Source organism: Macaca mulatta, chromosome 3 (assembly GCF_049350105.2).
Source record: "Macaca mulatta isolate MMU2019108-1 chromosome 3, T2T-MMU8v2.0, whole genome shotgun sequence".
In the NCBI taxonomy this organism is placed as follows: domain Eukaryota; kingdom Metazoa; phylum Chordata; class Mammalia; order Primates; family Cercopithecidae; genus Macaca; species Macaca mulatta.
The window spans coordinates 123,983,352-124,040,096 of record NC_133408.1 but is presented as its reverse complement, the minus strand read 5'-3'; the positions used below and the strand labels follow the sequence as shown (position 1 = coordinate 124,040,096).

The following is a 56,745-nucleotide window of genomic DNA, read 5'->3' as shown; positions in this document are numbered from 1 at the left end:
TTTCTAGGTTTCCACATGCAGCCCTAGTGGACCTAATGTGGAGGTCAGAACATCACCCAGAGATACTGTACTTTGAAGTGGGTGCAGAAATTGGATGGGGGTTGGGATTTTATCCCTTGGTGAGGGATGAGGGAGTCAATGTGTGAGAGAAGGGTGCAGATGGCTATTTGGTGGTCAAATGGCAGGCACAGATTGCTAATGGCTCACTAAGATTTATTTTCTCTTTTGCCTTGAACATATGTCTCTCCAGTCATTTGACATTACCCATTTCTTTTTTGCAATGAGTTAGGTATGGCCAGGTGGCTAGATTTTACCATTAGAAGGGAATTTGAAGTGCTGAGTACCATTGCTGGTCCTGGGCTTTAAGACATTGGGTACTTCTCCTTTACATTCTCTCTAGTGTTTCTTCTTCCAGTTTGACGGAACACAGACACAGTAGTGACCTAAATTCAACCATGCAGATAACCGCAGTCACCTAGGAATGGTTAGAAACATGAAAGAGCCACTCACTGCTCAAGATTCACTCTCTATGCAGTCCCTCAATGCTCCGTCCCTGGAGGCATTACGAACTCCACCAACAGCTCCCTTGCCTTCGGGCTTCTAGTTCAGAGGGTGGAATAAGTTAAGTCAGGATATTTATTCCCTCCATGCCCTCTGTGCTGAGCTGTCGCAGGTTGGCTTCATCTTTCTACCAACAGCCACAGCATCTACTGGGAGAGTCTCCACTTTGGCTACCCTCTTCTTGTGCCAGTATCTGCTTCCACTCCTTATTCCTTCAAACCTAGAGATGGAAAGAGCTCTTGGCCTTCCCCTCACCTCTCCTCTTCTATCCCATTGCTAGCACTGGAGTATTGTATTGTGTCTTGTTAATTTCCCTTAGTTTTCCCATCCTTATGTCAATAGTCCCCTTAAAGAACTTCCCTCAATAGCCCTTTTGAGTGTACCTTCTTTTTCCTGAAGGATCTGATGAGTGAGGTCTCTGAATGACCCCCTCAAGAGAAACTCCCCTACTAATAACTCTCACAAGAACTGTTAGATGAGAGAGAAATAAACATCCATGTTTTTTAAGTCACTATATTTTTGTTCTATGTGTTATAGTAATTTCATCTTACCCTAATTAATAGAGTATGATATATTTTTTTCTAAAAGTTTGTCCATTTCATTAAATTTTCAAATTTGTTGGCATAAAATGATTCATTGACTCCTCTTTCCCTCTCTAATGTCTATAGCATCTGCATGTTTTTTCATTTCTAAAATTGGATATTTGAGCCATTATTTTCTTGATTGTCTCATCACATGGGTATTAGTTTTTATCAATCTTTTTAAAGAATGAAATGTTAAGGTTTGTTGAATCACTCCATTATATGTTCATTTTCTATTTCATTAACTGTACTAGTTATCATAGCAAATTACTTTGGAACTTAGCAGCTAAAAATAATCAGAAATGTTTATCATAACACATTCTTTCTGGGAGCAAGGTGGAAATGGTGACCTTGGCAGTCACACATCATCATTTCTAGAGTATCCTATTGGTTACACAGGTCAGCCCTATTTGATGTTGGAGGGGGATATGCAAGGGCATGAATACCAGGAAGTGAGGATGTTGGGGTTCATGTTGGGGTTCCGGTATTGGGGTTAGAGTAGGTAGTTAGGCAGACATGTGCAGGGAAGGAGGGCCTCCCCCTCCCACTGCCCACCACCAGGAATATCAGGTGACTATCAGGTGATGGTCAGGTAGTTATCAAACTGTCTCACTAAAATAATAATTGGATGCAGCTGGCACCAGATAAAGCCAGTCTCCCAATAGATAGAAACTACCTGAAGCTGGTGATCAGCAGCTTCCTGATAAGATCTCAGGATCTTGGCTTCGGTGAGTGGGTCCAAGCATGCGCACTAAGAGGTAAAATGGCAGAGTTTAATTGGTATATAACTGCCACTAGGAACACTCGATTGGTAAGGGAAAATCATCTCAATGAGCATATGAACAACTTCAGTAAACACACTGCACATGCGGCCCCTCCCAAGTGCTGGCAGGCCACTGTGCATGTGTACAGCCTACCCCAAGGGAAGAATCAGGGGAGAAGAAATGCACACCCCAGAATCACACCAATGTACAAAACCCCCAAGTCAAAAGTCAGATGAGGCACTTGGATCTCTTAAGTCACCCACTTGACCCTCTTCCAAGTGTACCTTATTTCCTTTCATTCCTGCTCTAAAACTTAAACACTCACTCCTGCTTAAAAATTTAGGCCTCGTCTCTCACTCTGCCTTATACACGTAAGATGAATTCTTTCCTTTGAGGGGGCAAGAATTGAGCTGTTGTAGAGCTGTACAGATTCACCAGTGCAAAAATACTTTGCTACCATGACTTGGATACATTCCCTACTGGTAAGACACTTATCTATGCCTCGCCTTCTTAGGCTGGAGGCATCCAACCCCCATACATGGTTTCCTTCTCCCCTTTCACTCTCCTGCTTATTAATTAACCCCCAGAATGGTTCCTTTCAGTCACAGTGGCTCTGGTCCCCATAGCTGATCTCTCAGCTGGCCCTGATGGTGGCTCACAGGGGTGAATAAAACCTTGGAGACTGTACCGAGTAGACCTGAGACACTAACGGTTCTCCTGGATAGGAGGCTCATGAGATGGGTAGGACTAAAGCCTAAGACTGTGCAATGTCTGGGGTTTCCTCTGTTTTTCCTACTAAAATTGGCTCTTTCCCTAAAACCAACACCATCTATTCTCTATTCTGTTTTCTCTCTGTGAACCCTGAAATGGTCTTGCATACCCACCAGGGGGCGGGGCAAGTCTGCCTCCCCCCCACCCTCCCCGCTTTCACTTTGCATGCCACACGACTTCCTTCTCTGCCTTAAACACATACTCCCGATTTGTTATTTATATGCATGAAGCTCTTGCTGTGTTTGCACAGCAGCAAAGAGATGGGCTTCCTTCTGGATGTCTGTTGGCTCGTTTCTGGGACAGACACCAGAACCCTGACTCTGCCAGCTCCTTATGACTTACCATATGCATTTTGTTTATGTTGTGATTCAGGGCCAAGTTGTTTGGTGTCTTTTGATGCTGTTTATCCACTGCATAGAATCTTATTCTGTGGCTTTTAAAGGACTCCACCTACTTCCTTTTTTTTTTTTTTTTTTTTTTTTTTGAGTAAGCAACCCTTTGGGAGGAAGAAAAATTCTACCTTTGCCATTTGCAAACCCTTATTCCAAGCCCCAAGTCCTCTGGAGTTTCCTCCTTTATGTCAAAAGGACAAAAAAAATGCTGTCCTTTTGAATCCAAGGGATGCTGTTTTGCAAGCACATGAAGGTTTTCCATGGGAATTCTTCTTCCTTCTTCCCATTTTCTCCTGTAGCAGAGGGATTATCTTGTCTGTTGAAGCATTTGTTCTCCATGTTACCCTGGGAGAATAAGGAACCCCAAATACAAATTTGTCCCCATTCCTCCAATCACTTCCAGACTCTTCTCAATAGGTATAAGGACCTTCAAGGCCATATTTGAAGGGATGGAAGTCCAACCCCTTGCAGCAGTTGGCTGAAAACCAGTCTTCTCATCTACTTAAAACACATCATTCTCAGCAAACTAACACAGGGACAGAAAATCAAACACTGCATGTTCTCACTCATAAGTGAGAGTTGAATAATGAGAACACATGGACACAGGGAAGGGAACATCACACACTGGGGCCTGTCAGGTGGTGGGGGGCTAGGGGAGGGATAGCATTAGGAAAAATACCTAATGTAGATGACGGGTTGATGGGTGCACCAAACCACCATGACACATGTATACCTATGTAACAAACCTGTATGTTCTGCACATATACCCCAGAACTTAAAGCATAATTTAAAAAAATAACCAAGACCTTCTTTGAAAGCCTGAAGAATAATTTCAATGTTTTTACATTTAATTTGCCTTTTTCATTAAAGTTTATTCAAATTTTATGCCCCCCAAAATAGGAATATCAGAAAAGAAATAATCATTTTGTTGCTAGAATGCTCCAAGTGAGAGTCACCATAAGGTCATGGAGATACACATAGGCCAGTCCAAGGCTACAGGCCCAACAGACAAAAGTACTCATAGGACAGAGATGAAGGCTGGTCCCAGGCTATAGGCACAGATTACCATTAGAACAGAGATGAAGGAAAGCAAGGTTAGGGGTTCCCAGTAAGACCAGTTCATTCTGGACTCCAAGGATTAAGAAGGGGCCCCCTGTTTACTACAGTATCTCCTCTTCTCAAGTGGGTAATCATGATGAGATGGGACCAAGGTTAGGGGTACTTGGTGAGACTGGTTTATTCTGGAACCCTAAGAACAAATTGGGGGATGCCCTGTTTAGGAAAGGATAATAAAGAAATAAGAGGGAATGCCTTCTCTTTTCTTTTTCTCTCCTCTGTTCTCTCTTCACAGATGGGTAATTGCATCTCCATATGACAGGACATACCCCTAGATGCATCCTCAAGAACTGGGAAAAGTTTGACCCCCAAACCCTAAAAAAGAAGAGGCTAACATTTTTCTGTAATACAGCCTGGGTTGAATACAAGCTCAGGGACCAGGAATCTTGGCCAGAAAATGGGATTATAAATTTTAATATGATCTATTCACTGGATTTGTTTTATTGGCAGCAGGGAAACTGGGCAAAAATCCCCTATGTCAGGGCTTCATAGTCCTAAGAAACAACCCTGACCTTTGTCAGCCTTGTAAAACGGATCCAGCGATGATAGCAGCCAGTCAGGCAGCCCCATCTGGTTGGTTTGGGAGACCATTATTGTGTTTATCCAGGGTGCAAGCCCCAGAGGAACCAAGGGCAGAGCTTAGCTCAAACTCCACTGCTCCTTCTACCCTATTATATCCAAGTTTCCCAGCCCAGACCATTCCCTTCCCTAACCAGGACCATCCTCTGGACACCACCTGCTTAAGTTATGCCCCTTCAAGAGGTTAGCAGCCCCAGTGGAGCCACTAGAGTCCAAACTCCATTCACTATGCAAGACCTGAGCCAAATTAAAATGGAACTAGGGAAGTTTATGGAAGACCCTGACAAATACATGAAAGGGTTCCACAAGGCAGGCTTAACATTTAAACTCACCTGGAGGGACCTCTCGGTCATACTAGGCAAACTCTAAGGGAGAACGTGACTCCATTAAGGAAGTGGCCCAATAATTTGCAAATGCAATGCATATGACTGACCCTGGTGGCTACTCTGGGGGTGGGGGGTGGGAGTGGGGGCACAATAGTTTCTCAGGTGGACCTCATTTGGGATTACAATACCCAGTGGGGCATGTGGACAAGAAGCCATATATTCCTCTATCTGGTAGAAGGAATGAAAGCTAGCAGAACAAAACGTGTGAACTACAATGAATCAGCCTTAATAGATCAAGGCCTTCTTGAAACCTCCATTGCTTTCCTCAGGAGGCTACAAGAGGCCCTAATGAGATATACTAACCTAGACCCAGAGACACCAGAAGGGCAACTGGTCCTAAAGGACCATTTCCTAACTCAGGCAGCCCCAGATGATTTGGAAGAAACTCCAGAAACGAGCACTGTGTCCCAACACCCCTATGCCTGACACCCTCAAAACAGCTTCCTCAGTCTTTTACAACCAGGACCAGGAGAAGAGGAAAGGGTTCAGGAAAAGGAGAGGTGAAAGGAAAAGAGGCAGCTCCAACTATTGGCTGCTCTACGGGTCCATTAGCCCCCTCCAGGTTGCCTCAGACAACTACCCCAGGTAACTGCCATTGGTGCAGGAAGCCAGACCACTGGAAGGTCAACAGCCCCAATGGAACAGATGGGAAAAAGCCCCGCATGGTGTGCCCCTCTGCCACAAGCCCAGCCACTGGATCTGATACTTCCCTGAGGGCCAAAGGGCCTCTGGGACAGAATCCCAACCCCTGATGACCTTGAGCTGAAGGGGCTCTATGCTCTGGCCAGCTTCTGGATTGAACATCACTATTGAGGGGATGGAGCTAAGGGCTGCTTCAGATGTGGCAGGTAGGACTGTAAGATTTCTTTTGGACATAGGAACTGCCTGCTTAGTGTTTACCTCTTTTTCTGGGCAATTATCCTCAAATCCTTCCAGGCAATGGGGATAAATGGGATGCCCATAATATAGAGGTTTGCTCCTTCTTGGTGCCGTCTGTGGGAATAAATAGTATTTTCTCATTCATTTTCAGTGATGTCAGAATGTCCTATGCTCCTTTTGGGTAGAGATATTTTGTTTAGACTAGGGATTCAGTTAACCTTTCCTCCAGGGCCAACACCCCCTTTCCCAAATGCAATCTTATTCCTCAAGGAAACCACACACAAGGATGAACTGCCCACAGACCTTCCAATTAATCCAGAGGTCTGGGCCCCAGGAATACCAGGAAAGGCTGTAATGGCCACACCTATAGTAATTCAGCTCAAGGCTCCTTCTAGTTATCCTTGCAGAGGACAGTTTCCTCTTCAGTTGGAGGCCAAAGAAGGACTTCAGCCCCTGATTTAAAAATTTCTAAAACATGGACTAATATGCTGTAACTCACCCTATAACACCCCTATCTTAACTGTTAAAAAGACTAATGGAGAATATAGGTTAGTCCAGAACCTGTGAGTCATAAATGAGGCAGTAGTCTGAATACACCCAATGGTCTCCAACCCTTACGTAATTCTAGAAGTACCTCCAGATGCTCAGTGGTTTTCAGTCTTAGACTTCAAAAATTTCTTCTGTATCCACCTAGACCCATCCTCCCAATTTATATTTGCATTGGAGTGGGAGAATGAAAAAGGAAGAAGTTAACAGCTCACCTGGACAGTGCTTCCACAAGGTTTCAGAGATAGTCCCCATTTGTTTGGGCAAACCTTGGCTAGATATTTGCAAGACCTAAGTCTTGATGTGGGAGAGCATCTCCTACAGTACGTGGATGACCTGTTAATCTGGTCCCTAACAAGAGAGTTAGGAATCCAACATCTAAATTTCCTTGCAGACAGAAGGTACAAGGTGTCCAAGGCCAAGACACAGCTACTAAGACAAGCAGTCCAATACTTGGGGATAATCCTGACCCCCAAAGAACACAAGCTTTCTGCAGAATAGATATAGGCCATCCTTAGAATCCTTACTCCAACCACCCAAAAGCAAATTTGAGCTTTTCTGGGAATCACAAGATATTGCAGACTTTGGACACTGGAATGTGGTGGAATTATTAAATCCTTATATCAGGCTTTAAAAGAAGGGACTAATAGGGAGTCAATCTCTGGGAAAAGAATCAGGAGCAAACCTTTAGGTAGCTAAAAACTGCCCTCTCAAAAGCCCCAGCCCTTGAGCTACCCATACTAACCAAACCATTTCAGTTTTTCGTCACTGAAAAGGCAAGGTATAGCACTAGGAGTTCTAACTCAAACCTTTAGGCCAAACATGTTGTAGGTTACTTTTCAAAGAACCTAGACCCAACAGCACAACAGTGGCCACATTGCCTCAAGGTAGTGGGTGCAGCAGCCCTTCTCCTCAAGGGGGCCTTCAATATCACAATGGGACAATCAATCTGGCTCCTAATGTCCCACCAAATAGACCCTTTATTTGATCTAAAAGGATCATAATGGCTCACTGACAACACATTGCTAAAGTACCAAGTCTTGTTGTTGGAAAACTCACAGGTAACAGATGAGCAGCGTTCCACCCTTAACCTAGGCCCCTTACTGCCACTACCAGAAGATGATAACTCAACATATTCATGCTGTGAGATTCTTAATAAAATTTTTGCCAGCTGGGAAGATTTAAAAGATCAGCCCATAGATAATCCAGACAAAATATGGTTTTCAGATGGCAGCACCTTTGTCAGGGATGGAACTAGATATGCAGGGTATGCTATAGAGGCCCATCACCAAGTTGTAGAGGCCAAAGCTCTGTTCCCAGGGACCTCAGTGTAACTAGCTGAATTCATCACACTAACCAGAGCCCTAAAACTAGGGGAAAGAAAAAGAATAACCATCTATGCAGATTCCAAACATGCCATCTTGGTATTTCATGCCCACATGGCTATCTGGAAGGAAAGAGGCTACCTAACAGTTCAGGATGCTCCTATTAAGTATGGGCCTCAAATCTTAGAGATACTGGAGGCTGTTCATTTGCCCCAGGAAGTAGCAGTAGTGCATTGTGAAGGATACCACAGGGGCTCCTATGAAACTACACAGGGAAATAGGTTAGCTGACAAAAACGCTGAAGATGCAGCCATATCAAATGATACCTTCATGGGAGACTTGTAACCCTCTCTCCCCAGTGAACTTCCCTTTCTCCAGTACACTAAGGAAGAAATAGACTGGGCCACCCAACATGGGTATAAAGAAGAAACCAATGGATGGTACAGATTGGAAGAATTTTTCCATCTACCTCCCAATGGAAAGCCTCCCAGTGAAATCTTTCCATTGGGAGGTAGATGGAGAAATTGAAAGAGAGATAAGAAATTGGCAGGTAGGTGGAGAAAAGTGTGGGGAATCTTGGTTGATGGGAGAATTGGTTGTGGGTATATGTTTGGTAAGTTTATTGGTTACAGTCTACAGTGAGAGTCACACTGCAAACTGTACTGAGAAGAGCCCCTACATCTATTCCATTTTCTTCTCAGCCATAATGCAAATAGGGGCTATTCCCATTAAAGTGATATTAGAAAAGATGGGTCCAAAAATGGAACCTCCCAATAGAAAGTCATTAAGAGTTTTTACAACTTCTGCCACCTTGCAAAGGACAGTCTAGGGCAAATTTGTAAATAAGTGTTCAGTGGGTAGGGACTAAACAAAACCATTCAACAGGTTTGTCAAGCCTATACCCTGTGTACCATAAATAATTCCCACAGAGGGAAGCCCCCTCCATTAATAAGTCCAATCCAGAGGAGAGGTACATACCCTGGGGAGGACTGGCAAATGGACTTCACTCATCTCCCTGCAGGCTTCAGGTATAAGTACCTCTTGGTGTGTGTAAATATCTTCACAAAATGGGTGGAAGCCTGCCACACAGGGACTGAGAAGGCACAGGAGGTAGCTAAATTCATCCTAAAGGAACGCATTCCCTGGTTTGAGATACCCAGCTCATTGCAAAGTGACAATGGTTCGTTCTTTATTTCCCAAGTAACTCAACAGGTTAGTAGGGCCCTTAGTAGGCCCTTAGTAGGTATAAAGGCATAAAGTAGGCATTGCTTTGCCTGGCAATCGCAATCTTCAGGAAAAGTGGAAAGAACTAAACAAACCCTCAAACACAGCCTCAATAAACTGTGTCAGAAAACAGCACAGCCACGGGTGAACCTCTTACCGTTAGCCCTCCTTCGGAAGCATATTGTCCCTCAGACTCCCTTGCAATTAAGCCCCTTTGAGGCCTTATATGGTAGGCCTTCCTATATTCGGACTTATTACTAGATGAAAAAATTGCCAAAATCACCCACAGTGTCTCTTCTTTAGCAGGCTTCCAACAGGCTTTCCAGCAATTTTGGCTACAAAGAAACCCAAAATCAGAAGGGGAAAAAATACCAGCCTCTGTATCCTCCAGGCTCACTAGTTCTCATTAAAGCTTGGAGGGATGAAGCTCTGAATTCCCAACTAACTCCAGTGTGAAGAGGCCTCTTCACCCCCAGAGCCATTAAAGTACCAGAGATTGTCAGTTGGATACATCACACCTTAGTGAAGCCATGGAAAGGCCCCGAAACACCAGATCGGGAAGCAATGCCCTCAGCTCCAGAACACACTTGTGAGGCACTGGAAAATCTGTAATTCCTCTTTAAGTGAAAGATAAGTAATGACCCTCAACGTCCTTTCTCCTCAGAGTAAGATGATCTTAATATTAGAAATCTTACTCGCAATTGCTCTGATTATTATCACTATTTTAACCCTAACTTGTACACCACTAGGCATTCCAGGGGCAGCTTTCTTTGTGACCAGTTTCTCTCTTCACAGTCGCCTTAGGTTGCCATGGGCATGCTCCTGCTGGTTCTCAATCTCACCCCTTTACTGGCAGCACACTACCATCCTGATTTCCCATTATTGGAAAAACCTCAGTAATTGTTCCAAAGCACAGGATCCCCTTACTCCACCAATTGCTGGTTATGTACCGGCTCTTCTGCTAAAACACCAGGGAGAGCTTATCCAGCCTCACCAAGAGATTGGACAAGTATAGAGGGAGAACTGCATATTTTCTATCAATGGGAGGCTAATGGGAGATGTTCGGGCCTGCAAATAGCCTTCTTGCAAAAGTAAAGCAAGATTTCCCTGGTATCTGCAAGGAACCTCCCAATTTTTGATCCATCTTTTCTAATATCACTTTAATGGGACTAGCCCCTATTTGCGTTATGGCCAAGAAAAATGAAATGGATGTTGGGGCTCTTCCCAGTACAGTTTGCAATGTTACTCTGACCATAAATCCTAAGCAACAAACTTACCAAACATATATCCACAACCAATTCTACCATCACACAAGATTCCCCAAACCTTCAAATATTAACTTTCCTCTGGGAACTTTGCTAGATAAATCCACCCAGTTTTGCCAGGGACACCCAAGCTCCTTCAGTAGTCAAAATTTCTCATTCCGGCTTGCTGATACAACCAATGCCTGCAAATTACCAACCTCAGCTCTACAGAAGAATGGGTTCTATTGGACCAAACTCAAAATTCTCTTTCTTAGGAAAATAAAACCAAGGGAACTAAACAGAATCAAAGCCCACGCACATAAGTCTTAGCAGGCATGACTACAGCCACCAACTACCTGCGTGTGTTGGCAGCCTTGGCATGTCTTGGAGCTGTCCTCACCCCCTTGTTTCATTTATACATCTCTACTTATCTTAAAACCCAAGGAGCCTTCTATGTTTGTGGCCAGTCAGTTCACCAGTGCCTCCCCACTAACTAGACTGGAACTTGTACTATAGGCTATGTATCCCTAGACATCTTCATAGTCCCTGACAATCTCTCTCTTCCAGCACCAATCTACAGGCATTCTATCTACAGGCATTCCAATTAATTCTCCTTCTCACAGGACTTGTTTTATAGCCAGTATGGGAACCAGAATTGCTAGAATCACAAAAGCCTCCTTGACCCATAGCCAGCCCTCAAGGGAAATAGCCAAGAACATTGATGCCATGGCTAAAACCTTAACAACTGTGCAAGAGCAAATTGACTCTTTAGCAGCTATAGTCCTCCAAAATGATCAGGAATTAGATAAGTTAACGGCAGCACAGAGAGGAATTTGTTTAGCCTTAGATGAAAAATGTTGCTTATGGGTAAATCAGTCAGGAAAAGTACAATATCAGACAACTCCTAAATGGAGCCTCCCGTTTACTGGAACAAGCCTCTCAGGGTTGGTTAGATTTGGAAGGAACCTGGAAATGGTTCTCCTGAGTTATTCCCCTTTTAGGCCCACTTGTTAGTCTCCTAGTTTTGCTCCGTTTTGGGCCATGTCTTCTAAATCTAGCAACCTGATTTGTCTCTTCACACCTTCAGGCCATCAAGCTCCAGATGATCCTCAGTGAGAGATACCATCCTCTCAATATTCAAGAGTCACACTCTGTCTCCACTGCTCCGTGTCCTCAGCTCCTAGAGGCCCAGCCTCTGTGGCCCTGTTACCTTCATGTATTGGAAGATCCACAATTAAGAGGCCAGGACTCCCTGGAAGCCAAAAATGAGTCTCACTCTGTTGCCCAGGCTGGAGTGTAGTGGTGTGATATTGGCTCACTGCAACTGCTGTCTCCCGGGTTCAAGCGATTCTCCTGTTTTAGCCTCCTGAATAGCTGGGATTACAAGTGTGCACCACCACACCTGGGTCAGAAAAACTGGGAAAAACATAGGCTCTTCCACTTACTGGATATTTTGACAAAATATCTTCCTTCTTTGGCCAAAAACATTGACATTATTGATAAGCTTGTTAGAAATTCAAAAAATTAGACTTTATTCCAGATCTTCTGGGAAAAAAACCCTGTATAACAAGGGGCCATTGCAATTCAGAGACGTGGCCATTGTGGCCATAGAATAGTCTCTGGAGGAGTGGCATTGCTTGGACACTGCACAGCGGAATTTATATAGGGATGTGATGTTAGAGAACTACAGAAACCTGGTCTTCCTTGATATTGTTGTCTTAAGGCCAGACCTCATCACCTGTCTGGAGCAAGGAAAAAAACCTTTGACTATGAAGAGACATGAGATGGTAGCCAACCCCTCAGTTTTGTGTTCTCATTTCACCCAAGATCTTTAGCCAGAGCAGAGCATAAAAGATTCTTTCCAAAAACTGATACTGAGAAGATATGAAAAATGTGGACATGACAACTTATAGTTAAAAAAAGGCTGTGAAAGTGTAGATGTGTGTAAGGTGCACAAAAGAGGCTATAATGGACTTAACCAATGTTTGACAACTACCCAGAGCAAAATATTTCAATGTGATAAATATGTGAAAGTCTTTCATCAATTTTCAAATTCAAACAGACATAAGATAAGACATACTGGAAAAAAACTTGTCAAATGTATAGAATGTGGCAAAGTTTTCAACCAGTCCTCAAACCTTACTAGACATAAGAAAACTCATACTGGAGAGAAGCCCTACAAATGTGAAGAATGTGGCAAAGCCTTCGAACGGTCCTCACATCTTTCTACACATAAGATGATTCATACTGGAGAGAAACCCTACAAATGTGAAGACTGTGGTAAAGCCTTTAACTGCTGCTCTAACCTTGCTCCACATAAGAAAATTCATACTGAAGAGAAACCCTACAAATGTGAAGGATGTGGCAGGGCCTTTAAGTACTTCTCTTCCCTTACTACACATAAGATAATTCATACTGGAGAGAAACCCTACAAATGTGAATGAAGGCTGTGGCAAAGCCTTTAACTGCTCCTCTAACCTTATTACACATAAAAAAATTCATACTGGAGAGAAACCCTACAAATGTGAAGAATGTGGCAAAATCTTCAGTTGGTCCTCTATGCTTACTACACATAAAATAATTCATACTGGAGAGAAACTGTACAAGTGTGAAGGATGTGGCAAAGCTTTTAACCAGTCCCACAACTTTTTCTTCATATAAGAAAATTCATATTGGAGGGAAACCATACAAGTGCGATAAATGTGGCAAAGCCTTTATTTCCTCCTCAAACCTTAATAGACATAATTCATATGGGAGAGAAACCCTACAAGTGGGAACATGTGCAAAGCCTTTAAGCACTCCTCTACGCTTACGAGACATAAGATCATTCATACTGGAGAGAGACCCTATGAGTTTGATGAATGTGGGAAAGCCTTTAACCAGCTATCAACTTTTACTAAATATGAGAATTTATATGGCACATAAACTCTACAAATATAAAGAATGTAACAAAGCTTTTAGGAAGTTCTCAACCCTTATTATACATAATTCATACTGGACAGAAATCCTACAAGTGTGTAGGATGTGGCAAAGCCTATAACAGGTTTTCTTTTCTTTTCTTTTTTTTTTTTTTTTGAGACGGAGTCTCGCTCTGTCACCCAGACTGGAGTGCAGTGGCCGGATCTCAGCTCACTGCAAGCTCTGCCTCCTGGGTTTATGCCATTCTCCTGCCTCAGCCTCCCGAGTAGCTGGGACTACAGGCGCCCGCCACCACGCCCAGCTAGTTTTTTGTATTTTTTAGTAGAGACGGGGTTTCACCGTGTTAGCCAGGATGGTCTCGATCTCCTGACCTAGTGATCCGCCTGTCTCGGCCTCCCAAAGTGCTGGGATTACAGGCTTGAGCCACCGCGCCCGGCCTATAACAGGTTTTCAATTCTTTTGTTTTGTTTTGTTTTGTTTTGTTTTTGAGATTGTTTCACTCTTGTCACCAATGCAACAATCTTAGCTCACTGCAAACTCTGCCTCCTAGGTTTAAGCCATTCTCTTCCCTCAGCTTTCCTAGTAGCTGAGATTACAACTGCCTACCACCATGCACAGCTAATTTTTTTATTTTTAGTAGAGACACGCGATTTTGCCATGTTTGCCAGGCTGGCCTTGAACTCCTGACCTCAGGTGATCCACCTGCTTTGACCTCCTATAGTGCTGGGATTATAGGCGTGAGCCACGATGCCCAGCCACAAGTTCTCAATTCTTAAGAGACTTGGTGATAATTCATGCTGAAGAGGAACTCTACAAACCTAAGAAATGTGACTGACAGTGTTTTTACCAACACCTCCAACTTCTCTATACATAAAAATAATTATACTAGTGTGAAACCCTAGAGATATATAAAAGGTGACAAAGCCTTTATATGGTTGCCACACTTGATTGTAGGTAAGATAATTCATACTGGCAAAACTCCTACAAGTGTGAAAAATGTGGCAAAACTTTTCATCAGTTCTTATACCTTATTTCACAGGAAAGCTAGTATCCTTGAGAAAAATTGTACAACTATAAAGAATATGGAAAACCCATTAATTCGTACTCACATTTTACTCGACATAAAAAGTTCCTTTTAATAAAAGCATTAACAGTGCAATTACAGTCAAGAAATCTTTCAGAAAGTATAAGCCTTTAAAGTGAAGAAGAGTATTGGGAAGACAACTATTACAAATATAAAGGGGGTTATAGTACATTTGCTTGTATCACAGATCCTATTGCACACATTTTTACTAGAGGAAAACCCTGTAGCAGTTGCTCAAGCTTTATTCAACATCAGGGAATTTATATTGGAGATGAGTCCTGCAAATGTAATAAGTTTAGAAACACTGATTTTTTCCCAGAAACTACAGCCTAGAAAACACCAGAGAGTTTATACTAAAATATAAATTTGCAAATGCGGTAAATATAAAAAAAATTAATTCAAAATAGAATGTATTTAAATATCAGAGAATTTACAGTAGAATAATAAGCCACTGACACTTCAGACATTACACTAAATCAGAGTGTTGGGTATAAAAACGAATCCACAACTACAGTTTTTAGATACATGATTTGCATGTAACTTTAAAAGGAGTGGATTTTTGGAAGCATTGTAATTACATTGAAAGTATACTTGTTTCCTTGAACAAATTTTTTTTAAAACTGCAAAAAAAAAAAAAAAAAAAAAAAAAGAGTCACACTTCTTTTTTTTTTTGAGACGGAGTCTCGCTCTGTCGCCCAGGCTGGAGTGCAGTGGCGCGATCTCGGCTCACTGCAAGCTCCGCCTCCCGGGTTCACGCCATTCTCCTGCCTCAGCCTCCCGAGTAGCTGGGACTACAGGCGACCACAACCGCGCCCGGCTAATTTTTTGTATTTTTAGTAGACACGGGGTTTCACCGTGGTCTCGATCTCCTGACCTTGTGATCCGCCCGCCTCGGCCTCCCAAAGTGCTGGGATTACAGGCGTGAGCCACCGCGCCCGGCCAAGAGTCACACTTCTACAGAGGACCACTAGACTGTCCATCAGTGAGACACGAAAGAAGCGAAATCCTGCCCCTGTCTCCCCTGGACCTTGCTGGATACCACTTTCAACAACCCACAAAGCCACCCTGCCCTGACAGCAAGAGGCCAAGACCCACAGAACAATCATCACTATCCTTCTGTCAGCAGGAAGTAGTTACGAAGACTGACCTTTCTTTGTCCATTTTCCCAAAGAACTGGGTGAGGAATGTTAGAGTAGGTAGTTTGGCAGACACGAACAGGGCAAAAGAGGCACCTATCCCGCCGCTGCTTCCATGAATCTCAGGCGACCATCAGATGATCAGGCGATCAGGTTATGGCCAGGTGGTTGTTAAGCTGACTCACTAAAATAGTAATTGGTGGCAGCTGATGCCAGGGACAGGCAGGTTCCCAGTAGATTGAAAACACCTGAAACATGATCAGCAGCTTCCCGATAAGGTCTCAGGAGTTGGGTGAGTGGGCCCGAGCATGCACACTAAGAGGCAAAATGGTGGAGTTTAACTGGTATACGAGCTTCCTCTAGGAATGCTCAACTGGTAAGGGAAAAATGCCTCAAGTGAGCACACACAAAACTTCAGTAAACACATTGCATATGCAGCCCCTCTCAAGTGCTGGCAGGCCACTGCACACGTGGATATCCCACCTTAAGGAAAAATCAAGGAAGGAGAGCTGCAAACCTCAGAACTACGCCAATGTATAAAAACCCCAAGTGAAGGATGGGATGAGGCACTTGGGTCTCTTAAATTGCCCGCTTGACCCTCTTCCAAGTATACTTTCTTTCCTTCACTCCTGCTCTAAAACTGCTTAAAATAAACTCTCATTCCTGTTCAAAAACTTGCCTTGGTCTCTCACTGTACCTTATACCCCTTAGGTAAATTATTTCCTTTAAGGAGGCAAGAATCAACTTGCTGCAGACCCATATGGATCCACCACTGCTAACAATCCTAGAGCTAACTACCATGTTAGTTTTTGCTCTGATGTTTACTATTTCCCTTCTTGAACTTTCTTTGATCTTACTTTGCTGTTTTTTTCTATCAACAAAAGGATGATATTACCTCTTTAATATCAGTCTTTCTTCTTTTCTAATATATTCATTTAAGAGTATAAATTTTACTTAAATTTAATTTTGGTTGTTTCCTATAAGACTTTATCTGTTGGAAAACCTTCATTCAATTAACACCACTTTCTTATTTCCATTTTACTTCTTTCTCTTTTTTGACTCACGGATTATTTAGAAATGTTACATAATTTTTCAACATGCAAATTTTCTAGGTTTGTAAAAAATTGAATCTAAGCTTGATTGCATTGTAGTCAGACAATATATACTATTATCAAGACTCGCTTGATAGCCAGGTATATAGTCAATTTTTGTAGATGCTCCTTGTGAGCTTGAAAGAATGTGTTATCTGCATTACTGAATTACTTGGCAAAAGGTTCTATATAATTCTGTTAGGTTAAGTTTGCTAATTGTGTGTTTTAGGTGCTCTCTATTCTCACTAATCTTTTAAAAAAACTTTTCTAGTTCTACCAATAAACAATGAATGCAAGTTAAAATCAACCATGATGACAGTATGACTCTTTGTATTTTTCTTGTAGTAGTTCAGCAAATTTTTGCTTTGTATATTTTAAGGTTGTATTAGAAGGAAAATGTACACTTAAAATCACTCTACCCCGTCTCTACTAAAAACACAAAAAATTAGCCAGGCGTGGTGGTGGGCGCCTGTAGTCCCAGCTACTTGGGAGGCTGAGGTAGAAGAATGGCGTGAACCCAGGAGGCGAAGCTTGCAGTGAGCAGAGATCGCGCCATTGCATTCCAGCCTGGGCGACAGAGTAAGACTCCATCTCAAAAATAAATAAATAAATAAATAAATAAATAAATAACATAAAAAGAAAATCACTATATCTTCTGGGTGGTCCCTTCTATCCGTGTTAAAACTTTTACTCTCAAAATCTATTTTGATTGATAACAGTATAGTTCTTCCCACCCTTGACTCCTTTTAAGGTCTTTGAGTTTGATATTCTGCAATGTCACCAACATATGGCTAGGTATGCATTACTAAGTCTCAGTATGATTAAAATATTTTCTCTACCCTCCTCTTTTCTTTTTTTCCTTTCCTTCTGGGGATCCAATTTGTCCTACGCTAGATCTTCTCACTTTTGGCCTCCATGTCTTTTTTAGAGTTTCCATCTCTCAGTTTCTCTGTGTTACACTGAGTATAATCTCCCATGAACTATTTTTCATTTCACTAATTATCTTTTCAGATCTGCTTCATTTCCTGTTAAATCCATCCATTAAAGATTTTTGTTTCTCTCTTTCATTTTCTTTTCTTTTCTTTTTTTCTTTTGGTCTCTAATGTCCTTGACACAACCCCACATTGCTTCCTAAAAACTGACCTCAAAAACTTAAGAATGAATTCAGGTCCCTTGCCAATAATTAGCCAAATGCATCACATAATCCATGACTTTATTTGAGCCTAAGCATGTTTTGGCCTGTCTTTATTTGCAACCTACATGGCCTCACTAGTCATCCACCTTTAGAGGGTATATTTAGAGGCTTTGTGTGGGGCCAGGTGCAGTGGCTCATGCCTGTAATCCCAGCACTTTCGGAGGCTGAGGCAAGTAGATTGCTTGAGCCCAGGGATTTGAGACCAGTCTGGGTAATGTGGGGAAACCCTATATATATATATATATATATATATATATATATATATATATAAGCTGGGTGTGGTGGTGCACGCCTGCAGTCCCAGCTACTCAGGTGCGGGGATTGCTTAAGCCCAGGAGGTCAAGGCTGCAGTGAGCCATGATCACACCATTGCACTCCAGCCTGGGTGAAAGAGAGAAATCCTGTCTCAAAAAAAAAAAAAGGCTTTGAGTAACTATCCCAAGGCATTTGAGTCCTGAAGATTAGAAATCATCCTCATAGCCTTTCCAATGGAGTAACACTTTTGGTGTGCTTTGAAATTAAAAAGTGGAAAATGTTACCCTCAGATTGTGAGAGCCTTTACAAATGTATATTTGAACAATTTTTAAGCTGCTGTACCTCAATAATAAAATGTTTCCTGGCTACTCATTAAGTTTTAAATTTCAATTACTAGATTTTCATTTCTAAAAGTTCAATTTTATATTTTTCAAATCTGCTGCAATTTTTTAATACAATTTACTGTATCCTGGGTTTAAAATTGTCTTTTATTTCTTTATACTCTGTAGGTATAGTTATTGAGCCTCTATTTGATCATTTCTGTATTTGGGGTCTCTGCAAGTCTGTTTCTGCCATCACTTGTTTCTGCTGGCTTTTGTTTCTCCTGCTCTATTTCTTTGGTTATTTATTTATTTATTTATTTACTGTGATTTGTTGCTCATTGCTTAGATAATTATTTGTTAGGTTTCTTAAGATCTAGGATAAAATCCAGAGAGGATATGTGTTTGTTTCTGCCAGGTGAGTAAATATACTACAAATATGGTATGACTTTATACTAAATTTATAGCTTGAGTTTTTTTTTTTCCATTCAATTAGTGAGAATTTGACTCAAAATCTGAGTGATGATAAGCAGATGGATATCATCAACAATCTTGAATTTATTTCAGCAATATTAAACTAATCAGCAATATTAACTTTATTTCTTCTACTTTTATCAGTCCCAAGACAATTTTCATTTTAGGTTTCTGGGAGTGGAAATATTGAACGGGTTTATATTTACTTCAACCTTAGATGAATATTGAGCCCTTTGGGGTCAGAGGGTTTTGGTTTTATAGGCATTGGTCCCTTATTAGACTCCTCACTTTAGGATGAATTGGGATTTGGCTTCTGTTCCCCTTGCCCTCTGAGACATTAATACCCAAAGCACAAGATCAATCAGTTAAGATGCCCTCAGGGCAAGAGCAAATTCATCTGGCTTACCTTTCTGGATTTCTGGTTTCCTTTAAATTATGATTTGCTGATTCCATATTATCTTGTGAGATATTTGATGCTTTCAAAAATATTTTATCTATTATCTTTTGTTGTTTATATTAGGCTGTTTTGTTCTGAATTATTTAGCCTGCTGTATTGCCAGAAATCAAAGATGTCCCTTTAAGATATAAAAAAGTTTATGTCATTTATTTTTAAAAGTTCTACTAAACTTTGAATTTATTGATTAATTTGGAGAGAATTTATATCCTTATAAGTTCACCTTATCCAGGAGCCTAGAATATGTATTCATATATCCAACATATTTTCTAGATCTTTTATTAGAGTTTGAATGTTTTCTCCATAGAGGTCTTGTGTACTCTTGGTTAACATATTTCTTTATTAAATGCTGCATAGCTTTTCTTGCTATTGTGAGTGCTATCTTCTCTTTGATTCAAATTCATAGTTTTCATTGCTATTAAATATTATTATTTAGCTTGTATCAGGCAACACTGTTGAGTATCCTAATGGTACATCTCTTGGTTCTATTGTTTTACTTTCAAGTAGGTGATTATGTAATCTACAAATAATAATAGTTCTATTTCTTCCCTTACAATTCTTACAGTCCTTATTTCTTTTTCTTTTGTTTTTTGAGACAGGGTCTCTCTCTGTTGCCCAGACTAGAGTGCAGTGGAGTGATCACAGCTCACTGTAGCCTTGACCTTCTGGGATCAAGTGATCCTCCCACCTCAGTCTCCCAAGTGGCTGGGACTACAAGAATGTGCCACCATGCTGGTTAATTTTCTGTATTTTTAGTAGAGATGGGATTTTGCCATGTTGCCCAGACTGGTGTGGAACTCCTAGACTTAAGCAATCTGCCCTCTTTAGCTTCCCAAAGTGCTGGGATTACAAGTGTCAGCCACTGTGCAGAGCCTATTTCTTTTTCTTATCTTATAGCATTGGTCAGGACTTCCAATCCTATGTTAAACAACAGTCATGGTAAAATAGAGAATCTTTGTCTTATTTCCAAACCCAAAGGAAATACCCCAGCATTTTGTGAAGCATTAGTTCCTGCATTTGATCACTTTCCCCAAAAACTAGATAGAGTGGTTTCTGCTACCTGAAACTAAAACCTGTTTGATGCCAAAGGAATATAGAATGAGAATTTTTCTGTGATTATAGAATCAGCATCGAAGGGCTCAAAGATAAAAACAACAAAGCATGAAGTACCCCACATTCTAAAAATAGCTGAAAATACTTGAAGTCAAATATCACAACCAAAGCTTGTTTGTGGCTCCTGGAAGAGTTCACCTACCCCTAACCCTCACCCTTGTATTCCCAATTCATGTCTCTGATAATTAAGCAGAAAGACTGGGGAAGAGAAGAGAATTAATTATCAAAATACAGCATTTATTGTGAGGAGTGATTCTTCTCCTTCCCAAGCTAAATGAAGGAAGAGGCTCAACATAATCACATAAAGATTGGGAGTGCTTACACAAACGGAAAGTTGGTTGAGATAACTGTCTAGGCTGCAGGCCTGTTGGTAAACCTGTGCCTCCCTATGAAGGGGAGAAAAAACTTATTGAAGGGAGATAACAAGGCAAAGAGAGGATGATAGTGGGACAATCAGCAACCCTATCCTTTGGAAAGAATGGGTAAATTGCCTACTCCAGGAGGAATCCAAGCTTCAACCATCTTGCCAGGGCCTCTCCCAAAGAGAGGACACACTGAGTAAGGGGATCCCAGTAGCTGAAGGTTGAGAGTGACCTACTTGGAGCAAGAGCAGGGGTGAAATGTAAAAGAGATTATGCTGGATCTTCCACTGGCATTTCCAGGAGAGGGCCAACTTAATAACCCATTGGTCTTAGCCATAGAACAAGCAATAAAAGATAGTAATCACATGTCCATTAGCAAAAGACTTTAAGTCCTTTCCACTCTATCCTGTTCCAATTCTGATAAAGCTAAAACCATAAAGTGTATCAGAACTTATTATTTTCCAAAGCCTCATGTAATTGTATTTTTGAGTCCCCACACATTGTTTGGAAGCACAAATCAATATATAAAGCAATTCCAAGGCCCCCTCCTAATCCCGGGAGTCTAAAATCCAGGAGGGAGAGCTAAAGCATCATGGGAGACAGCTGGTCTTTGATGTTACCGTCTAAACTTCGGTCTCCATTTGAATCAAATGACTACTTATTTTCTTTTTCCAGACAGCGAAACCTTTTTAAGTCTATCAGTTCTTTCTCTGCTAACCCCCATTACCCTCTGTGCACATGGGAATTTGCTTCTGCGCCAAGTTCAAGTGCAGGTGTGATGCCATCCCCAGTAAATCACACTAGCATTTCTTCTCTGTTTTTTCATCAGGCTGAGCGCAGAGAATCCCTAGGGCTTTGTGACTTTCCCAGGCCCTCCCAGGGAAAGGACACATTAGTCCCTCAGCAATCAGATCACCCAAATTTCCTGAGGGGTTTTATCCCCCAGCCTTTCTAACTTGGCCTGAGGAGAAGGCAGAGCAGGATCAATTCTCAGGAACTCACCAGCATCTAAATTATCTTTGTCTTTTCCTATCTCTCTTTATTCTCCCCTAGTCTGGTAAACATTATCTAATATAGTAAATATGAGGGTTAGGGACTAAAACAAAGACTATTATATTCTTCAAAACTGATTCTACTTATTTTCTTAAATTATGTCTTTATTTTTTTTTCTGTGTTCTCTTGATAGCTAGGCTTTTGAAATTTAAAATCTGATAATTGACTATAGCATTCTGCTGAATGTTTATTCCTCTTTGAAGCAATGAAAACTATAAAGTCTTATAGTCAAAATCACAATGGGTTACAAGGGGAAAAAGGGAGAATTTTACCCTGCAAAACTTTTCAGCAAACTTACATATAACTGAGCAAGGTAAGGATGTAAACTGGTCTCCCCAAATCTCTATCCCCAAAAGAGAAAAAGCATCAACAAACCACTCCCGAATAAAAGTCACAAACAGGGAAGGGAGGTGCTTGGGTGCTCTTACTTTCATTAATGGTTTGTTTGCTAAAAGTTGTACTGGTTTTGGACCAAAAAAGGACACTTCTATTCATTCTCGTCAAACTAAGTTTAAGGTTGGTCTTTACAATAGTACATTAGGCCAGAACCATTCTACTCATTTCAGATTCCTTAGGGCCAAATTTACTGGAGATTGCTTAATAAGTGTTTATTGAATTAACCAGAAGAGCAGGCTAAAAGCAGTCAAAGACAACTGCCTTAAGGCTTCATCTAAGATTCAGAGCCCAGTAGGTTAGCAAAACAGTTGTCCCTCAATAGGATTGATTCCAGGAGGAGGAGGATTGATTCCAGGACTCTGATGGATACCAACATCCATGAATGCTCAAGTTCCTAATATAAAATGGCATAGTATTTGCATATGATCTATGTACATTCGCCTATGTAGGTAATATCTAGATAACTTATAATACCTAATATCGTGTAAATATGATGGAAATATGTGTTGTACTGTGTTGTTTAGGGATTAATTACCAAAAAAAGTTTGTACATGTTCAGTACAGATGCAACCATCCATTTTTTTTCCAAATATTTTTAATCTCTGGTTGGTCGAATCCACGGATGTAGAACTCACAGTTACAGAGGGCCAACTGTACTTTAGATACAAGCATCAATACAAATAACAGCCTATTACAGATAAGCCCCGTCTGCCCTAAGGTAGCCTCTGAGGCCCATCTGTCAGATTTCTCAGAACCCGATTTCCTATGTGTCAGTACCCGGGGAGAATGCAAGTTCTCATGATGCTAATTCTTGCTTTATCTGCAGACTGGAACACTTAATTAACAGTCTATGCCCAGCACAACTTGTGGGAGAGAACAGGGGTTGTAAATACGTGAACATTAGCTTTTCTCTTGGTCTGGACTGTAGGAGACCCAGAACATCAAAACTGTAGGAAGAAACTTGGACCCAGTTACCAAGGACCTCTAGGTGAGTTGGAGACCTCACTGGACATCGTCCACATGTTTTATTGTAGAAAGAATACTGGGGCTGCTAACAAAGAGCTGTAAAGTTTGGCTTCTTGTTGGACTGTCATTAACCTGACTTGCAATTTGATGGCTATCATGGAATCTCTGTCTGCTCCTTTACTTCTATCCATAAGAAAAGCCACACTCACTGGTTGTTGTTTGCTATTTACTTGCAGTTCCACTTATACAATTATCAGCTTACTTTTACCAAATATGTAGACTTTTTTTTTTTTTTTAACCATCTAGCGTCTAGAGCTCACAATACAGAGTTTTGTGAAATACAGTGCCTATGAGAATTTTCCCATGGTACACGGAAGCCACAGAGGTGCCCTGAAGCACAGAGCCATTGTTGGCATACACGGTGCTCACCCTGGGTTTCTCAGACAAAACATTCTGGATGCGAAGTACCTGTTAAGAAAAAATCACTTATTAGTATATTATGTGAGTAAACAGCTGTTTCATGATGTCGTCCTTCCCAAACATTCCAGGATGAATCTATTTTTCAGAAATCAGAAGCTAAAATCTGTATATCTTCAATAACTTGTTCTTCTTCTGATGAAAGTACTAATGTCATAAAGATATCTATGCACCAAAGTGAACTGGCTTTCTGACATTAGCCAAATTCCTCAGGGATGACTTACACAATATTTATAGTGCAGGCATCCCTTACAGAAGGAGGTAAGACCCAGTGGATGCTCTTATTTAGTTCTCAAGTGGATAGCGGTCATCCCTCTGTGGGAAGAATCTTACCTTTGACAGTATGGGGAGAGAAACAAGACAAAATAATGAAGAAACAACCAGTTATCCAGTCAACCCAACCTGATGGGATGGCAATCATCACAACTGGAGCCCCTTCACATCTGCAAAGTGGCTAGAAAGCATAAATAATGGATACTACTTTGGAATTCCATCTGACACATCACTGCCTAGTACTGTTATTGATCCCAGGATTAATACACTTAACTTTGCTAATCAGTATATATTTAAGCACTCAGGCTTCCAAATAGCCTGGATGAAGTTCACTCAAACAAAATACGATAGGAATTAAAGGAAAACAATTAGAAATTTATGAGGTATGAGTCTATATTGATATCTCTTATTAGAATTGAGTTTGTTCTTTTTTTTTTTGTCTTAAGGGAGATCCTTCATCTCAGGTTTGTTACACAAAAATACTTAAGCTTTGATTTCATGTAGAAAACATGAGATTCAACCGAAAGTAAAGGGTGTCATAATTGTGACAAAAAAGTCTTATCTAAAATTTTAAAAATAATTCAACTTGAAAATAGAGATATGAAAAAGATCCTAAATAATTTTCCAATAATCCTATGTATCATATTTCATTTCCTTAAGGCAGACATTGTGGTTGAGCTTTTGAAGGAAAGTTTTGTCTATCACTCTTAGGGGTATATATCTGAGGCAAGGATTGCTTCCTAGTTTAAGGTAACAATTCTGGTTCTAGGCTTAGGCTGGACTTGTGTTTCTTTTTACATTTCTTGTGTTCTTTTTAAGAAGCTGTGACTAATACATTAATAAAAAAAGAAAAAATCATATTTTTAACTGAAAAACAGCAATATTGGAAGTAGAAATAACTGTATGTGCTAATTTACCCACTAGACCAATTACCGGGTTTGAATTTGAATTTCATTTTCCCAAATCCCCAAATATGGATTCACACATTTTAATTTTTTTCAAACTGTACTTTCTCAATGAGGCCTACCCTGATCTCTGACTTTAGTAGTAGGACTTGCCCATCCTCCTGAATATAGTAATCCTGATCCCCTTTACTCTGCTGAGCCTTTTTTCCCATAGAATTTGCCATCTTCAAAGTTACTATGTAATTTACTTATTTCTTATGCTTATTGTTCATTGTTTGTCCCCCTTTCTTCAGATCAGGGATCTCTGTATACTTTTTCTGATATATCCTAAGCATAAGAACAATGTGTGACACAACATAGGTACTCAATAAATTTTTGTGAATAAATTTCTGAGTATGTGTGCCTAGAATTTATAACTATATATAAATTCATTAAAGATTTTTAAATTGTTAACCTTAATGCCATAGAAAATGTACTATCTTATAATGTTGTTTTTAATGTAGAAAATTCAATGGATTATGCTATTGTTTTAGAAGAGATATTTTAAAATAACATAAATGATATCTTGAAAATAAGACAATTTTCAACACCATCATACAGGTTAGAACTTGCAGGCAAAAACTCATTTTATTTTGAGATGACAGTTATTTAAATCCTTTTATCTGAGCATCATGTTGAACTGTGTGAAAGAAGATGGTACCATATATAACTCTCTGTCTAACTGCAAGACCTGCTCAGAGACTATCTCCTGATTGGAAACATGATATGGCAATCTGGGTCAATATGAATAATTGAGCTTATGTTTTTCCATTATTCCCAATAGCAAGAGTTACTGAAGAGTTAATGGTGGTCTAAAAGAGTTAACGAACCTTATCTCCCTACCTGTCAAAAGCTTTAGTTTTCTCATATGTAGAATTTCTTTAGTTCTATAACACCACATACAACTGGCTTAAATTCTAGTCACCCCAACAAATTTGTTCTTGCAGCTTTGCCTGTGAGCTCAGAGAGGCATAGGAACTTACTTCTGATCCTGGAGGGTCCTCAGGGTTATAGATCAGCAGCTTCATAGGATTAGGATGGCATCCTGCCAAAATGTCTCCTGTGGCAGGATCGACAGTCAGGTTATCTACTAAGGTGCCCAACTGTATCACCTTACAACAAAGAGGGAGCAGTGAAGACATTGTCTCAACAATTCTCTGCTTTCTTCCCTATTCATCCCCACAACCCCTACAGCTCCTTCTGGCACCTAAAATTGGTATTTTTAGGGGGCTTTGCTTCTGTATTTTAGAAACGCATGCATAATCTCACTGGCATTGCTCTCAAACAGCCGTGTTTTCCTCATTCAAGGGGCACATTCCTGGGTCAAGTATGGGACTAAGGTAAGAAGTCAGATTGTGTGGGCCAGACAGGGTACTCTTACCTTCAGTTGAGTTAAATCCCAGTTATCATGTTTTTCCATTATGTGAATGTTCTTAGCTGCTACATCAGCTACATAGACATACCTTTGAAGTAAATGACATTTACATTTAAGCAAGTGGTAATGAGAGACAACACTCACTTTTATTTTGGAGAAGAGGTATAAAAATTCACACTCCTTCAAAGTACAACTGCAATCCTTTTCTAAACCACAGTTAAATAAGATAATGGAGTAGTATTTTTAATATTCTTGAAGTGCTTTAAACAGGCTTTGAATATGAGTTATGACCATAATGAAACTGGTGTTTCTACATTACATATATAGGCTCAATCTTATTACTTCAAAGTCACAACTTTTTCCTTAAATTGAATGAAAGTAAGTGAATCTCCTATAAGGCCAAAAGTATATATACTTCTAAAAACTAGTGCTTGAAAAGAAGTATCAAATGACCATAAAATTCAATCACAATATTTGAAAAGAGGAAGGACACTGAAAGGTGTTTTCTACAGGGATCATCTCTGTTCATTATCTCAAATACACATGTTAATATTCAAGGTACTTCTCTTTATTTAAAAAAACCTTCAATTTTTAAACACTTTTAAAAAGTGTTTTCTCATAAAATTTCATGCTGTTTAAAATAGTGTTTTCTCATTGAATAGTCTGCTGTTGTAAGTCAGTAAGTCTGAAACTTCTACAATCCCTATGCCCAATCTAAGGTAGCCTTCCCTCTCTCCTAAGAGCTTTTGTGTAACTGAACTTAGCATAAGTGGTCAAATACTTTCTAGTCTCATAAGGGGCAGAAGTATTGCTCATTTATCTTCCTTTTTAGTGGGTTAGGAAAGTGTGTTTCAAGAGTTATGTAAAAATTTGGAATGAGGTCCTTTTATGCTTAAGTCCACGTCCCTCCTTTAACTAGGAAGAACCTGAAGTCCAAGGAAACAAATGGATTGCTTAGGATCACAGATTTAGTGCAAATCCTGGCCACAACTGATCCCTCCACACATATATTCACTATGTAAGCCTAAGTAAGGAAGTAACTACCTCGTAAGGAAAGGAGTCCACCAAAAAGTCAAGGGCAAAGGATAGAAAAATACATACAAGAGCTTACTTCTGGTCTGCTGAGACTGCGATCCCATTGGCACTACAAAATCCTTTGGCCACCACTTTAACCTCTCTTGGGCTGTAGAAAAGAACATAAGTCCAGCGAAGATCCAAGATCATCTCAAATAATGACAGGAAGGGGTTGGTAAAATAGTGGTCTCTGGTGGCATAGAACTGTTCTGGTCCAAGTACCACAATGTCATTCACACTAAAGTGAAAGAGAGGTGGAAAAAGAGACCCATGAGTTATTTAAATATCCTTTATCCTTGTCAAAATCACTCATCTCTACATAGACCAATATGTTCATCAATTTGAAAAAGGATACATGAACTAGTATGGATTAAGGAATTCCATAGAAAGTCATGATTCTGCATTGCCCTCATGGGTTTTCTTTAGCCATTTATTATTTTCTCACTCTTCCCTTTCACAGAAGTCAGTGAAAAGAAATAAATTCACAAATAAATCTCAAACTCCAAAATCTGTTGACTTGTACATGTTGATCATGGTTATCTGTGACAGTTGTAGTGCAGTTCACTGATAGCTATGGTTATCCTCCTTCAGGAATTACACTTCCCCATCCCCTTGCAGTTAGGCACAGCCATGTGACTTGCTTTGGCCAGTGAAATGAAATGAAATGAAATGAGGTGAGTGGCTTGTAGATGGAAGATTTTAAGAACCAGTGCTTGCTTCACCATGTTTCCCCCATGTTCCCACAGTAATGATAGAGACTGTGGTCCTCCTAGGGCCCTGAATGAGGATAATATGAAACTGAGTTCCTAAATAACCTACACTGGATACATAGCATGTATGAGCAAACAAAACAAACCTTGGCAGTTTTGAGCCATCAGGATGTTAGGGTTTTGCTGTCCTGTTATCAGAGCATAACCCAGTTCATCTTGACCTTTATATTTTCTCTGCGTAGATGGAATTATGAGTGATATTCTTTCTTACGTTCTTCAATATCATTGACATTTTAAAATGGAGCAAGTCTTGTTCTTACAATCAGTAAGAACAATAAAGTCATTTTTATTTTTGAAAGGAAAAAAGTGACTTGAAAAAATAATGCTTAAACATTTTTAGATTAAATTTTAGGGAGGAAAATTTGGGTGAATCAGGAAATACTTTGAGGTTTTGATATATAATGACTTTCCCGAAGTCACCGGGCTACTCACCTTTTGCATCTCAGCTTAAGCATTCCTTACTCCAAAAAGTATTGCCTGACACCATAAATTAGGTTAAAGTGCCTCATAATTTGTTTCTGTAGCTCTCTGTTCTGCCCCCTTGTAAGTGCTTATCAATGCCTGTGCCAGTGTACGTACCCTCAGGCTCCTCTTTAGATCCTCATAGCCTCACCTGCCTTGTTCCAGCTGCTATTATTTCAACCAGTTCTGCACAGGTCTGACATACTTCCCACAGGGGCAGCCTAGCAGTGTCTCAGCTCATGTCTGCTGTGGCCCTCTTGCCTCCCACTTCCAGACTTCATGTTGACATCGAGTCATAGGATACCACAAAACTAGACTTGCATGTGCACAACAACCAAGAATGTGGGAGAATGAAGGCCTCTTGAGGCAAACCTTTGACTAACAGGAGATGGGGCCAGTGGATAAACCCTTCTCCCTTTTTCTCCTCGACCAGATTGTCCTGAGATGCAGCTTGCGTTGATTACTAGAGGATAAGCCCATGATTTCAAGCAGTCAGTTGCACTTAGCAGTGGTTGGCTTAATGACGCCTTTGCTGTACCTCCCTCACTGTGTGTTTCCTAGGGCTGGCACAGCAAAGAACCACAAACTCAGTGGCTTAAACACCAGAAATGTATTGCCTCACAGTTTTGGAGGCTAGAAATCCAAAACCACATTGTTGGTAGGGCCATGTTATCTCTGAAGGTTCTAGGGAAGGATCCTTCCTTGCCTCTTCCAGCAAGACATTCCAGTAGTCCCAGGCATTCCTTGGCTTGTAGATACATCACTCCAATGTCAGTATCCATCTTCACATTACATTCTCCCTGTATATCTGCCTGTCTTCTTGCAAGGACACCAGTTCTACTGTATTAAGGGTACTCTATTTCAGCATGATTTTATCTTTACTAATTACATCTGCAATGACTCCATTTCCAAATAGTGTCACCTTCTGAGGAAGTGGTGGTTGGGATTTTAACATATTTTTTGGCGGGGGAGCAGAGCAGGGAGGGCAGGGGGACACAAAATTCAACCCATAACATTCTCCCTTCCTTGCCTCACACTGGTTTCTTAAGTCTGCTTCCTGGGATTGTACTCCCTAATGAAGTGGCCACATATCAGGTGTGCCCTCAGGCTGCACTTTCTGGGAGACTGTTCCTGTGAGATCCTATGCTAATGCAGTTGATCCTCACAATCCACCAGTTATGTAAGTCAGGCAAATGAGAACCCCCATTTTGCTCAATAAATTGAGGCACCAATTAAGTGACTTGACACAGTTTCCCAGCAACCCTGTGGAAGTCCTGTTCTCCACTATGGCCTCAGAACCCAGCACAGTGCATTAGGAGCAGAGTTCAATAACTTCAACCACTCTTACTTCTACCCTCTGCATTTGTTTCCCTCATATTCTATGGGGAGAAATTAACACATGATGTTGAGAAAGAGAGCAAAGGAGAGAAGATGAACTTTCTTTTCTTTTCCTATTCTTCCATCCCATGAAATAGTTTACTGTTTTGGAGTCAGTTTTTTTAGTGTTAAGCCCATTTGATAAAAGATGAATTCTTTATTGTTTGCTACAGCCTTTAAACAGGCAGCCTGTCCACTGAAAAGCCTGTTATTTTAATGAATGCAGGAAGAAAGATGTTCATTGCAACTGAGAGCTCAGCTTTGAATTCAGATGGATATAGGTTTACATCCTGTTTCTGCCACTTACAAACTGTGTAACTTGGGCAAGTTACCTAACCCAAACCTTCTCTAAGTCTTAGTTTACCCATGCCTATTATTAAAGGCTTTGTGAGAATTAAGTTAAATTAAGTATTCTAGCATAGTGCCTGGCACATAGTTGATGCTTAACAAATGTATTTTTTATAAGTGCCCACGGGCTTTTAAAAAATTCTACTTTAAAGCTGTAATTAAACAAAGAAGTGGCTCCTCTGGAGGTTGGTTATAACACCCGGTGGGCGAGGCTCACGGAACACAGCCTACCAGGACAACCAAAAAAGGGTGTAGGTGTTTAAACAGAGACCGATAGTAGGTATTGAGTTGCTGTGGTAAAGGGGATGGAATTAGAGCTGCGAATCTAATTGAGCACCTTTATAGGATTAAAATGCTTTCAAAATGCTGGAAAATAAAGGCATATTCAATACCTAACAGGCAATTTCTAGTGAGGTGCTGGGAAGAGTCACCATGGGAATCATTAGAAAGCTTTAGAAAAAAATCTAAAACAACTTCAAAACAAAAGTTTAAGAAAGCCTGCTGAACCAAAGAAAACAAAGCACACAGCAGAGGTGCAAAATAAATAGAACTGCATAATACTTTCATTCCATACCTTTTGAGAAGTTCGTGTTTTATAGTTTTCAGGTATACCAGAGAACGTTGTTGTTCCTCAAATTTAAATATCTCCACGGTGGACTTCATGTGGGGATGATTCACAACATAAAGATACACTGTATGGTCTACATGGAAAAAAGGCATAATTTCCAAGTAAGTTACCTCTATCACAACTAATATTAGACTTGTTTTAAAACTTGGTCACTTCCAAAAGTTTTCTTCATACATCTTGCATTTGACTCTCACAGTCTATCTGATAGGTAAGTCAGACAAATACCAGAATCCAGATTTAATTGAGGAAATTGAAGCTCAGGAGGCGAATGACCCATCAGCAATGTCATCACCACAAAGTGGCAGAGCCAAGATGTTTTGCCATAGTCACTTCACTCTTATATGCATATCCTGCCTAACAGGAGCCTACAGAACTATAATGATGCATAAACAGGAATGTGGTTCCCCAGACGGCCCTTCAGCAAGAAAAGTGAGTGCAAGCAAACAAAACTTTGCTGAGACGTTGTGTGTGTGCAATAATTATCTGCATTGCAACAGAAGCTGAGTAAATGTCAGGGCAGTGTAAATACCTTAAAATAAGCAACATTTCCCAGCTAGACAATGAATTTCTGACACAAGCCAACATAACAATATTTAGTGAGCCCAATGGACACGGCATGTAAATACGAATGCAAGATAAAACAAACTAATTCCAGGTAGTACCCACCTCAGAAATGTCACCTACCCATTTCAACTGGAATGTGAACTGCTGTGAACAGGATTGAGGGTAGTAATTTGGCCTCTGAGAGTGCTGTCTTCTGACTTATCAGGAGTTCTAGGTTTGACGAGCTCTGGAGTTTTAAAGGGTCTGGCCCCATCCTCCCACTGTAGGACTTGATCTGTATTCATCTTCCCTATTCCTTTCCCAGATGGAGTTTTTAAGCACGTGATGGAACAAGCCCAAACCCTGAGATGCAAAATTCATAACCAGGACCTCTGAAACACACTGGGCACTTTGATGCACATTAAGGAAAGGTGCTTGCTCACAGATGAAATCTTCCTTCTGGTCTGATCCAGCTCTGTTCCAAGGCTCAGGGCTTGGCAAACAGAACATGGGTTGGATTTCAGCCCCAACACGGACCTTCAGTCTTTTGCTAGACACAGTAGTGAACAATCATATGTGCTGCCCTGGTTTCATTTCTTCTAGTGCATCTACTGAATCCCTCTTTCCAAATAAGATATACTTAGTGAGAATACTTTTCTTCTTCATCTCCTCATTCCATCTCTATTTCTATGTGTAATATTTTGGCCTTATGAATTAAACACACAATTAAGGGAGATGACAAAACAAATAAGATAAGCTGTGAATCATAATATACTCAACTTATGGAAGCCTGATTATATGACTGAATGTTATTGTGTAAACGTGTCCCATCTCAAAAAAAAAAAAAAAACACAACAGCAACAAAAAAAGAAAAAAAAGCCCCAACTCCACCTCTACCTCTACCTCTAATACTACCCCATGCAATGAAATCGTTTCAGGTAAATCTAATCACTTATTATACCATCTCCAATGAAGAATCTTATGTCTTATACAGTGTGAGGCAAAACAGTTATGGTTTTAAAATTATTTAAATAGAGCCCTAATCTCACCTTAGTAAGACACAGGATTAGAAGTGAGACCTCTTCTGTCTGAGTTCTGGATCAGCCATTTACTAACTGCAGAAGTGAAGTCACACTTTACTGTATTCCTCTAAACTTCATTGTATGCATCTATAAAGTTGAATATTATTATGTGCTCTGCCTGTCCTATAGGGTTCATTTATTTATTCATCTAATATGCATTCAGAGAGTACCTACTGTGCATCAGATACATTCTAGACTCTCAGAATCCAGCAATGGACAAATCACATATGCTTTTATGGTGATTATATTTGAGAGAGGAAAACAAGGAGGAAAAATTATTAAATAAATTAAAACAAAGAATACTACAGTTGGGAGACATGTTCTTCATAGAGTGTCATTCATTTGAAGAGTAACAGTTAAGTTTAGGAACTTGCTATAGAGCAAGAGCAGGAGAGGGAAAGAAAATTGGTATCCTTTAACATTAAAAAAAAAAATAGTTATCTCTGTAGGCTGGGAGTGGTGGCTCACGCCTATAATCCTAACACTTTGGGAGGCCAAGGCAGGTGGATCCCCTGAGATCAGGAGTTTGAGACTAGCCTGGTCAACATGGTGAAACCCTGCCTCTACTAAAAATACAAAAAATTAGCCGGCACGGTGGCGCATGCCTGTAATCCCAGCTACTTGGGAGGCTGAGGCAGGAGAAAAGCTTGAACCCGGGAGGCGGAGGTTGCAGTGAGCTGAGATTGTGCCACTGCACTCCAGCTTGGGTGACAAGCAAAACTTCATCTCAAAAAATAAAAAAAGTTAGTTACCCCTGTAATGAATGATTTTTAAAAAGAGGTACATTGAGAAGAAATATAGAAAGGTACACAACCTGGAACAAGATGGTGGGAAGGCTTCCCTGAGAAGATGATATTTAAGCTGAGGCTTCAATGATGACAAAGAGTGAGCCAGAAGTGGCACAAGGACATTCCAGGCAGAGGGAACAGCAGATGTAAAGATCCCGAGGCATGAGACACTTCATCGAATGAAAAGAAATCCAGTGTGGCTGGTCCAGAGAGTCTGGGGGAGAATGGTTTCCAGTGAAACTGGAGAGCATACAGATGCCAGAATGTACAGGGGAAGCACCCAGGAACACAGGCCATTCTGGAGATTTGGGGTTTATCCTCAGAGTGATGGAACAACATGGAAAATTTGATGAAAAGAGGGACAGAATCAGATTTGCATAAAAAGCAATCCTTACTATGACAATGAATTGAAGTGGTATGAGAAGGAAGGTACAGTTGGGGGCCCATGCAGAATCAGGGAAGACATGCTGGGCCCTTGGACTGCTGGTGGCAGTGAGGATGGGGAGAGGTGGACAGATATTTCAGACGGGAGAGATATTGGAGAGATACATCAAACAAAACATTATAATGAGTTGATCGAAAGGGCCAGGGAGAGGAAGTGTCAAGGTTGGGCTCAGGATTTTATTTTGGGAAGTAAAGACACCATTATAAATGAAAATAGTTTATATATTATAAACCAATGAAAAATTGTTAGATTCAATTATCTTTTAAAGCAGAGCTTGCTAAGCAAATAAAAAGTGTATATAAGATTTCATGGAATTCTAGCATTTCAATTTGGCCCTCCTTTCATGTGGTCACTGTTAGTGAGGTTTCCCTGTTCTTACTTTTCTTCATGCTGTATAGACCCACAAATATTTTAAAATTAGATGTTTGAAACTATGAACTGTGAAGAAGTCAAAAATAATATTGGAAACTGTTGTTTTTAAAGCATATATGGCATGTTAATAACTGTTATGTTTTTTATAATATATTTTTGAGATATAATTCACACACCATTGAATTCAGACTTTTAAAATGTAAACTTCAGTATGTTTTAGTATATTCACAGGGTTGTGCAACCATAACCACTATCTAGTTTCAGAACATTTCCATCACCCAAAAAGAAATCACCTACTCATTAGCTGTCATTCCTTCTTCCCCACTCCTCTGGCTCCTGTCAACAATTTTTCTGTCTGCGAATTCACCTATTCTGAACACTTCATATATATGGAATTACATAATATGTGGCTTTTAGTGACTAAATGCTTTCAGTTGGCATTATATTTACAAGCTTCATCCATATTATAGCAATGCATGAGTAGTTCATTTCTTTTTATTGCCAAATAGTGTTCTATTGTATAAATGCCTATCACATCTTATTTGTGAATTCATCAGTTGATAGACATTTGGGTTATTTCCACCTTTTGTATTAGCAGTAATGCTGCTATGAACATTTGTGTACAGGTTTTGCATGGATATGTTTTCAATTCTCTTGAGCATGCACCAAGGTGCAGAGTTGCTGGATTGTATGGTAACTCTACGTTTAAAATGTTGAGGAAATGCAAAACTGCTTCCCAAAGTGGTTACATTATTTCACAATCCCACTGGCAAAGTAAGAGGGTTCCAATTTTTATACATCCTTGCCAACATTTGTTATTGTCTGTCTTTTTAATTAGCACCATAATTGAAATAGTATCTCATTCTGATACTGAATAGTATCTCATTCAGATACTATCTGAAATAGTATCTCATTCTGGTTTTGATCTGTATTTTCCTAATGACTAAGGATGATGAACATCTTTCATGTGCTTACAGGCCTTTGTGTATCTTAGGAGAAATGTCTATCTAGGTAGATACTTTGTCCATTTTAAAATTATATGATTTGTGTTTTGTTGTTAAGTTGTAAGAATTATTTATATTGTCTGAATACAAGTCTCTCATCTAATATATGATTTACAAATATCTCTCATTCTTTGGGTTGTTTTTCACTTTCTTGATGGTGTCTTTTGAAGCACAAAAGCTTTCAACTTTGATGAGTCTAATTTGTTTTTTTTTTTTTTTTCCCTTTATGTTATGTTTTTTAATGTCTCACAGTTGTCTTTAGTGACAACTAAACTAAAGGGTCTTTAGTTTATATGTTAGATTTCTGAGAATACTATTCAAACAGGTTGTGACAGTCAAACAAGAAGACAAGTGAATAGAAGGAAGAGGAGGAGACCACATAGGGCCAAAAATACTAATGTTCCTTCTTTAATGCAATGGTTACAATGTTTTATACCTATCTATCATTTTACAAAAACATATGTGTATGGTAAAATACCGTCCTCTCTCTTTCTATTACATAAATATTGAGGGGCTGGAGATAAATGGTTTCTATTTCCCTCATTTCCCCCTTATCCCTAAGCATACAGGCTTTACCTTTGTCGATGAAAATACTGATCCCATGTGGATTAAATAATTCTTTGTCAAATCCACCACTGATTTCTAGTGCTTGTGCCCTTGGATTTTGTTCATTCAGATCCATCAAGAAGATTTTTCCTGGCTCATCTGGTGCAAAGTTTGGCAGGCCTGGATATTTTAATCCCTTTTAAAAATAAAGAACAAGTGTGCACACATATACATATCAAAACAATATTTTCATATGGAATTTAAAATCTCAAAGCCAAATAAAAATGTTCAAAGTTCTAAATTTCATTTAGATTTCTGGGCTTTTTCACTCTGTCAGCTGTTTCCATGATCTGATCTGGGGTGTTACTGATGTCATCTAAACATTGGCTATAAACACAGAAAGAACCATATTCAAGATAAGGAAGAGTTTTTAATTTAGAGAAAAGGAATTAAGCCAAAAAATATAACGGAAGAGACTAGGCTGTTACTTTGTGTGAATTCCTTCACATGCCTGTACCTCACATTCCTCATCTATAAAATGAAGAAGTTCAAATACATGATTATAAGATTATTTCCAGTACTGGTATTCTATAACTAACCTTCCTCAAAGCAGAGAGAAGGGGTGTATAGTTTAATTGTATCATTCCCATTCCTACATTGATTATATCATGTAGTGGCAAACAGTAGAGCTGGCCAAGAATCAACATAAGGATACCAGTCTTATAGAGTTGACTATTTTTGACCTATTTTGTTCCTGTAGGTATGTCTGAAAATTCTGACATGAATGCTTTACTCATATATCACAAAAAGTTTATTCCAGTAACTTGGGCAGTGGTCCTTTCTACTGTTAGGATCAGGTAGCTATCAATCAACAATAGGCATCCTGAATGCATGAAGCCTTTGCTGCATCTGAGTCCACTGTGACAAACCTTGGGGTTGGTTTATTCTACACCAGTTACAAAACAGTCCACTTCTTCTCCATGTTCCCCATCTATCACTGGATCGGATATATATCAATATCAATAACTTTATATCTTCTCTGCTACCTTTATCTTCTTTTACAGTCTATTGCAATTCTGTCTTTCCTATTTCACCTTGTCTTTCTGCCTCTTTCCCTCTCCCTGTCCTTTCTACACACACATACACATACACTTATAATACTATTACTGGCTCTTCCACTGCTCCCTCTTGAGGTAGTCAACCTTTTCTGAACAACCCCAGTTACATCTTCAAACTTTTTTTTAGAACAGTCCTTGTATGCCCAAATCATATGCCCAATGTTGTCTGGAGGAAACCTGGCTTTTCCCAGACAACACTGGCACTACTGAAGCTCATCAGAGGAGGCAATGTTCCCTCTTTATTCTCCTTAAGTCAGCACATCTGGAGAAGGGATTGGCATGTCCCTAGCCACAAACTTCTGCTTCCAGACCATAATTCTGTCATCAATAGCCACACCCTTTGCTTCCTTATCACATTATGTTCCAACTCCCTTTGCTTTGGTCTAGTTCTTATATAGGGCAAGTTTAAAATCAGGTTGAAAAACTCCACTACAAAGTCACCACCCCAACTTCAGCCAGACGTTTAGTACTGTTTATTGATTTTTTTTTTGGCTCATTATGATAGGCAATCTATTCGATTTCCTCATGTCTCCCTTCTAAATTTATTTCATTATCTTCTAGAGTAGGGTTCCCCAACCCCTGTGCCACAGACTGGTACCAGTCCGTAGTCTGTAAGGAACTGGGCCACACAACAGGAGGTAAGCTGTGGATGAGTAAGCATTACCGCCTGAGCTCCACCTTCTGTAAGATCAGCAGTGGCATTAGATTCTCATAGGAGTGCAAACTCTATTGTGAACTGAGCCTGCGAGGGATCTAGGTTGGATGCTCCTTATGAGAATCTAATGCCTGATGATCTGAGGTAGAACAGTTTTGTCTTGACCATGCCCTGCTCCCCATCCATGAACTGTGGAAAAAATTGTCTTCCATGAAACTGGTCCCTGGTGCCCAAAAGATTGGGACCACTGTTCTAGAGCCCATACTTTCTTCCTCTTTATTATGAGTGGATGACTTTACTTACTACTTCTCTGAAGATATCATGTCATTTAACATGAATTTCCTATAATTCTTTCCTTTCTGTCCCAGTAATTCTTCTTAGTTTTATTCATTCTCTTCCTTTCTCCCTCTTTTCTCAAGGAAGGAGTGTCCCTCCTCTGTTCTTAGGTTACATCCTTTACCTGCTTTCTTGGTTCCCTGTTCTCTAGGGTCTGTCTCTAGAGATTACACCTTCTCTCTCTTGCTTTACCACTCATTTTTCACTAACAGCTTCTTCTTTGGCCTGAAAAATTACAAGGTTTCCTTCCCTGAAATCAATATTTTTCTAACTTTACTGCCTCTTCATATATGCATTTCTCTCTCTTCCCCTCACCATCAAATTTCTTAGAAACATCACCTGATCTTGTTGCCTATTGTGAACTGCTCCAACTCTCAATTCCCTGAAGTTAGCATTCTACACCCACCAGTTTGTAGAACTACCATTATAAAGATCACATAATGGTCTCCAAATTACTTTATTTTGATAACTTTTCTACTTCTTATCTGTTTCTCTGTGGCATTCGACACTACAATATACCTTCTTCTTTCTTATCAAAAAGTCAAAAGTAGAGTTCCTAGATAGAAATCCTGCTCCTCTTCCTGACTCTTAGATTTCTGCCTCTTTCTGTTTTAAATCCATCCCTCCTCCCTTCTCACTCTATACTCTTTCCTTGCAGATCTTATACATAAAGATTCAGGTATTTCCTTTATAACAAGGACTTTCAAGTCTGCACATTTATTTGTAACTCTGTAACTCCAGCTTGCACTCCCAACTTCCTCCCAAAGGGCAGCTCAAAATCAAATAGTCAAAAACAAAATCAACATTCTCCCCTCAAATCCATCCTCTCATTTCTATCTATTCTTCTCAGCTAAGGACATCACTATGCTCCCCAACATTGGACCATAAAATTCAATTTTCAATCCACTCTTTCCCACATAACCAATTTGTCACCAAACTCAATGGCTCAGATAATAGTAGCACTGGAGAAAAAAATTATATATATACGTTAAAAATCAAATATATATAATAATTATATATATAAATATATTAGGGGCATTTAATCTCACATCTTCCCTTTCACATGAGGGAAATGAGGCCTAGATGAGTGATTTGCCTAAATCACTCAGATCATTTATTGTTCAGCTTCTCTCCCACACATACAGAAAGGTTTGGAAGTAAACAATATTGCTCAGGAAGGCAGCTCAAGACAGAACACACTGGCAAGTACCTTGGTAGCTTGGGGGAAGGTAGAGCATAGACAGCTAATGCAAAGACTGGATGTTACAGAAATAAAATAATCTGATAAAGAGATAAGGGTGGGGCACTGCAAACAAGCTTGGTCTGGATTAAGTGTGATGATCAAAGAAACGCTTCTGATAAATGGCTTCACATTCACCTAGTTTTCTGTGTAAAGCAGTTAGGTAGGAATTTGTGGCAGCAAACCAACTATGTGCTAATGACTGTAAGCAATTCTTTTCATACCATTCACTGGTGAAAATGGTGAAAATCATCATCGAGACATGCAGGAATCTTATTTTTCCCAACAAACTACAGGTATATGTGGACAATCAATGAACTCTTCCACTATCCTCATCCATCACCACATGCACTCAGTAAATATTCGAGGACTTGCACACGCCTGGTAGTATGTTAGGTGTTGGGCATGTCAATGCATGCTCCAAAGTCTTGAGTTCAAGGATCTTGAAATCTAGAGCAAGTACATAAGTATGGTGTGGTCTATAACAGCTTAACTCAGGCGAATATTCAAGAGGGAACATTGAAGAGGCACCTCACTCCACAAGAGTGTGCCAGGGAAGACTCTGCTGAGGAAGTAAAGTGCCACCGCAATGAACCCTCACAAAGAAGTAGGAGTTAGCTGGCAAAGTGTGACGAAGGGAGTAATCTTGGAGTCAAAGATAAGCGTGTCAAGTCCCAAGACAGGGGAGAAAAATACCCTGTTTGCCATCCCTAAATAGACTAGAAATATCTATTGCACAGAATTATTGTCCAAATCAGCAACTTTCAAACATCTTCTAGGATGGCAAGAAAGGGTAAAAGGAGAAACCAAAAGAACAAGGTCCCGAATTTATTATAGTGCAGAAGGATTAGAAACAAGCAAATAACATAATCCTTATCCTATAAGTTGTTCATTTACAAAAGGAGATTCATTATTAAAAACTTCATGTTAACATTTCTCATAAACTTGTGATCAAAATATATACTTCCTGTATAGTAATGATTCAGAACTTTTAGTTCCAGTGAAAATTAAAAAAAAAAAAAGAAGAAAATATACAGTACGAAGGACAAACATTATTTCACAACAGCAAAGAAATCTCCTAGCTATAGAATCATCACTTTTAGTGGTGTATTTAGCATAACATTGAAAATTTAAACTGGAAGGAGGCTCCCAAGATAGCTAAATAGGAACACCTCCGGTCTGCAGCTCCCAGCAAGATCAACATAGAAGACGGGTGATTTCTGCATTTCCAGCTGAGGTACCTGGTCCATCTCATTGGGACTGGTTGGACAGTGGGTGCAGCCCATGGAGGGCAAGCCAAAGCAGGGCAGGGCGTCGCCTCACCTGGGAAGCACAAGGGGCCAGCAGATTTCCCTTTCTTAGCCAAGGGAAGCCGTGACAGTCTGTACCTGGAGGAACGGTATGCTCCTTCCCAAATACTGTGCTTTTCCCACAGTCTTCGCAACTAGCAGACCTGGAACTTCCCTCCCATGCCTGGCTTGGTGGGTCCTACACCCACGGAGCCTTGCTCGCTGCTAGCGCAGCAGTCTGAGATCAAGCTGTGATGCTGCAGCTTGGCAAGGGGAGGGGCGTCCACCATTGCTGAGGCTTGAGTAGGTGGTTTTGTGCTCACAGTGTAAACAAAGAGGCCAGGAAGCTTGAACTGGGCAGATTCCACCACAGCTCAACAAGGCCTACTGCCTTGCTATAGATTCCACCTCTGTGAGCAGGGCATATCAGAACAAAAGGCAGCAGACAGCTTCAGCAGACCTAAACGTCCCTGACTGACAACTCTGAAGAGAGTAGTGGTTCTCCCAGCACAGCATTTGAGCTCTGAGAACAGACAGACTGCCTCCTCAAGTGGGTCCCTGACACCTGTGTAGCCTGACTGGGAGACACCTTCCACTAGGGGCTGACAGACACCTCATACAGGTGGGTGCCCCTCTGGGATGAAGCTTCCAGAAGAAAAACCAGGCATCAATATTTGCTGTTCTGCAGCCTCCGCTGGTGATTTCCAGGCAAACAGGGTCTGGAGTGGACATCCAGCAAACTCCAACAGACCTGCAGCTGAGGGGCCCGACTGTTAGATGGAAAACTAACAAACAGAAAGGAATAGTATCAACATCAACAAAAAGCACATCTACACCAAAAACCCCATCTGTAGGTCAGCAACATCAAAGACCAAAGGTAGATAAAACCACAAATATGGGGAGAAACCAGAGCAAAAAAGCTGAAAATTCCAAAACCCAGAGTGCCTCTTCACCTCCAAAGAATCACAGCTCCTCGCCAGCAAAGGAACAAAACTGGATGAAGAATGAGTTTGATGAGTTAACAGAAGTAGGCTTCAGAAGGTCAGTAATAACAAACTTCTCCAAGCTAAAGGAGCATGTTCTAACCCATTGCAAGGAAGCTAAAACCCTTGAAAAAGGTTAGACAAGTGGATAACTAGAATAAACAGTGTAGGGAAGATCTTAAATGACCTGATGGAGCTGAAAACCATGGCATGAGAACTTTCTGATGCATGCACAAGCTTCAATAGCCAATTTGATCAAGTGGAAGAAAGGATATCAGTGATTGAAGATCAAATTAATGAAATAAAGTAAGATGACAAGATTAGAGACGAAAGAGTGAAAAGAAAAGAACAAAGCCTCTAAGAAATATGGGACTATGTGAAAAGATCAAATCTACATTTGATTGGTATTCCTGAAAGTGACGGGGAGAATGGGTCCAAGTTAGAAAACACTCTTCAGGATATTATCCAGGAGAACTTCCCCAATCTAGCAAGTCAGGCCAACATTCAAATTCAGGAAATACAGAGAATACCACAAAGATACTCCTCGAGAAGAGCAACCCCAAGACATATAATTGTCAGATTCACCAAGGTTGAAATGAAGGAAAAAATGTTAAGGGCAACCAGAGAGAAAGGTCGGGTTACCCACAAAGGGAAACCCATTCAGACTAACAGCAGATCTCTCGGCAGAAATCCTGCAAGCCAGAATTGAGTGAGGGCCAATATTCAACATTCTTAAAGAAAAGAATTTTCAACCCAGAATTTCATATCCAGCCAAGCTAAGCTTCATAAGTGAAGGAGAAATAAAATATTTTGCAGACAAGCAAATGCTGAGAGATTTTTGTCACCACCAGTCCTGCCTTACAAGAGCTCCTGAAGGAAGCACTAAACATGGAAAGGAACAACCGGTACCAGCCACTGCAAAAATATACCAAATTGTAAAGATTACTGATGCTATGAAGAAACTGCATCAATTAATGAGCAAAATAACCAGCTAACATCATAATGACAGGACTAAATTCACACATAACAAAATTAACCTTAAATGTAAATGGGCTGAATGCTCCAATTAAAAGACATAGACTGGTAAATTGGATAGAGTCAAGACTCATCGGTGTGCTGTATTCAGGAGACCCATCTCATGTGCAAAGACACATATAGGCTCAAAATAAAGGGATGGAGGAAGATCTACCAAGGAAATAAAAAGCAAAAACAAAACAAACAAACAAACAAAAACAGGAGTTGTGATCCTAGTCTCTGATAAAACAGACTTTAAACTAACAAAGCTCAAAAGAGACAAAGAAGGCCATTACATAATGGTAAAGGGATCAATTCAACAAGAAGAGCCAACTATCCTAAATATACATGCATCCAATACAGGAGCACCCAGATTCATAAAGCAAGTCCTTAGAGACCTGCCAAGAGAATTATACTCCCATACAATAATAATGGGAGACTTTAACACCCCACAGTCAATATTAGACAGATGAATGAGACAGAAAGTTAATAAGGATATCCAGGACTTGAACTCAGCTCAGGACCAAGTGGACCTAACAGATATCTATAGAACTCTCCACCCCAAATCAACAGAATATACATTCTTCTCAGCACCATATCACACTTATTCTAAAATTGACCTCATAATTGGAAGTAAAACATCCCTTAGCAAACGCAAAATAACAGAAATCACGAACTGTCTCTCAGACCACAGTGCAACCAAATTAGAACTCCAGATTAAGAAACTCAGTCAAAACCACACAACTACATGTAAACTGAACAACCTGTTCCTGAATGACTATTGGTTAAATAACAAAATGAAGGCAGAAATAAAGATTTTCTTTGACACCAATGACAACAAAGACACAATGTACCAGAATCTCTGGAACACATTTAAAGCAGTGTGTAGAGGGAAATGTATAGCACTAAATGCCCACAAGAGGAAGCAGGAAAGATCTAAAATCGACACCCTAACATCGCAACTAAAAGAACTACAGAAGCAAGAGCAAACAAATTCAAAAGCTACCAGAAGGCAAGAAATAACTAAGATTAGAGTAGAACTGAAGGAGATAGAGACATGAAAAACCCTTCAAAAAATCAATGAATCCACCCTTCAAAAAATCAGTGAATCCAAGAGCTGCTTTTTTGAAAAAAAAAAAAAAAAATCAACAAAATAGACCACTAGCAAGACTAATAAAGAAGAAACGAGAGATGAATCAAATAGATGCAGTAAAAAATGATAAAGGGGATATCACCACTGATCCCACAGAAATACAAACTACCATCAGAGAATACTAAAACCACCTCTACACAAATAAACTAGAAAATCTAGAAGAAGTGGATAAATTCCTGGACACATCCACCCTCCCAAGATTAAAGCAGGAAAAAGTTGAATCTCTGAATAGACCAATAACAGGTTCTGAAATTGAGGCAATAATTAATAGCCTACCAACCAGAAAAAGTCCAGGACCAGATGGATTCACAGACGAATTCTACCAGAGGTACAAAGAGGGGCTGGTACGATTCCTTCTGAAACTATTCCAATCAATAGAAATAGAGGGAATCCTCCCTAATTCATTTTATAAGGCTAGCATCATCCTGATACCAAAGCATGACAGAGACACACCAAAAAAAGATAATTTTAGGCCAATATCCCTGATGAACAGCGCTGAGAAAATCCTCAAAAAAATACTGGCAAACCGAATCCAGCAACACATCGAAAAGCTTATCCACCACAATCAAGTCAGCTTCATCCCTGGGATGCAAGGCTGGTTCAACATACGCAAATCAATAAATGTAATCCATCACATAAACAGAACCAACAACAAAAACCACATGATTATCTCAATAGATGCAGAAAAGGCCTTCAACAAAATTCAACAGCCCTTCATGCTAAAAATTCTCAATAAACTAGGTATTGATAGTACATAGCTCAAAATAATAAGAGCTATTTATGACAAACCCACAGCCAATATCATACTAAATAGGCAAAAACTGGAAGCATTCCCTTTGAAAATTGGCACAAAACAAGGATACCTTCTCTCAGCACTCCTATTCAACATAGTGTTGGAAATTCTGGCCAGGGCAATCAGGCAAGAGAAAGAAATAAAGTGTATTCAATTAGGAAAAGAGGATGTCAAATTGTCTTTGTTTGCATATGACATGATTGTATATTTAGAAAACCCCATCATCCGGGTCCAAAATCTCCTTAAACTGATAAGCAACTTCAGCAAAGTCTCAGGATACAAAATCAATGTGCAAAAATCACAAGCATTCCTATACACCATTAACAAACAAACAGAGAGCCAATCATGAGTGAACTACCATTCACAATTAGAAGCGGAAGCCCAGTCAAATAGGGCAATGATGAGAATGGATAGCAATAGGACCGATCTGGAGACCAGTGTAGGAATCGAATGGAAATCAATACACATTTATCAAGACCCTACTGAGTATGCCACTACCCACAGGGAGTTGCCCACCATGAGGCAGTCAAAGCTGGGCATTCCTGTGGTGTTCTAATTAGCCCTCCAGAATCCTGTTTTGGTTTTTTTAGTTGACTGGTTTACCCATAGGTGGGATGAGAGTGTAGGGATCCATCTGGCAGCTCCAGTGGACAACATTAATGTACTGTCTATACAGCTATTGACGTGAGCATCAGAGCAGCATGGAAAATACTCACACTGGAGATAAAAGCCAGCCCACTAGGAAGTATATCAATATCTTCAGAGCCATTTTCTGCAAAAGAAGGGTAGAATCAGAAAAATGCATATATGAATGCTCAAAAAAATACATCTCACAGTCCAAACTACAAATATCTTTTGGAAACTTCTTTTGGAAACTGTCGACTTGTTCAACCATTTACTTGGGAAACTATATTAACTTTTGGGAATCTCACAGGCATGCTACTCTACAGTAAAACTTGAATCAGACTCCTCAAATACTAAATCATTTTTTAGAATCCCATTTTCAGGAGAAAAAGGCAAATATCTAGAAAATAAACTCATATCCTAGATTTACTCTTTAAGTAACAATTTCCAGGGCATGTCCTGAGAGATTCAGCTTTATTCCCCATAGAAGGCTGGTCTATAGACTCAATAATAAAATCTAGAATGTCATAATCGTGAAGGTCTTTTATTACAGGCCTCTCTGCCAAGCATTCCTTCTCTTCCAACGTGAAGCCTAAAACACTATCATTATACAATTATATTGGGAAATTATTGAGTAATAAAATATTGAGTATAAATGAATATGAAAGATTAGTGAGAATTAATATGAAAGTTTAGTCAGATCTTTTTTCTCATTAAGAGCTAGTTTTCAGCATTTTTTTCTATGGAAAGAGACATATAATAAGTAAGTTTTGACTGAGAACAAGATGAAAAAGGAGCTGTCATGGCTTCTAGTAGGAATAGAGATCTGCATATGATGTGGTTCCAAGTAGACAGAAGTGAGATTATCTAGTGTGGCAAACTATAGTCTACAAATATGTCAGAACCAATATGTATCATCGCCACTTGTTCTTAAAATGTGATGTTCAGACTCTTCCAGCAAGAGGTAAAGTCTATATTCTCTCCTGTTGAAGCTGGGTAGAACTTTGTAACTGCCTTGACAAATAGAATAAGATGAACGCAATGCCACATAACATCCTAGGCTAAGTCATAGTCATAGCTGCCACTGGCTCTCTCTCTCTCTATTTCTTAAGATATGCACCTTGGCAACTCTGGATCAAAATGTAAAAAGTCTGGCTATTGTAAAACTACAGAGGAAAGAGTACAAAGGGATCACCCAAAGTGGAAAGAGAGTCAGCATTGTCTTTAGCTCAGGCCATAGGAGCTAGAAATGACTCTAGTTCCCAGCCTTTGAGTCATTCTAGCTGATGTAAATGAAACAGAGTGGACTGCCTACACTGTGCCCTGTCAACATTGCACATTATTGAGCAAAATAGTGGTGGTTGTTTTAAGTCACTAAGTTTTGGGGTGGTTTGCTACACAGTCATAGTTATTGGAACATGCAGGGAAATGGTTACCTAGAGTAGTGGGTTACTAGAGTGTCAAAAGGCAATGGGGGAAGTATAGGGGAAAATATGAAAAAGAAAATTGCAGAAAAGTCAAAGAAGATGCAAACTGAAATCAATAAAATGGTGAACAATAGGCACTTAGAAGTTGAGAAAGATTTTATTTTATTCAGTATACTGAAGGTTGAAAGTAATCCCCACCTAGAAATATGAAAATCAAATTAACCAGAACTTCCCATTTCCTAAGTATTCCAGTTAATCAAGATTTACCTATATATGGTACCTTGATAGCTATTTCCACACAAAATGACATAGACATCAGAAGAATCCAGCAAACTGAATAAAGTCATTTAAAAAATTGCATTGAATATTTGTTGGTTATTTTCAAGTGTTTCTCCTTCTTCTCTGCACTCCCCTATTGGTTTCCCTGTACCTTAATCTCATTCCCCTCTCTGTCCTATAGGTGGATATTTTCCAGGCTCTGTCTGACCATGGCTCTTTCTCATGGCAAAGCATCCATTTTCCCCACATGATGCACTCTACTCCCACATGGGTCGTGGCAGATGGCTTCAGTTTCCACCTGGATGCTCTTTAATCCCCAATCTCTAAATCAAGCTCAAAGCTTTCTTCCAAGTTCCAGACCTTTGTATGAACCTGCATGTTGGACATTTCTACCTGGGTCTTTTATTTCTCATATTCCACAGGTCCCAAACTGATCTGAAAGTTTCTGCTTCGAATCTGCTCTATTTTCTATATTTCTACTTCAATGAATGGTGCCTCCATTCCACAAACACCTAGAGCAGGAAGCTTGGAGTTACCTTTGATGCGTTCCTTTTCCTTAATTTCCAAATCCAACTGATCACCAGTCATTCAAGCTCCAGGACTTCCTCTTGGATTTCTACAATAGTTTCCCAATAACTCAGCTTTGCTTCCCTGAACCCATTCTCTGCACTGCTGAGAGTCATATTTTAAAATTTAAAGTTGACCTTGTTATCCCCTGCTTAAAACCTCCCAGAGGCCCACTAGGGCTGACAGTATAAATACCAAGCTCTTTGGTCTAGATCCCAAATATCTTGGCTCCAGTCTCAGATACTGTGGCCCCACTCTCTACTCTACATTGCAGCTGTGCTGTGGTACTTACTACTGTCCTGTGAGTAATTTGTGAAATGGGCCAGACTCATTCACCAGCATGTCTGTGCATATGTTGCTTTCTCCTTGCAACACTCAGACCTTTCCCATCCTAACCTTACCTCTACTTGGCCAAGGCCACAGGCTCCTGGAGGTTTGGGGCCACCTTCTCAACCTATGCAAACTTTCCTGGTTTCAGCATCCATTTTATGTATTAATATGGTCATCTGTGACTATGTCTACCATGATCTTTTTCATACTAGGCTGCACCCCTCTGTTTACTTGTTAATTTCCTACTAGATGGTCTGCTTTCTGAAGGCAAGAACTGGGTTTTATTCAGTGTTGTATCCTTATACTCAACATAATACTTGCCTTTTCACTGCAGAAGCTCTTAATAAAGCTGGCTGGTTCAAAAAAGAAATAAACACTTTTTGTTTTTTGAACTTTGTCATGTATTGAGGCTCAACTATTGAAAAGTGGGTGATGATTTCTGAGTCCAAGATATCCTGAATTGTGTTTGGCTCCTCTTCTCTTCCAAACACAATTTTACATGTCTCCTCTGACAGCATAAACCTACTTCAATAACTCACCTAAAACAGAGTGGGCATTTTTCAGACGTGTTGTGCCTGTCTTAATTTACTTGCTCCATCCAGAGCATGGGAAAGCTGGTGCTTTGCACTCAGCACTGGAGAAGAATTACCACACAAGATTGCACAGTGTCACCACCTCTTCTTCCCACCTACACTGTGCCTGCATGACAGGCCCCATGCATCTCAGCAACAATGGCACCTGTGGGAGCAAAAGCCTCCAGGATACCTTCCTCTGAGACTTTCCCACACACTTATTAGTCTATGCACAACTATCATTAAAACCCCAGTGCTAAGTCTAAAATCAGACTTATGAATAGGTGCCTACTGCTTCTTAGCCTGTCAACCCTACTACTACTTGGCATAACTTCATTTCTTTACTCTTTTCTTCATTTCTCCAGTCATCCCCTACAGGCACTCTGATAAAGGGTCACATCAAAACATTACTATCAGTTAATTTTATTATCGTCACTTCACATCTTGGAGAGAAGTTTCTGATAGTCAGTTAAGAAAACACATGGAACCTACTATGGTGTAGAAGCATATCTTGGAGACATGGGAAGCTATAGAATGGAAAGGAGTGGAAGGGAAGGAAGGTAGGTATTAAATACACAGGCCATCTACTCAATAATCCTGCCCAGTGAAAGCCCTACTGAAGTACTCATATTTCAAGTGCAGCTTTGATTAGATGCCAAGGGCAGCCAGATAACATCCTGGTTAAAACAATCCTTGACCCTCAAAGCCTTGGAGAAAAAGATGAACGTAATACAAAAAGATCTATGAGATATGATTTCTGGAGAAAGATATTTCATCTTTCAACTTTTCTGCCCAGAAAAAAATACTGGGGAAGAAAAACAAAATAAGAGTTTCTTCCGCCAATAAAATAAACCTCAAAAATCTGGGTCTTGAAAATACAAATAAGAATTTTTCTCCAGCTCTGTTACAACCTACTATACCCTACCTAAAATCCTTCAGCAGCTTTTCATGGCTTTATAAAGCCTCTACTCTTCAACTAGTTGTGACTTGTAAGTATTATCTTATCAGTTATCTTAATTTAAATATCTAGCCCGCCTTGTTTTGATTAACCTATACCTAGTAATATTTCAGCTGTTCGCATCTCAGATTTTCTGTTTTCTTGCTGTTGTAATACTTTCCTGAAGCTTCCATAATAAAAAATGCGTTGTCAGTAGATAAGAAAGGTGGTGTTACACAACAGAGAGTACAAAGGCATAGAAGGAAATGGTCTTGGCTCATAAGCTAAGCCCATCACCCCCTAGTTCCAGACCATTGAGCAAACAACAACTTAATTCTTCTGTATGTCAATTTCCTAATCTGCAAAGCATAGATAGCAGCACCCACTTTACAAATTGGTTATGAGGATGATGTAGATGTTTGTAAAGGACTCAACAGGCTGCTCATAGTCACCAAGCCTTTGATAAAGCAGCTTTTTCAAAAGATATATACCAGTATTGTCCTACTAACGCATGACCCATCATCATTCTAACTTGTTTAGTTCACCAAACATATGCCAATAGACATGAGAAGTAACATGGCATTTTTTTCTTCTGCTCCCAGCCTGCTTCCAACTAAGTCATTTTCTTCAAAATATTTGGAAAATCAGAACATTGACCTAAGACTTACAATATTAACTCTAATTTTACCTTCTCAAATCTAGTTGAGTGATACAATTCAAGAGTCAGACTAGACCTTACCAATCATCTAATCTAATTACACCTCTTAATTATTTGCAGGCTTATATATTTTGAGAGTTATTTGTATAGTGAATATGAATACTACTACACCACAAAACAGTAAACAAATGAGTAAACGTCACATTTTCTTATTTTTAAAATTAAATAAATCACTCTGATACCCCATTCCGCTAAGTTGATGGAAAATCCAATCTGAGTCATTACTGGGTTTCTCTGTTAGGGTTATGAAATCATTTTAGGTGGTAGGTTCTAAACCTAAGCAGAATGTTTTGGAAAGGCCATCTGGCATTCATTCTATACTATGTATCATCAAATTATTCATTGCCAGTTACTGGTCCCTTTTATTTAGACAATTCTGCTACTTCCATGTCATACATTGACACAAGGTCTTTACCTTAGCTGGAACACAGGGTCCAGCATCCCTAAAGATACCTTGCAACCATTCCTTCTGAGGTCCTGCTCCTCTCCCAGAATGCTGTCAGCCAGTGGGGTAAGGGTCCCTATTATTCAAAGATATCCACATATTCATATCCCTTCTCCATCAGAATCCCTTGAAGGGGCTCAGGTTCTTAAAAACAATTCAGGAAAGGGAGTTTCTTTGGTTTCTTCTGCTTTCCAGCTGCTAGCACAAACCACCTCTAAGACTAGGGAGTGCAAGGTTCAGATTACTTTATTTTTTAGAAATTGAGAGGCAAAAAAGGCAGAAAACTCAAATTAAAAGGGCACTTTTTCTGTATTTTTTAATATAGCAATAAAATAGAAAATCATATCCCAAAATAAGCTATCCCATCACATTCTAATAAATAAGTCACAGTCCTTGGCCCTAGGGAGTTTACAATCTGATAGTGAAAGAGAGAACACTGCCAGCTATAATATAAGGCATGTGGCAGGTGTCATAAGTGAATCGGAGCTTCAGAGTGCAGTGAGAATTCAGCAGCTGATTTCAGCAAGCAGAGACGGAGGAACAAGTAAGTTTGGAGAGAATTTCATAAGCAAAGGTGAGAAAGTGAAAGAACATATTCTCAGAACAGGGAACACAATCTAGCCTGGTTTTATTTTATTTTTCTGTTAGCAATGTCAGGAAGAATTGGAGGTGTGGAGCCCAAATAAGCAGCTGTGGCATTAGCTAGTAGGTGAGATTAGCCCATGTCTCACGTAGAAGCATGAGGGACAAGCGGGGAACAATGGTTCCTGGATTTTGAACTGAATCTTTTGAGAATGAGGGTACCATACACAGAAAATGTCTAGAGGCAGAGCTGGTTGTGGGCGGGAGGATGAGAGAGAAAAGGACAGAAATGTAAAATAGATTTCAGCTTAGGGAGAGTTTGAGATGGAGCTACCCTTTAACTGACTAAAAAAGAAGGGCTGCAGTTTGTAAGGTTAGGGACTGGGCCGTGGAATTTTGGTGAATTTTTTTAAAAGAAGGTAGGTAGGCTGTGAGGTTCCTTCTTTTTTTTTTTTTAAAGACAAAGTCTCGCTCTGTCGCCAGGCTGGAGTGCAGTGGCGCGATCTCGGCTCACTGCAACCTCCGATGACTCCCTGGTTCAAGTGATTCTCCTGCCTCAGCCTTCCGAGCAGCTGGGACGACACGCACCCGCCGCCACCATGCCCGGTTAATTGTATTTTTAGTAGAGATGGGGTTTCACCATGTTGGCCAGGATGGTCTCAATCTCCTGACCTCATGATCCGCCCCCCTCGGACTCCTAAGTGCTGGGATTATAGGTGTGAGCCACTGTGCCAGCCGGGTCTGAGGTTCTTGAGGGGAGGGGCTAAGTCATATTACTCTTGGTACTTGTAGATAAATTTTGAAAAAAATAACACTTGAAGCCAGGAATGACAACAAGGAAAGGGAGGGAGGAAGGAAAGAAGGAAGGAAGAAAAAAAAAGAAGGTAACAGAGGACAAGGAGAAGAGTGAAATATCACAGACAGGAAAGGAGAAGCATTCAGTGAGGGGAAAACCAGGGTGTGGTCAATGACATTCTTTAGGTAATGTGGAGAGATGTCAGTAAGGAAATGTGCTGAGAAAAAGCCACAAAGGATGTCATTTAGGACACCCCTAAAGACCTTGCATGAGGCAGAGTGGACGGGGCAGATGTCCCACTGGGAGGGCTTAAGTAGTGACAGGTAATTAAATGAGCTGGTGGGGCTCAGTCAGGTGGATGGAGACAAAGAAGCTGTGCTGGCTCCTCTTGGTACTGTCACATACATACCAAGTTCCTCAATAAGGCGGCAGTTTTCAGGTTCTACTGGCTGCACTTCTCGAGAGGCACTCATCCTTTCTCTGTAGAAGATAAAACCCAATCCTGGAAATCAAGGCACAGCGTTCAAAATGTACGTTTAAATGTGGACTTCAATCATCTTCGTGTTGGTTAACTATCTTTATCATAATTTATGAATGATATAACAAGTAGGTACCTCCTTTTATGTTTATTTACATAATGTAGACATTATATGGGTATTTTACCTATATCAGCTAACCTTACTCAGTTATTGCTGAAAAACTATAATATGATTCTACATGGAAAACATTCTGCTGCCCAAATAAAAGACACTATTTAATAGTATGAGTAATTGAACAATATCACTAATTTAAATGCACAAAATAGTCCTACTTAATTTTCTAAAGTATCGTCTGTTATAAATCTGCACTTAATCCCCTACAGTCTTGCCCTTTGAACTTCTCCTTCCAAACTGCTTTCCCAAAATTCAACAGGGTGTGCTAATAGTCAAACTCTGTCACTTTTGCTTTAATTTTTAAATTTTATGCTGACTTACTTTTCAAGTATGTAAATTCATTAAACCAGCCACAATTTAAACAATTGGCCAATTTATTTTTCAATACAATTTTCTTGTTTCCAGAGTGAAATGGAATGTTTCCACATTCTTCTAATATCAGGGATAGTTTAAAATTTGTATTAAAGTATATTCAGGAAGACTTGATACTTACCTTACAGTCATTTATTTAAAAAATACCCCTTAGATCTACTTTATTATTATTACTATTATTTTATGATTCTCCATGCGGTTGCACTGGGAACAAATGTAACAATAAAACTCTCAAACTGGAAGTATTACTAATAGGCATCAGGCACCTCAACAGATTCTAGACATAATCCTCTGAGAAGGCCAGCTTCTACTAAGAGAAATACATAAACACTCAAAGACAACTGAAAGCAAGCAGAGGCTTTCGATCCACTCATGAATGTACATTACCACTTAAAGATTCTTCTTTCTAGCCCAGTATTGACTTTTCCTGAGACATTTCTAGGCTGGCTACTACCATTGTATCTTCCACTTCAAAAAGTCAAATGCCTACAAAATGCCAGTTACCAACTGCAGGTTTCAGCTGGTTTGCCCTGCTATCTGGCCAGTTCTTTAAATCTAGGATAGGTTCTATAACTCAGTACTTCTGTGTGGTTAGCTAGACCCGGGCAATGTCTCAGTCAGCCATAAACATCCAACTGGTAGCCTGATCCTCTCCCCAGTCCAGCGTTTCCAATGGACATCCTTTTTTCCCAAGCGGAATGTTGAGGGTGAGCTGGGAAAAGGGTCATGACGTTCAGAAAGTAAAAGGGGGTCATGATCTTCAGAAAGTAAAGGGGGGTCATAACCTTCAAAAAATAAATGGGAGTAAGTCGGCTCGGCAGTCTTTGAAAACGCAAGTAGCTCACTTTCCCCATAAGCGAGTCTCAAGGGGCAGTTTGCTGGGTGCGATGGAGGAGTGAGGTTCCAAAGCTGCTCTTTCCTACTCGCTAGGAAGGGGGCGCCAGGCAGCCCCTGACCTCACTTGGAAGAGGAGAGAATGAGAGTCAAGGACGCCCTGTCAAGATGCCACTCACCTAAACGCCAGGAACATCTCCCCGACTAAGGACAGGCCGACCCCCAGCAGGACCAGCGCCACCAGCTTCCCCATGGTCTCGGGTGCTCAGAGGCGACGCGCAGCGCCGAGAGCTCCCGGAGGCGCGGCGGGCAGTTCCGCCTCGCCTACGGATTGGGGCCGGCTCCGCCCCTCCCGCCCGCGCCTCCCACTCTGGTAAGCGGCCCAGGTGCGGCAGCAGGGCGCCGACGAGTCCCGTCCAGCCCCGCAGCCCGGGTTCAAGGCCAGCTTCACGTGCACGAGTCCTTGTTTTTTGGGCGAAGGTCAAGGCTCAACGGAGAGGAAGCCCAGGACCAAGTTGTGGAGGGGGTTTGCTCCTAAAACCCGCTAAATCCTACCTCAGTTCCTCAGATGGCCTGAGAGGGAAACCGGAGGGGCGGGGAAGGGGGAGCTCCAGTTCAGGACTGGAATTCCGGACTTCTGCAAGGCAAGACGTGAGGTGATGCTGAATTGCTCCCGAGACACGGGAAGGGCGAAGGTAATCGAAGCGAAGAGCTTTAACTCATCTTCTCCAAGATTTGGGGCACGGGAACCTGTCTCCTGACCTTCGTGCCCTACCTCGGAGTGTGCTGCCCAGACGGACTTGTGAATATCTGTGTCTGCCCCCAGAGTTAACCGGAGAAGGAAACACCAGGAGAAAAGAAGGAAAAGACACAGGAAACGGGAAGAGGAGCAGAGGCGATGAAGGGGAAGGTCGTTTCCTTGGCAGGGTAGGACCTCTTTCTTCTAGGTCTTGAGTTCCTGCCAGGCAAGAAATGCTCTTTCCCCTCTCCTGATGAAGACCAGGTTGGAGGAGGAGGAACTGAAGATGGGGGAAGACAAGAAGCATTTCGGGCAAAGTAGCATCTTCAAGCATGATCTATTTTTATTTACGGACAGAAAGAAACATTAGTTCCGTTGGGTTCCACTGAGTACACTATTTGTTGAGAGAGCAAGATTTGCCCATCCTGGGGGTATTAAAAAAAGAAAAGGTGGTCCCTGACCTACGGGATACATGATTCTACTGTGAATACATAATTACAGGATGAATAATGAAGCCCACCACTTGTGCAGTACTGACTGTGTGCTTTGCCTGTGCTGACACCTTTACCTGTGTTAACACATTTAATTATCAACACAATCTCTGGGGTGTGGGTAGCCTTAACCCAATTTTACAGGTGAGACCTGCAGCACAGAGTGCTTATGTGGCTTGCTGTAGGTCACACAGCTATCAAGCAGCAGACTCCAAAATCTGGGCCCTTAACTGAGCTGCCTCTACCATGCTGCCTCTAGAAAAGCTATGGAAGAAGGGTTGTATTAAAAGCACAGTGTAACGTCTTGAATTGTATAGATAAGAGTTCTTGTTAAGATGACTAATGTTAAAAGAGTGCAAGCAGAGGAGGAATCGAAGTTAGGAAGGCACACAGAGCTGAGGGGCCTGGGCTGTGGTGTAGACGTGCATGCAGGGTTTGGGAGTCAGGCTGCCTGAGTTTGGATCCAGCTTAGATAAGGTACTCAGCTTTATTAAGCTACAGATTCCTCTTCTGTAAAAGAGCGTCCACCTCACAGGTAGCTTAAAATTAAATGTGATAATGAGTGTCAAGTGCTCTGCACTGTGCTTGATACGTTTTATGAAGTCAGTAAAGATTAACCACTAATTAATTCTGAACTTTGCTTGAGATTGTAGGCTCCTGTGGGAAGGACTCCATCCCATTGATAGCTGGGTTTTCCTGTGCCATCCATAGAACTTTGTGCTTAATAATGGCTCAACAGATATGATTAGATGGATGGATGTAAAATATGGACTTGGGAGAAAGAAAAATTAGAAGAATAAAAAATAAATGGAGTGGATAATGAAATAATAATAGTCACATTATTATTTCACTCAGCACATGCATGCCTTGTCACATTACTTCTTATTAACCTTACCTTCAAAGAAGTAAAGTGAACTGCTTGCTGCAAGTTTGATGGGACTAAAAAGAAGGAAAGTGAGGCTTAGAGAGGTAAAGTAATAATTCACTTAAGGTTACATAACTAAGAAGTGTCAGTGCCTCCATGTGGACTCAGATCAGGTGACTCTAGAGCTCATGTTCCTTATCACTGTGTTTGCAGCATAGCATGAAGACAGGGCTAAAGAAAGAAGCATATTCTTGGGCAATTGATTGAAGTTCTGTGTTAGATGTAAGTTGTTTAAAAATTCTTCACTTTAAGCAGAGGAGTCTGTGTGTGTGTGTGTGTGTGTGTGTGGTGTGTGTGTGTGTGTGTACATTAACTTTAAACCCTAGAGGTGGTTAGTTTTTATTTGAATACCATAATCAGTAATTCAAATCCCCAGCATGGTAAATTAGCATTAAAGAATTCCAAACTTTGGAGGCCACTGTATCAAGTATCACCATCTAAATCTGCTCTTAGCAATAGGCCAATTAGCAAATTGACTTGGTCAAGAGGCCACAGGTACATCAGTATTGTAAAAGAGGTTTGTTGACTTTCAAAGAGCAGGACAGATAAATTCAAAAGGCCTCAATTCAAGATCCAATTCCATTTGTAGTTGGCTCTTTAATCTTTTGAAATCACCCATCACCACCTCTGGACCCTTCTTTCCTTACATGTATAGTGGGGCTTTCAAAGAGCTAATGTAGACCAAATTCAATGCTATACGTTTAAACAGTAAGTAACACAATACTGTATGTAGACCTAGGGAGCCCAACACCACTGATAATCAAAATGCCATTAAGGGGGATGCAGAATATACATGTGGTATAATCCTAAGGTATAAAATTAGGGAAATTACATATTATACACATATGTGTGTGTGTGTGTGTGTGTATATATATATGTAAACAATCTAGACATAAACTGAAGAGTACTTTGAGAGCAGAAGATTGGGGTCATGGAGAGTGGGGAGGTCAGTGAGTATGGAAGGAGACTTTGCTTTTACTGTATGACCCTCTGTGATGTTTAAAATTTTCAAACTTTATATCTTGATCATGTTTACAATCGCTACATTTTTAATTTAAAAAGATTGTTTGTATCAGTGAATCTTGCCGAGAAAAAGAGGTGGTGATAGAGAAGAAGAGCAACAAATCAAAAGAGATTACGATTATATCGCAATAAAGCTGTTTTTTAAAAAGAGGATAT

The 56,745-nt window shown here is 40.3% G+C and overlaps 1 protein-coding gene and 1 pseudogene across 2 annotated transcripts; one reads left to right on the top strand and one right to left on the bottom strand.

Annotated features, from left to right (window-relative positions):
* Window positions 1–11,908: 11,908 nt before the first annotated feature.
* Window positions 11,909–12,834, top strand: LOC100427684 (zinc finger protein 66 pseudogene; annotated as a pseudogene).
* Window positions 12,835–23,398: 10,564 nt separating this feature from the next.
* Window positions 23,399–53,704, bottom strand: PON3 (paraoxonase 3). 2 transcript variants are annotated; one of them, XM_015134298.3, is made up of 9 exons: window positions 53,591–53,704; window positions 51,962–52,054; window positions 44,992–45,047; window positions 35,725–35,890; window positions 30,861–30,987; window positions 27,367–27,567; window positions 26,262–26,343; window positions 25,864–25,992; window positions 23,399–23,654 (listed from the first exon to the last, which is right to left on the bottom strand). In XM_015134298.3, the coding sequence occupies exons 2-9, from the start codon at window positions 52,023–52,025 to the stop codon at window positions 23,496–23,498; spliced, it is 984 nt and encodes a 327-aa protein (XP_014989784.1). In that variant the 5' UTR covers window positions 52,026–52,054; window positions 53,591–53,704; the 3' UTR covers window positions 23,399–23,495. The 2 variants fall into 2 exon arrangements, with proteins under 2 accessions (XP_014989784.1, XP_001095770.1); XM_001095770.5 differs by having other exon boundaries at window positions 51,962–52,032.
* Window positions 53,705–56,745: the final 3,041 nt, after the last annotated feature.

Bases quoted from the DNA above. Each gene is read 5' to 3' on its own strand.
- PON3 (XM_001095770.5), bottom strand. From the start codon at position 53,664: ATGGGGAAGCTGGTGGCGCTGGTCCTGCTGGGGGTCGGCCTGTCCTTA. The intron at 27,568-30,860 runs GTATGGAATGAA...CTTTCACTTTAG, and splicing joins AAACACGAACTTCTCAAAAG to TGTGAATGACATTGTGGTAC. The intron at 25,993-26,261 runs GTAAGAGTACCC...CTTTGTTGTAAG, and splicing joins GGGATTTAACTCAACTGAAG to GTGATACAGTTGGGCACCTT.